Raw genomic sequence first — 72089 nt, 5'->3', positions numbered from 1 at the left:
CAGGGTCTCATGTTCGTTTGCTGTTGTTTGTTTGCTGTTTGATAACACTGGCTTGTGGTTTGGGTGAGACTATTGGGAAGGAAGAGGCCTCATTGGGGGCCCACTACAGTGTGGGGACCCCAGCGCCAGTGTGGGTGCAGCATTCAGGGCACACAGGCCCCGGTGCCAGAGAGGGCGCAGTGGTCAGGGGTGAACAGACCCCGGTGCCAGAGGGCCACAGAGAGCCCAGTGCCAGTGTAGGTGCTGAGTGAGACAGGGCTGCAGAGAGCCCATGGGCGCCGAGTGAGACAGGGCCACAGAGAGCCCAGCGCCAGTGTGGGCACAGAGACTGAGACAGGGCCGTGGAGAGCCCAGTCCCAGTGTGGGTACAGAGACCAAGGCAGGGCTGTGAGAGCCCTGTGATGACCCGAGGGCCGAGTGAAACCAAGGCCTTGGAGGGACACTGTGTCAATACCATCTGCAAGGCTTGGGGCATGGCAAAGGGGTGGTTTGGAGCCATGCATATAGCCCAGAAGGCTGAGAGTGTCTCAGGAGACATCCACCATGAAGTGGGATGCCAAGGGGTCTACAAACCTCAGGGTTCAGTAGGATCCAGCAAGACCATGTCCAAACATAAAAGATCAAGGGCAGCCTCCCTATATTAATAGTACCAGCAAGACGTGGCGGGCGAGATAGAGGGTGCCTATTGGGCAAGATTGGCATGGTTAAGGAGCCCTAGGGGTAACCCAGCCATCCCTAGGGACCCCACCCTGTTACATTCAGCATCATAAGAGATCTCTGTAAGCTCCTGCGAATCAGACACTTGAAAACCACAGTGTACCACCTGCAGCAGTTCAATTGAACATTGAAGGGGATGCTCTGGGCTGCTATCCAGGGAATCCTAAAGAGAAGGATCAGCTCTTACCACCCTTGTTGTTTGCAGTACAAGGAGCACCCCAAGCCTGAATAGGTCTATCACCTTTTGGGCTGGTATACAAGTTCCAAACCTGAGGGCTTTTGGACATAGTTTGTGAGAGATGGGAAAAACAACAGGGCACAGGAGAGACTGTTCCAAGTTACTTTTTGAAATTGTGAGACCAATTGACTTCTGCCCATGAGATTGAACAGGAAAACCTATGGACAACTCAAAAACGTCAAAAGAAAGTCTACAACCAGTGGGCCAAGAAAAGTGAATTCCAACCGAGCAACAAGGTAATGCTCTTACTACCTAGCAGCAGCAGTCAGTTGCTGGCACAATGGCAGGGGCCATATGATGTGTCAAGACAAGTGGGATCTGTGGACTTCAAAATTATATGACGAGGACAGAGATGAACATGACAGATATACAACATCAATCTCCTTAAGGAGTGGCAGGAGCAGGAAGGCTGGTTTTTAAACCCAGACCCTGACTTGTGTGAATTGGGTCCTACTGTAAAGGAGATAGTGACAGATCAGAAACCTCCAAACCCGGGAATGGGCACTCAATAGACAGAGGAGCAACACCAACAGCTGATTGCACTGGTGAGAGAATTTGGGGATGTCTTCCAGGAAGAACCAGGATTAGCTAAAGGGGTGGTGCATCACATCCATACACCTATGGGAATGGTAGTCTGGGAACACTGGGGCCTCAGGGGCTACAAGCCCAGGTGTGGGAAGAGATCCAGCACATGCTGGTGAAGGGAATTGTGTGGGAATCTAGGAGCCAATGGAAAAATCCTCTAGTAATAGTGCATAAACCAGATGGCTCCCTGAGACTGTCAACTTTTGGAAGGTAAACACCATAGTTAAATTTGATGGATTTCCTATGCCACAAGTGAAGGAAATGGTGGAACACATTGATCAGGCTTGTTTTAGCTGAACTTTAGACATGACTTAGAGCTACTGACAATTCCAGTAGCCCCAGAAGATAGAAAGAACACGGCCTTCAGTACACTCTGTGAACTCTTCAAGTTTTGTAGGATGCCGTTCAGATTGCACTGAACAGTGGCTACATTTCAACGCCTGGTGGACAAAGTTCTGAACCCACATCAGAGGTACTCCACAGCGTACATCAATGATAATCATCTTCTCTCCCAGCTGGTAGTAGCATATAAAAGATACACAGGCCATGCTCCAATATCTCTGACAATCAGGTATGACAGCTAACTCAAAAACGTGTCAACTAGGGCGGGAAGAAACCAGGTACCTGGCCTTTGTGGTATGACAAGGTTGAATTTGACCAGTCCTAGACAAGGTGGAGGCCCTGCAAAGATATAACAGACCTAAGACCAAGAAGCAGGTCAGGTCTTTCTTCAGTTTGGCCAGTTATTACCCAAGTTTCATCCCCCAATTCTTGGAAATGGTAGTCCCACTTAACGATCTTCTTAGGGGTAGCCAAGGGACCGAGGTGAGATGGACAGAACCCAATGAGAAGGTGTTACAGAACATCAAGAAAGCTTTATGTGGGAACTCAGTGTTATCTACACCCGACATTAACCAGCCTTTCTTGTTGGAGACTGACACTTCAGCAACAGCCTTAGGAGTGGTACTGGCTCAAGAAGTGGATGGAAGATCTAGGCCCGTAGCCTATGCTATTCACCTACTAGTGTGCCATGAAACACGATATACTACTGTGCAACGGAAGTGTCTGGCGATTAAGTGGGCCATAGAGCTGTTCCGCTATTACTTACTGGGCCGAGAATTTACACTCATCACAGACCATAACTCCCTACGGTGGATGCAATTGAACAAGACAGATAATGCCCACATTACACGTTGGGCTCTGTAGCAAAGTGGGCTTCCTCAGGCCAGCCATTGCCGGCCTCACATGTGCCTCTGGGCACGCCTCTCACCTGTCTTGCCCGCCATGACTTGTTGGAAAATTAGTAAGTTGGTAAATAAGGCAGGAGGCTGCCCATTTTCCTTCGCACCGCAATATTAGGGGGGTGCCCATGGCTCCAAACCACCCCTACACCACAGCCCAAGCCTTGCAGATGGCTTCCAGATGTTAACAAGCACCCCAGCCCCACACTGGGATCCAGAATCTTCCTGGCAGGACCCTCCTTTGAAGCCCCCCTTTAGGCTGTCTACACCGCCTTCATCCAGGCTGCCGAGCTCCTCATAGCTGGCTCCCTCTTGGGTGTGGTCTCCCACTCAGGACCTTCAGCCATACACAGGCCCTGGCCTCACCTCCAAGGCCAGGCAGGGCCCTGGGCCCATGACCTGGGGTGCCCCTTGCAGTGGGCCCCTGGCCCTTTTGACCATCTCAGCTCTGGCACCAGCTTGGACCAGTCAAGGGGCACTACTGCCGGCCTCACTAGCCCCTCAGTCTCTCCCTGGGTCCCCCTTCCTGGATGTGGGGAGCTGGGGTACCTCACACCATGACTGGTGCCCCAAGGTCTCACAGGGGACTCTCACTCCCCACCTGGGGAAGCAGGTCATGGTGCTACTACCAATGTTATTTCTACCCACCCGAAGGTGAGGGCTGGGGTTAAGGTGCCCCTACTTGCCTTTCACTGGGGTAGTAACTGGCCTGGCATTTCCTGGGGGCTCCCGTGCCACTGAGAGCCCCACCAGGGCACCCACTTCTGGCAGGGTGCAATTTTAGGTCATGCCCAGGACCAGGAGCCTCCAAAACCATCCCCTACAGCTCCTCCCTTACCTCCAGATGATACTAGCAGCCCTGCTGCCAGGTGATGTTGCTGCCTGGCCTCCAGCAGCAAAACTGCCCTGTTTATATGGGTAGCCCAGGGTTCAAAATGGCTGTCTTCATCAGGCACCTGGCAGCTACCAGCCCCAGGCCCTTAAAGTGGCAGGCACCTACAGTGCCCTGCCACAGCCTCTAACCTTACTGTTTCAAAATCAGGTACCAACCAGGGAAGAGGAACGTTGTTGCAGATTTCTTCTCCTGATCCCACAAAACAGACACCTCTAAGGAAGAGGCCATGAATGAATACAATGATAAATCCAACCACCTAAAGGACTTATGAATAAATCAAAGAGAAAGAGGAGCTCCCATCTTAAAGGGGAGGATATGCAGAAGAGCAGAGGGAGTAGGAGGAAGAAAATCCACACTCGCTACCTTCCCTTCAGTATCTGTAAGGCAAACTGCCTCACCAGGGAGGGAGCAAGTCACAGGAGCAGCTGAAGCAGGGCAGCTGGAGAGCCTGTCCTGAGGCAGCAAACCCAGGAAGCCCCAGGACAGGTCTAGGAGTCCGAGGGGAACAAGACCCTTATCTTCAGATCTCTACCATGCTGAGGTGTGAACTTTCACAGCAGGAAAAGCATGGGCTCCAGGGAGCATGACTGCAGTCTGGTCCCTTTGAAGTTCCCCCTGGGAAACAGAATCCCTGGGAGGGGAAAGCCGTATTTGGGAACACTAAGTCTGGACTAGATCAGCCTGGGCAGTTTATACCCTCAGGGGAGGAATCACCTGATTTCAGCTCATCTCAGGTGCTTCACATTAATACAGGCCAGGCAAGCTGCAGCTGGAGACCAGAAGCCTGTGCTGATAGGCTAGGAGTACATGGCGGAGTGCCCAAGAAGATCCAGGAAGTGGTGAGAGGGGGAACCCTACACTAGAGAGCAATGGAGGCAAGGGGTGAGGGAAATTCGGCTGTGATGCCTTAACAGCAGGAGCCTTTGTTTACACTGGAGGACTGTGGTACGGGTACTGGGGCTGGAGAAGTCCCCTGTTAGGCCTGTGAGGCTCTACTACAGGCCATAACTAATTATTTTGGACTATTAGAGACAGCCCTGATAGCCAAGCTGTTTTTTTCCTTCTCTGGGAGAGAATTCTTCAGTTTATACCAGCAAGTCGTGGCAGGCGAGTATCCCAAGAAGGTAGCATACCCTTTAACAGGTTGCACGGCACTGGTCGAGCCATAGACAAAAGGGCACTCTGGTGAACAGATGTTCCCCCAGATCCTGATGCACACCCCCATACTTATAGGCTGTCACCAGGTCACCCCTGAGCCTGTGCTTTTCCAGGCTGACCTGCGCTTTTCCTGGCTGACCTGCGCTTTTCCATTTACAATCACCCTTCTCGTATATCAACCCAAACTGTAGGGCTGTGCGAAGCTTCAGTCCCTGATTTGTTTCAGCAGAGATTTGTCCCAATTCGGTGGTTGAATCTCTAAATCGAAATTGAATCAGGAGACCCTTTAATGTCTCTGAATAGAATCAGAACCTTCCAAATCGATTCAGAAAGATTCAACAATTTGGATATAGAGACAGCTTTAAATGTTTTTTCTACATACCTCAAGGTACCAGACAACTCATGAATGCTGTAATGCTGGGGTGGATGAAACATCCCACAGGAGCGTGGGGCGCTCCCCAGTGCGCTCGGCAGCAGACCCGGAAGTGGACCGGAAGCACTTCCGGTCCACTTCTGGTTCTGCTGGGGAGCATGTGGGGGGACCTCCCCATGCCCCCCCAGGTCAGTGACTGGTGCCTTCTGGGTCGGGGGGGCACCCAGGGTCCCCCTGCAGCCAATTGCTGAGCTGGTTGGCGGGGGGGGGAGGGGAGCATGCTCCCCAGCAGACCTGAAAGTGGACTAGAAGTACTTCTGGTCCACTTCTGGGTCTGCTGCTGAGCGCGCTGGGGAGCCTCCTGCACTCCTGTGGGATGCTGCGTTCGCCCCAGCATTGCAGCATTCACGTGCCGTCTGGTACCTTGAGGTATGTAGAAAAGACATTTAAAGCTATGTCTATATCCGAATCATCGAATCTCTCTGAATCGATTCAGAAGGTTCCAATTTGATTTGGAGAGATTAAAGGGTCTCCTTAATCGATCTGGATTCAGAGATTTCTGGTACCTGGTACCTTAAGGCATGTAGAAAAAACATTTCAAGCCGAGTCTATTGCTGAATTGATGATTCTTTGAATCAGCATTGAATCTTCAGAGTCAGATTCGACAGCGATCTAAATCAATGAATTGAATCACCATCCCCGATTCAGGCCAAACACCCCTACCAAACTGATTTCATTCCTTTGTGAGTTCTTTCTTTAACTTTGCCTTAGGAACTGGTCACCCACTTGCTCCATTTATTTCTGTTGGACAGCAGCCACGAGGAGCAGCAGCAATTAGCTTGGCTTGGCTACATCTATCTATTCACCTACCCTTGTCCCTAACTTTGCCTTACTCATTCCTTTTTGCTCTTTAGCCAACTGTCGGTTCACACATTTGACAAAGGGAATCCATCCTAAATAGCTCAGTTGAAGAATTAACTATGTTATTGAGCCGTTAGATTCCAACAGGAATTTGGATAACTCAAATGTTCTCAGAAGCAAATCTTTAAGTCTCCTGTGCAAAAAACTGTAAATATCTATTTTATATTTTGCACCAGGATATTTATTTTCACATGGGTGGGCTTCTTTATGTATGGGACCAGAAATAATAATGTGTGATTTAAGTGACCAGTTACAACTAAGAAATGCAACTCAAATTGTGCATGTTCATGATCAATCCATAGGAAAAAAAATTGTCACTTACTGTATTTAGTAAGCCAACTCCTCTACATACACCTCTGTATTAGACATATACCTTATGTAAGTGATGAAGAAATATATATGATTTAAGTTTGGGATTGTAACTACATACATTTCAAAGGCTTTCTAATTTTTCAATGTAGAATAACAAAATCGTATGTGTAGCTGATAAATTATATTGCTGTGTTGGATGCATCTTGGAAAAACTTTATTTACAGTACCTGTCATAAAAGCCTATGGGGACTGCCAATATAATGAACCCAAATTCCAGTTTATTGGAAGTACTTTAAAGTGTTTGACAGTTGTAGGACAGGATGTAATATGAATTGCTATAAATGAAGAAGGCTATAGAAACCTTCAGGGCTTTTTAATGTAGAATATTAGTAAAGTATAACGAGAGTATAATTTTATATTTTGCCCCGTTTTACAACGTTATATTTTGCCCCATGTTATGTACTACATAATACAGTCATTCTTCTAGATCCTAAAGTTGTTGTTACACAGTGCAGTTCAGGACTGTGGTGGTAACATATTTTCCAAAGGTCAGTTTTCCAATTATAATCCAAAATTTGAAGTTAATATTTTTTCTAATGGCCATGTTGTAACCACATTCTGTTAATTTCATAAAGATACCATTTAGCTGAGGTAGGTGGTATTCTGGGCATATGAACAGTCACCTAATGTCAACAGTAAGCAGTAACTGTAACTACTGACTTCCCATCATTTGCAAAAAAATATTTTTCCAAAAAATTATAGCATGTAGGAACCAGACAGCATCCAAGTTTCTCACTGGGAAATTACAGTGATTTTCTTATGTACTTTATGTACTCCAAGTTTATTTTAAATCTCATTAGCTTTTACAGGACACCTCTTGCTCTTCACTTAAGATTTGAGATGAACTCATTTGCAAAATTCTATGCACTGCAGCTAATAGACAGTATTTCTTTAAAAAATAGTCAAGTCCTTTATATTTTCATCAAATAAACATCACTTTGGCAACTTTGAGACAGATTTACAATAAAAAATGACATTGATAAAATTATAATAAAACTTAGTATTTCACATATTTATTGCCTTTTAGTCATGTTCCTGTATCTTTTTTTGCACTGGACACAGTGAGTTCATTACTAAATTAAACAATTAAACATATCCCAGCCAGACTCTGTATTCATTGTTTAAATGCATTAAAAGACCTGGTCTTGACTCCTCTTAAAAAATTCCACTACTGTCTTTTGCTTCAGAAATGTAACAATTTCATATTCATCATTCTTTATATTTGGTTGTCCAGTCTGAGCAAAGTGCCCTCACCCTACAAGGAGTTGCATGTATGCTTACCTTTACATATGAGAGGAGTTCTGTGTGAGAGACCAATGAGACTACTCGTGTATGAAGTTAAGCATGAGTAGTAAATGTTTTGCAGGATTGGAGCTGATTCATTAAAGATTTCCTTGTACATATACATGTAGGTAATTGAGCATTTTACAGTCAGCATTTTGATATTATTATGTGCTAGTGTTATTGTCAAGTTTGTTGTGTTCTAAAATGTTAATATTATAAAAGCCTTAGTCTATCTGTCTGTAACACTTTATTTGCACTCTGATTGGTTGTCTTGGCAGCCAGTCAGAGTGCTCTGTTCTCTGCATAGACAGAGACACATGGCAGAGCGCCACCATGGCAGTGGGGACTGAGGGGCCAGAGCGGTGGTGGGGGCCAGCAGTGCTGACCTCATCCCTGACCCTGCTCCTTGGAGGTGGCAGTGGTGCGGGGTGCTGGCAGCGCAGTGCTGGCCTTGCCCCCCACATGGCAGAGCATCACTATGACAGCAGGGACTGAGGGGCTGGAGTGAGGGGTCACCCCCCCTCCCAGCCATGCTCCGTGGAGCCAAGGGCCAGAGTGAGGTGCCCCCAACAACAGCTAGTGGGGGGGGGCATCAGCAGCAGTGTGGGGTTAAATGGGGGGGGGGGGCACACGGGCCTGCACCCAAAGCAGTAGGGGCGAACTGGACCCAAAATGATGGGGGAAGGGGGAATGAGCCCAGGCCTAAAGCAGCAGACAGGGAAGGGAGGGAGCAGATCCGGACCAGATGCAGTGCAGGGAAGCCAGACCCTGACCTGAGATGGCAGGGTAGGGGGCAGGCATCGCAGGCTTCTGTCTCTACCTGCCCCCCACATCTTGTTTGATGGGCAATTTGCTAGTAAACCAATAAATGATATGCATGTGCACATTCTCAGAGTGAAACCAGATCATTTTAAATTGCATCAGCTCAAGACTGAACCCAGCAATCAAGTTATCAGAACTCAGATACTCAAGGGAGCAGGAGGTTGAAACTCTGGAACATGCTCACACGGAAAATTAGTTCTACCCTTCCTATCTGCAGGCTGCACATACCATACTTTCTTAAATCATCTTTCCTTAAAATGAGACCAGAAGGGAACTGAACATCATGATAGTCTCTAAATTGAAAGCTATAATCCTGTGCTTCCATTAAAGCACTGTATGTCTCAGTCGCTATAAAAGGACCATTCTGAGGCAAAGCCTGGTATGTGCCAACTGAAATATTCATTTTGCTGCAAGAGTTTGTGGCAGTCAAATACAGTTGCCCAAACATTCACAGGAAGCAAATGCCAAAGGGACGCAAGCACAGCCAAAACAAGCTAATTTTGAAATTCAAGTATATTAGCATAGAAAACAGCTTAAAATATTTACTCATCTTTAGAGTGCAGAGATTGATGGTTACTCACATGGCATATAGGCCACATGGCTAAAGCAAAGATGCAACAGATACAGAGCATACATGATGGAGGTGCCTCTGTTTGCTTTTATTTATTTTATTTATTGCTTTTTATTATTTATGCTAATATTTGAAGTTGCTTTAATAATATTTTAGAGAAAGAATAGATAATCGAGAGTGGGGCACCTCAACATATTTCTCTTTTTGGCTACTCATTTATGTTCCACATTTACATTATACTCTCTTAGTGACTGAAGGAAAATTTTATTTGAATTGGTTCTAAGACCAGACAAATTCCTCATCTCATACCATAATTGTCCAGCAGTTTCATTTTCTGAAGTGAAATAAATGAGAAGTATTCAATATTGCTCTTCATTTACTGTACATATTTACCTGAATCCACGATGACTTCAAATTTAAGATGATCCCCCCCCCATAATTAGATTCTATACATGGAAAAATATACATTTGCTATAATTTTCCATGTATAGACTCTAAATAGTGAAAGGTCATCTTAAATTCATCTCCCCCACTGCTGTGGCAGGGAAAGCATTGGCGGGGGGTGAGGGGCCAGGCTCCCACACCTTGCTCCCCTGCCGCTTGTACCTGATTGCTATGCCTGTCCCTCCTATGCCTGTCCCTCTGATGCCTTCTCCCCACCTTGTTCCCCTCTGCCACGTGCCCCTGCTGCCTGCCCCAGTGTGCCTATGCTCCCACTCCCTGTGCCTGACCTCCCTCTCCCTGCCTCCCCTTTCCCTGTACCCCAACCCTTTGCCCAGCATGCCTCTGCCTGTCCCTTCTGATTCCTCTGCACCTGTGCTTGACCCCTGCTGCCTGTCCTCCACTCTTCCATGCCTGTCCCCCCCCCCCACATTCCCTGCCCATCCTGCCCCCTTATCTTCTGCTGCAGCTCTGTTTCTCAGAGCGCTCAGCAGCAGTGGTGGCCCCAGGTCAGCCCCAGACCAACCTGGCCATGGAGAAGCAGCAGCAGCTGCCAGCTGAGCTAGGTCAAAGCTGGAGGGACTGGAACTACAGCGGAGGGTAAGGAAGGGAGGGGACAGCTGTAGGGAGGGCAGCAGGGCCCTGAGGGGCAGGCTGCAGGTTCCCCACCACCCTCCTGCATTCCCTGCAGCTGCATGCCCCCTCCCCCACAAAACAAGCTGTTTCAGTCCAAGGCAGGCAGCAGCTCAGCTCCAGCTTCAGCCCCAAGCCCCGGGCCAGGGCAGTTCCCAGGACCAGTACTCGAATCCAAGGCCAGGCTCTTTTTTGCCCCACACTGATTAGGGAAGAAACATTGTCTTGGATTCAACTAACTACAGTATATCTTTTTTTTAACTGACCTTTCTGAGCATTTCTCTTCTTATTCTCAATGAAGTATTGAATGTGAATGTGTTTCTGTTAACATTTCTAGTTTAAATATTAAAATGACAAACAAAATTCTTTAATTATGTGCAAGTGACTACTGCTTTAAATATTCAGCTACTGTACTGTATTTCTTAATACGTTTGCTCTGTTTTCGATCTCTTTCTCCTAAGCGCTTTTTAGACTAAAAGTTTTGTTTATAATACAGAACCTGCAGGTGAAATGTGTCACACTGAAACAGCCAGGGTAAAATCTTGGTTTCATTGAAGTAACTGGCAAAACACCCCTTAACTCAAATTGCGACTCATCTGCTAATTCTGACAGGTAATTTTAATTCCTTTTTTTTCAAAAAGAATTATTAAATAATTGCAGATTAATTTGAAGGAAATCAGGTTAACAGGGACATAAAAAGGAACCAGAGAAGTATTTACCAATAACAGGAGAATCTGCTTGCTTGTTTATTCACTATTCAGAGATTTGTGATTTGTGATGAATAGTGTATGAGGCTGCTGCTGCTGCAACATCCGTTAATAGCAAAAACAGGCAGTGACATTTCCCCATGTGCTCCTATCAATGCACCACAAAACTAACCTGTAACATTCCAGCTATTTTGGTTCTGGCCTTCTGAGCAAAAATGTTCAATCAAGCACATGTGTGCCAAGTTATGTAGTGGTTTTGTACCACACAGACAAATGTGTTTTGCTTTTGAGATCACCACACACATTTTCACTTGTGACTTGAACTAAATTTGAACCCATGCCTCCAAATGAAGGGCTAGTATGTTAACCCTCCCAGGCCCGATTACAGTACATTTAATGTCAAAGGTTCTACCTAAATCAGTCAGAAAGTATAAATCAGTCAGGTATATTTTATACCCATGCCACTGGCAATAATGAATTCCAAACATGTCAAAATAATATTATATAGACATTTGCACCAGTGTAATAGTTCTTAAACTAATAGCATTTTAATTTCATATTAATTTTTACTACAAAACTGCTTCCTTTCATTTTGAAGCTTTAAACATACTTTGTCTTGTTTTTGGAAGTTTACAGGCAAACAATTAGCAATTGAAATTCAAAGCTTTGGATTTGGATTTGGATTTGGATTTGTATATATTGAAGCCATTTTGCTTATGCAATATATTTTTTCTACATTGCATTTATGAAATAAAAAAATAATATATATTCTATGTAGATGTGATAGACCAGATTCCACATGACAATGCATCTTGAATTGTCATCCATACTACTGCAAAATCAGTGTGGAAGACAACTGAATAAAAATGGCAATCATTTGTACAGATTTTACACTGGGCTACAGGAAGTTTTTACAGTGTAATGCATTAATTTCCAAAAATATAAACTCTTTTGTTCTGCAATTTTGAAGGGTCTTTTTTAATAGTAATAAATTCTTGCTATTAAAGTTTGTAGAAATTTTCAGAGTATGGAAAATTATGTTTAAATTGATTAATTTTATTATTTTGGAACCCTTTTATAGGTTGTTATCCTTTTCTTCCTATACTACTTCTTACCAAACTTGTACCACATCTTATAAAAAATCCAACTTTAATTTAATTTCTGATAGATATCTAACTCTAGCTTTTAAACACAAACTGTGTGAAGATTTTCACATGCTAAATTAACAAGTGCTTTCTGCATCATTGGCATTCAGTCTTCCATGACCATTAAATACAATCCCTTGTAAGCAAGGTCTAAGTAAAGGAAGCTTGCTTAGAGACATAGTCCTATACATTTGTTTCCATGATCCCAGAAGTCTGGCTGGAAGTCAGTGTTAAGAAACCTGTGTTTGTATTTTAGTGTGTTAAATGTGGTTGGTCACATGGCTGCTTGTAAGTGGCTCTCATCTGTGTATGGCTGGAGGAGACCAGAGTGTGAATCTAGATTTATAGTTTCAAACATCCTATGGTATTTTTGGAAGAAAATTATGTAATAATTCTTGTTCATCTGGAGTGTGTTTCCATATTCAGTTGCTATGTTGACAAAATTATCTTTTCATCTACTAGGACCTGTCAGTTTTCTGAGTTTTTCTGTAACACACACAAAAGATTTTTTTCTTTTATTTATGTAGCAAGTTTAATTATTTAAATCTGAATTGAGATTTACATCTTTACAAGGAACACCTCTGTCAGGAGTGCCTGGATGGAGCTTCTGTTTAATAACCTAGCAAATCCAAGGTACCATTTTATTCTACAGGTCACATTATGACAGCTATGTATGGCTAGCATGTAAGTACAGGAATGTCCCTGAAAAAAAGACATATCAAAAAGGAAGAGTGAAAAAGGTGGCTTGTTTCCTCCTTGCCTCATCCTATTGTGTTGGAATACTGTAGGAAGATGCTGACAGATTCCAGCTGAGGTTGCTAACTTTACCTGATTTTAAGAGATACAGAAGTGACCCACTGAGCACAGGGACCTAGCAAAAGCTTACAAACATTTGTTTATAAAGAAATGTGGCCTGAGGTGTTCTTTGAGTTACCAATAAAGTTAAACCACAGAAAGAGGTCAGTTTTGGACTATAAATGCAATGGATATCATTATGCTTTATTATACTATGGCCTTTTATATCCCTTTAGCAGTCCATGAGACTGTGCACCAAACATGGGGCATATCTAGATGGCAGAGAACCTGCCAAAAGTTCTCTTCAGCCACCCTGCCTAACAGTTAATAGGGGAGGCACGCAGGGTTCATTTAGAGCAGGTGTGAAAACAGTTATGAAACTGCTTTAGTGTAAATTAAAGACCTAGTTGTCTTCCATCTTCTCAAGATATGGGAAGTGACTTTTTTTCCATTTTCCACTCTTCCTCACATGCCTTTTTACCAAGCTATCCTACCCCTCAGTGGGCACATCTATGCATGATAACACAAGCGCAGTTCACATCAGAGCTTATTGCTTCTGGGTGCAGCATTTACATATGCTCCCAAGACAGCAGCACATTGAGCTGGGGCCGTGCAACCCTGGCTGGCAGGGAATGTGGGAGGGTCAGCCTGCCAGCCCAGATCTCTTTAGAGGGGTTGACTGGGGCATAAGGTGCTACACTGCAGGGCTAGTCAGCAGGCAGCCCCCTGCACTGTAGCACCCTTGTGCCCCAGCCAGCTCCAGTCACCATCTACATGTGCATTGCAGCACAGTAAATAACTGCCATAGGATAGTACTTGTGTCAGGCAGTACTGTCCTATGGTAGAGTTAATTAGTTTACTCCAACTTAATAGGTGCACACATGTAGACAGTGACACTTTACTGTGGAGCTAATTAGTCAACTTGCAGTAAAGCATCTCATGTAGATGCACCCTGTGTTAACATCAGTGGATGCTGTTAACTACTTGATTGTCTAAGAGGGTATCTTAAAAAAAGGTAACATGCAGAAGGCTATTATTCCTTTAAAAGCAGAGCTAAGGTTGTGTGCATGTTCTGTTCTGGACCACAGGCATGATGACAGTTTGTGTGTTTGTGAATGGAGAAGGTATTATAGAGTATTTTCTGGCTTAGTTGTCATTGCCCTGCTTTTCTGGCTTTGTGCTAAGCATGTTGTGTGTGTAGCAGCCCTAAATGCTTCAAACTAAAGTTGTTTGTGTTGTTTTCCTAAGACCTCATTAAAGCTTAACTGGGGGTGGCACTGGAAATGAAGACAGCAGATATGTAAGGCAGAAGAATATAACATCTGTAAGCAAGCTGCACATGTGCCCTTTTTGGTTCTCAGACTAAATATAACAGAAAATAACAGCTCCTGACAGAAAAGTTTTTCCTTTACCTGAGCTCTATCACCTTTTTTCATCCCATGCACTTTTTCCTATCCCTCATGTTTTTATGAACACTCTGCCCTCTCCATCTATAGTTCAGCCTTGTATATCAATCAGGCTTGCATATCCTGAGTTGCTCTATTCCCACTCTGTCAATCAGGTTTCTTTTTGTCTATGCATTCACCCTTGTATATGCCCTGGCCCTCCAGCTATGATGCTTGTATGGTTGTAGCCTTCATCAGAAAATCAGCTTTGTTCCTATCCTGCAGGTTTGCAGGCAGTGAGTGTGCCTACACGTGCAATTAGTCATGACTAGATCTACTGCTCATTAAGGTAATGTGCAGTAGGCCTGTGTGAAGCGACTAGTATTCGTTTTGGATTCAAATTTGGCCAATTCAGGGGACAGTGATTCAATGCTGATTCAGTGCTGATTCAAATCACTGACATGAATCACTTCAGCTGAATCTGATTTGGAGATTTGGCTTCTGCCAAATCCCTGAAAGTCCAAATCACACAGGCCCATCCCCTGCCCGCTCTCCCAGCCCAGTGATGGCTGCCCTGCCCGCCCCAGCTCCCGGCACTTTGGAAAAAAAAAGCCCCGGATCAGCAGGGCGGGGGGAGGGGGGCAATCCCCGCTGCCTCGCACTGCCCCATGCTGCGTGGGGGACTCTGCACAAGGCCCCTGACCACGCCCCCGCTGTCCCAGCCCCTCCCACCCCAGCTCTGGCCCTTTAAGGAAAAAAAACAAGAAAAACCCCAGGACTCACCACTCCTGCACCCCAGCCTTGGGGCTTCAGGGGGTTTGTGCAGAGCCCCCCATGTGGTATGGGGCAGTGGGGGGGCAGTGGGGATCACCCCCCCCACCAGCAGGAACAGAGAGTCCAAGGGGTCCAAAGATTCCCAAAGATTCGGAGAGCTTCAAATTGATTTGAACCTTTTAATTGGTCCCCTGATTCAATTTGGATTCGGAGGTTTGGCCACCAAATCAGGCCGAATCTGTTCTGAATCGTATCATCACCCAAAACTTTGCACAGCCCTAATGTGCAGTAAGTGAATTTGGGTAGGTATCTACACGTGCAGGGACCTGGCCCTAAATTTAGTTCCAGGGCCTTCAAGTCCTATCATGTACTCCTGTGTCCCCTGGGGGAGCTCCAGCCTCCAGCCCCAGCTGCCAACACCTGGCAGCCATCTTTAAAACACAGCCCCGCACTGTGGGCAGCCAGTTCCAATGCTCAGCCAAGCAACATAGCATGCACAGATCCTGCTGGCCACCTCAGTCACCCTGCTGGCCCACCCCAGGCACTGTCACTTGACCCATGGCCATCTCACTCTGCCCAGCTCTCCCACACATAACACAGCTCCTCCCAGGGCTCCCACTGCTGTGCAGCTGCTACCACCAGCCAAACTGACAAGTGGCTCCAGGAGGCCACCACCAGGGCCACTATTGGCCTCCTGGCCCTCCAGTCCTGCTGCTGCTGGGCCAAACCACACCAGTCAGGGATGGTGGCAGAGCCTGCTGCAACATGAGTGGGACAATGAGCAGTGGGTCAGTGCCTTTAGGATGACCCGAGCCACCTTTGCTCACTTGCTCTGCCAGCTTTGGCCCCACCTGGAGCACCGGGACACTGGCATGCACCCAGCCCTCCCCATCAACACCCATCTGCTCTGGTGCTGCTCAAGTTGGTCACTCCTGCCAGCCTGCAGTATGTGGAGCACTTGTTCAGAGTGGACAAGTCCACCGCTGGGGAGGCTGTCCTGGAGGTCTGTGGTTCCCTCCAGGACATACTGGTGGACACTGTCCTCCATGTCTGTGACCCTCCCCCCCCCCCCCGCCCCCACAGGTGCTAGTCCCGGGCTTCCAGTGTGTCAGGTCCTTGGATGGGATACACATCACTGTGACCTGACCAGCCCTACTATAGCTGCAGGGGGTTTCACTCAGTGGTCCTGCAGGCAGTCATTCATCACCAAGGGACCTTCACCTATGTCAGCGCCGGCTGGGTGGGCAGCACACACAACACACACATAGTCAGGAACGCTGGACTGGGTGCACTGGTGGTGAGCAAGCACATTGTGCCAGGAGTGGAGGACCTGAAGCTGGGTGCTGTTGTCATCCCATCCCTGCTCATTGGGGAGCCAATGTACCTGCTCCTTCCATGGCAGATCAGGCCCTACACTGGGCACCTGGACCCCCACCAGGCCCATTTTAACTAGTGGCTCAGCTGGACCTGCGCCCTCATCAAATTCAACTTCGTGCGGCCACCTTTGTGTGGCCACACATTATAATCTGCCTAACATTTGACTCCCCAGGTACCTCTCCACTATTTAACTGCTACAGTCATCCCCCTTTTCTCTCCCCCCGCAAACCTGTCTCTCATCCACTGACTCTTACATCTTCACTGACTGCCTATCCTGCATGCATACCAGCCCAGTCTCTGGCTTCTTTACTATTCATTCCATCCAGAAAGAGCACATACCAACTGCAGAGACTTCCTCTGCCTGATGAAGGGTTTTTAAACCTGAAAACTTGCTAAAAAATGTTTTCCAGCTATTTAAGTTGGTCTAAGAAAAGATATAGGATTCACCCTTGGGTACCAGACACTTCTATTATTTCCATGTGTGTGTGTATACATGGAGCTATGTGTGATGGTCCTTATTAAAGTAGTCCCTCAATTTAGGATGCAAATTGAACTCTAGTATCTCTCTTGAAATGAACAAAATCAAAATTCTGGAGCCAAATGCTCTATATGTTTCTTCATTTGAAATAAAAATATCTATGACTTTTCCATAATTAAATATAAATAGTCACCGTAGTTTAAAGATTAGGGCTAAAAGAGTCAACTTCCCTATCTGAAGGTATTGATAATCTGAAAGACAATATTTCTAACTTAAATCAGATGTTGTGCATGGGTAAATTAACTATTGGTTTAGCAACTAACTAAACTAAAGAAATTGCAGAAATTAGACCTTTTACAAATTTGGCCCCAGTTATCTTAAAATGAGTATTTCATTGAACAGTATATTGTAGATCTGCTTCCTACTAGCCTGTAAAGCTAATGTCAAAAAGCACGCAAGCAAATTACTGCAAAGGTAGAAATGACAATGCAGTGTTGAAAGATGGCCAGAATGTTAATGTCTTCTCAGTAAGGTGAACTCTAGCATAACCAAAGGACAGTGCCCCAAGAGCAGATGTGAATGCTGCTTTGTGAACAAACAGGCTTTGTGAACAAGGTCATTTTGAGGCTTAACTTTATTTTGTAGGTTTGACAGATTTTATGTTAACTGCTTTTGCACAGTTACTAACAGCTATGGAAAGATGAATAACATTTTGACATGGCTCTATCAACAAATACAGTCATGAACAAACACAGGTGTAAACTCCTAAATATTTTTTTTTAGCCATGTAATTATCTAAACACTGTAATGATCCTTATGAATGCCAAAGTATTTACATTGCTTTCTGCCTGGCCTTTTGAAATGAATCCTCTGAAAAATTAGGTGCTTATTAAGTAACATCTGATCTTCTCTGCAATTATTCAGAATAAAGTACCTGTGCTCATTTTATTCAGTCCATCTAGAAGCTTTGATACCATTTACCCCAGGGATTTACTGTTGCATTTTCAGTCCTGAGTGACCTTTCCAAGATGCTTTTATGTAAGTAAAGGAAGCAAGGATGATCTTTTGATATGCTCTCCATCTCTGTTTATTTCTATAACTTTAAATATTTCTGTAATTTTTCTTGCATTAGAGAAGGTGCTCAACCCACAGCCCACTGGCCAGATCTAGCCTGATTGCCTTCTCATAGGGCTCACAGGACTCCCCATGGTCCATGGGGATCCCCATGGGTCATAGCCCTGCAATCTAAATCTGATGCATAGGGTGACATGGGGTGGGGTGGGGTGGGGCGGGGCGGGGTGGGGCCAGGCAGAGGTGGCGTGTCCTGTATCGAAGTGTGAGAGCCCAAACCTGAGGCACAAAGTTCAATCTAGTTTGTGGATAAGTCCCATACTTCTCACTTGATCTGAGGGGCCAAAAAGGCTGAGCACCTTTGCATTAGAGTCATAGAGCAACTCATTGTGAATGACATATGCATTTAGGGTTATAAGATAGCAAAGTATAAATGTATCCAACTTTGCTTACAGCTCAATAGACCATCAGTTTACATTGACAACTTCACTTTTTTAAATCTGAAATGTTTAAAACTGGAAAACACAGAAAAAGCTGAAGCCCCCAAATGCATGCAAATAATCTATTTTCCATGTTGGTGAGCTTGATTTGTTCCACTTAATGCATTTAGAAGATGTGCTAGTGCAGACTCACAAAATGACCAAATGTTGAAATAGTTTCTGAGCAATTTAAATTCCCAAGAATTGGTAGCCAATGATTTTCCAGTCATATCTTCCCAGTGAACAATTGTTGAACTCTTCTGAGTAATCTTTATGCTGCTCACATAATTACAGAACCTTATCTGAGTAAAAAAAGGATGTCTTTGAAATCATAGTTAACTAGAATAAAATGTGTGCCTTTCTTTCAACAAATGTATCATAATTCAGTCATGATAATTAAATAACAGTGTCATATTTTACTGGGCCAGAAATGTGTACATACATTTGGCAATAATATCATAGATCCAAACATACATCATAGATCCAACCACAATCTAGAGGCTTTTGCTGATAATTTGGCACATCGTGCTTAGCAATGTACCATCATACTTTTTCTACTGAGGGCCAGATTCTACTTTCTGCCAGTATCTAAATGTTTATTTCCATTCATAGGGAAAAGACCATCTGCATGATGCCTTTAACTCAAAATGACATCTTGTAGCCTTAAAAAAAAAGCTAGACATCAAATTAATCAGTGGAGGCCTGTTGGCAGTCAAAAGAAGAGGTTGTATGTTTCAGGCATCGGTGTGTTTGTACCTGGCACTGGCAAAGAGTTCATTATCCTCCTCAATAAACGCTATTTTATCTTTTGTGAAAATTTTAATCAAGTTTTATTTCAAGTATTTATTAATTTCCTTCTTTTTGTTTTACAAAAATAGGGTCCAGTAAAAATTAAAATATACCCCAAAGAGATTATTTATTTATCAAATGCAAATCTGTGAAGCCAAGCAATAGCTTCCTCATTAACTGAGTTCATTGTTATTAATAAACCTCTTAATTTGCAGAGGGGACACTTAGTTTGTAGAGGGGCACCCCAAGGAGATAAAGAAAGAAGCAGCAGAGGTTTCTTTTAGGGGTGTACAAAGTAGGCAGTATTCAATTTGGATTCGAATTCAGCCCAATTCAGGGGACAGTGATTTGATTAGGTGATTCAGATCACTGTAACAATTTGATTCGGCCAAAACTGAATCTGAAGATTCAATACTGATTCAGAGAATCAGCAATTTGGCCATAGACACAGCTTTATATGTTTTTTTCTATGTACCTTGATGTCACAGGAAAGAGCAAGAAGGGGGCACAACAAACCAAAGAAATGAAATAAGAAAAAAACACTTACCGGCAGTGGGAGCGGTAGCGAGGTGGGAGCAAGAAGAGGAACCCACGTGGCTCGTCAGCCACGTCTTTATTCAGTTGAGACTGGCTGGTGACGTCATCAATAATCACCGGCCAGAGAAGATAAAGATGTCAACCGGCAGCGAGGAGGGAGGAGGAGAGAGCTGGAGAAGTGTGCGGGTGGAAAACGCTTGCCCAGAGATAAGTAGGAGGCACGAAGCCTTGGATAAGGAGCCAGAGGAGGCTCCTGAGGAGGAGTGTGCCAGCGGTGGTGGGGAGCACGCCAGCAGCTACACAAACAAATTAAAGACAGTGTCTTCAGGCTGTGGGGACAGCCATCATGAAGAAGGGGGGAACGAGCCCACGACGATCTACAATATATCAGGTGGAAGCCAGGGGAACAAAGGGGAGGAAGAAGAGGCAACCCCGTGGGGAAAGCTTTGAGAGGAGCAATGGGGAGGACCACGGAAGAACAGGGCATTTGCCCTGAATTCAGAAGGCAAACAGCCATGTGTGGGGAGGCCCCGAGACACCCAGCTTAAGCCGGTCCGGAGAGAGGAGACTACGGGTGTACAGCACACAGGGGTCATACCTGGGGTGGACCCCAAGGGAGCGAGGACCCCAGATCTGTAGACAGGGGACTGCCTAGAGCCCTGGCTTGACACCAAGCAAGGCACTTTAGAATTTTGTTACTGGTTTTGATTTTGTTTCCCTGCATGAAGGGGTTGAGAGTGAGAGAGGATGGGATTAGCCAAACCAAGTACACAAAGGGAAAGAGCTTGGGGCCCCAGGGCTTAACAGTGTGATTTTGTTTTTCTTTTATTTTTCCCCGAGCTAAGGGGTTGAGAAGGAAAGGGAAAGGGCCCAGGTAATCGTGTGCTTTGGGGCAGGAACCTTAGGGATCCACATTGTGATATAATCCATGAGGCCAGGACAGGTATTGACCAAGTGCAGGTTCTTTGGTGGGTATAAAAGAAGGAATCTAGGACCCGGGATTAGCCTGGTATCCTTGACAGCACCATAGAGGAGGGACTTGGCCCATCCAACCAGCAAGGCGGAGTGAGGACAGGGTGTAGGGGTAGCGGAGCCCCGTAAGTGACCGTCGGACAGACTACACCCGACCGAGAGACCCCGAGGAGGCAGCCCCCACTGGGAACATTCAAAGTTGTGGCAGGCAAGGTACGGGCAAACCACCTTCGGAGTGAACAACTACTCAGTCAGCAATGAGAGTGCGTGAGACGAACATGGCCCACCATACAAAGTAAAGCCACACGTGACTGGGTGTTCGAGGCCCGACGGCCACACTTGAGGTACCAGGCACTGCTCATGAACACTGAAATGGTGGGGCAGAGGGAGCATCCCACAGGAACACAGGGTGGGGGGGTGGTCCCCCATGCACTTGGCAGAAGACCCGAAAGTGGACCAGAAGTACTTCACTGGGCATGCAGGGACCCTCCCCCTGTGCTCCTCCAGCTTGGCGATCAACTGCGGGGGGACCCTGGGTGCTCCCCCACCCAGAAGGCACCAGTTGCCGAATTGGGAGGCAGGGAGGTTCCCCGCGCACTACGCGGCAGACCCAGAAGTGGACCAGAAGTACTTCGGGTTCTGTTCCGGGTCTACTGCCGAGCGTACAGGGGACCCCCAACTCTTCCGTGTGATGCTCCATCCACCCCACCATCTCAGCGTTCATGAGCCACGCCTGGTACCTTGAGGTACGTAGTAAAAACATATAAAGCTCTGTCTATGCCAAGTCATCAAATCTTTCCGAATCAAATTGGAGGCTTCCGATTCAATTCAGAGAGATTAATGGGTCTCCTGATTTAATTTTAATTCAGAGGTTTGGCCGCTGAATTGGGCCAAATGGCCTCCAAATTGAATAAGTGACCAAAGCTTTGCACAGCCATAGTTTCTTTCTACTGTCTCCACAGAAGAAGATAGGTATTAGCAACAATGTTTTAACATCCAGAAACATTTTTTCAAGCCTCTTATCATTTTTCTAACAGTTGCCCCTATGCAGCAGATGCTCAAGAAGACATACATTAAAAGCAGACAGGCTGACAACTTCAGTTTCAAGAGACCCAGATTCTGATTTAACAATGTTTCCTTAATTTTCTATTAAGAGTTTTCTCAAAGTATGTCCTATCTTCTAAGAACATAACAGCATAAGAATGGCCAGATGATGGGTCAGATGATGGGTCAGGTGATGGGTCAGGTGATGATTGGGTCAGATGATGAGTCCATCTAGTACAGTATCCTGTCTCATACTGGTAGAGTGTTGATGCTGAGGGGGGAAGGTGAACAGTGCATGTCCAGAATCTTCCACCCCCTCCTCTCCTATCACAGGCCCCTACAATCAGAGGTTTAGGAAAATCAGATTTCAAGGCTGCACCCCTCTACCATGGTTGGTACCTATTGATGGCCCTTTCCTCCAAGAATCTGTCCTATCCCCTTTTAACGTGGGTTAAGCAATCAGTGTACGCAGCATCTTGTGGCAAAGAGTTCCACAAGTTAAGTACACTCTGTGTGAAAAAGAACTTCCTCTTGTTAGTTTTAAACTTACGACCAGTAGTTTCATTGTTATTAGGCCTGTGCAAATAGGGAAGTGTTCGATTTGGATTTGGCTGATTCGGAGGACAGTGATTCAATTCAGAGATTTGGATCACTGTCCTGAATCGATTTGGCTGAATCAGCTTCGGAAGATTCAGTGCTGATTCAGAGAGATTCGGTGATTGGGATTGGCTGGGGAGAGGCAGGCACATCCAGGAGGCTCCTCCGGCTTTGCCTGCCTCTCCCCAGGTGGGGAGAGCCATGGGAGAAACCCCCATGTCTGCCTTGCGCACCTCCATCCCCCGCCCGGCCCCAGCCTAGTCTTGGCAATTAAAAAAAAAAAACCCAACACCCCACCCCCCCGCACTCACCAGCTGCAGGAGCAGCAATTGGGGGCTGTGGGAGCTCATGGCAGAGCTCCCCCAGGCAGCATGGGGCAGTGGCAGGCAGTGGGGATCGCCCCCCCTGCTTGGCACCGATGTGGCAGCTGCCCCATGGCATGGGTGGAGTGCGGCTCAGCAGGGCGCTGCACACTGCCTGGGAGCTGGGGCTGCTGGGGCTGAGTGCTGCCAGGCTCCAGCTGACTGCTGGAGCCTCCCCAGCTCCCAGACAGTGCATGGTGCCCTGCTGAGCTGTGCTGCACCCACACAATGTGACAGCTGCTGTGCGGGTGCTAGGCGGAGGGGATGATCCCCATTGCCCCACGCTGCATGTGGGTGTGGAAGCACTGAGAGTGGGGGCTATGCCCTGCTGCCACTTGCCTCCTTCCACCTGGAGTGAGCCATGCCCACATCCCACCCCCACTGCCCTGGATGGGCAAGTGGCAGCAGGGCAGAGCCCCCATTCCCAGCGCTGCCATGCCTGCATCCCACACCCCCCTCTTCTCTGAGTAACATGTCCCCTACCCTGGCTGGGCAGCTTGTCCCAGCCCCAATCCCTCCCTTCCCCACGCCTCTTCCCTCCCCTCTCCCCCAACCCTAACAGACTTATCAGCTGGAGACAGCTGTCAGCTGCCTGTTTAGTCTATGGCTGAATCTCCAAATCAGCCAAATCTTTTCCAAATGTTTTTCTGAATTGATTCGGGTGCTTCAAATCAATTTGGAGCTTTTAATTGGTCTCCCAATTCAGTTCAGATTCGGAGATTCAGTCCCCAAATTGGGCCGAATCTCCTCTGAATCAAATCAGCTACTGAAACTTTGGCTAATTGTTTTGTCCCCTAGTTTCTAGTATTTTGAGCGACTGTAAATAATAAATCTCTATTTACTTTCTCTATATCATTTAATATTTTGTACAGCTCTGTCATGTTCCCTGCACCCCAAGCATCTCTTTTCTTAGCTGAAATGTCCTAGCCTTGTAGTCTCCTCTCATATTGAAGCCCTTCGTAATACGTGATCATTCTTATTGCCCTTCTTTGTACTTTTCCTAGTTCTTCTGTATGCTTTTGGAGATGGGGGGACCATAACATGCAGTATTCAAGCTGTTGGATGTACCATACTTACAAAAGAGCATAATGTTACTTTTTGTTGTAACTTTTTGTTGATGTTTTTAGAAAACTGTCCACAATGAAAACAGTTTTTAGAAAACTGTTCAAGATCTCTTTCCTGTGTGGTAACAGTTAATGTAGAACCCATCATGGTATATGTATATTTTGGGTTAGCTTTTACCATGTGTGTCAATTTAAATTTAGCAGCATTAAATTTCATCTGCCATTCTGATTCCATTCACTCAGTTTGCAAAATATTTCTGTAGTTCCTCACGGTCTACCTTAGTTTTCAGTATTCTGAATAATTTTGTGTCACTGGCAACCTTGGCCACCTCATCATTCATGCTCCTCCTTTCCAGGTCATGTATGAATAGGCAGCACTGGTCCCAACACAGATTTCTGGGGGACCCCACTGTTTAATTCTTTCCATTCTGAAAAGTGATCATTTATACCTACTTTCTGTTTTGTATCCTTAAAACAATTTCTAATCCACAGTCCTTCTAATCCCATGGCAACCTAATTTCATTAGATGCCTTGGTAGAGAATTTTGCTGAAGGCTTTGGGAAATCCAGATATACTGTGGGCATGTCTACACATGTATTAATGCACTATAGTTACTGCACATTTAGTTTAGTACTTCCATAATGAAGTACTAACTGTATGTGCAGTAACTATGTTTACTGCACAGTATCTCCAGGGCATGCTTTTTCGTGACAGTTTCTGTGCAGTAGCCTAATACTGCGCAGTAGTTTATTAGCATGGTTTCTGACAAACACACTACAGTGTTATTAGGCTACCATGCAGTAAGTATCTTGTGTAAATGTGCCCTGTATCAACTGGATTCCACCAATACACAGTCTTGTTGACACCCTTGAAGAAGTCTAAACAGGTGGGTGAGGCAGGATCTCCCTTTAGGAAAACCATGCTGATATCTTCCTAGCAAGTCCTGTTGATCTGTGTGCTTGAACAATCCTTTATTTTAATTATTGTTCCTACCAGTTTGCCAGGAACAGAAGTTAGACTCTGACCTGTACCTCCCTGGGTCCCTTCTGGAGCTTTTTTTTCTTCTTTAAGTTTGAAGGTATGTTGGCAACCTTCCAGGCCTCCAGTACCAAAGGTGCTTTTACTGATAGGCTATGTACTACAGTAAGTTCTGCAACTGAAGATTTCAGGATTCTAGGGTGCATGGCAAGAGGTCCTGGTGATCTGTTACTGTTTAGTTAATCAATCTCCTTTAAAACCTCATTTTCTGATACCTGTTTGGGTCAGTGCTACTGACTTGTCCCCTGGAAGGAATGGCTCTGGTGAGGGACTCTCTCTAACATCTTTCAGAGTAAAGACTGATACAAAGAACTCATTTAAGCCATGTACATTTCTATCAATAAAAATTTATCTGAAATTCCTAGGCCACTTCTCCCAGGAGAAACGTAACACTTGTACATGGTCTTAGTTTTTTGGCAATCGTTTTATCCTCTTTTAGTGCTCCTTTTACACCCTGATCATCCAAGTGACTCTTTGGCAGGCTTTCTGCTTCTAATGTACTCAGAGAATTTACATTGGTGATGCGTAGGGGGTGCATGTGCACCCCCGAGATGGGCTGTGCTTCCTGAGAGAAGCACCAGTGGCACTTCTGCTGGCAGAGGGGATTGGCTGCTGGGGGTGGCGGAAGTGGGGGCTTAATGGGGCTCAGCCCCCCCAAACACCAGGGCAACCCGGCCACAGGCTGTTGCAGCAGGGGAAGGGGTCACCAGGTTCACAGCTGACTCAGCACAGTAGGCAGGTAGGTAAGGATTCTTCTTCCTTTAGTTTCTGGGCTAGAGGGGGGCAGGAGATCAAGACCCCCACATGCAGGAGAGAGCAGGGTAGGGGCAGGGCTGAATCATTCACTCCTGCTGCACCGTGGGGATTGTCCCATGACCTGGCCCAGCTGAGGCCCCATTCATGGAGAATTAGAGGCAATTCGAGCCGGGCAGCTCTCACCACTGTGTGCATTGCTGGGGAGTCAGGGGAGGGGTGGCACACTCCCCCAACCCCTTGGCTCCAATGCACTGGGGCCCTAGACAAGCTACTGGGCTCTGATTTGCCTCACAACCCAGCCTGGTCAGTGCCCCATTCATGGTGAATGGAGCCCCAGCCAGGCCGGGTCATGGGGCAATCAGAGCCTGATGGTTCCTGCAGAGTCGCAGCACCGGGGAGCCAAGAGGGGCACATGCAGGGTTGGGGCTGGATTAGGGCCAGTGCAGGGAGGCAGCCAGCACCAATGCAGTGCTGGGGGGTGGTGGACACCAGCGCCCGGCAATGACCCCTGGTGTGGGGGAAGGGGCAGCTAGATGGGTGCAGCGGACCCTGAGCCCAATCTCTGCCCAGTGCCAGCCCCAGCCTCACTCACTCTCCCCCCACCCCCATGGCTCTTTCCCCTCCCCCTGCCCCTTCCCCTGCAGACTTTGCTCCCCCACCAATTTTTCTCTCTCTGCCTGTGGTCAGTGATTGGCTGCTGGTGCCCTCCCAGTATTAGGAGGCACCAGTTTCCCATGCAAATAGATTTGCATTGTTAAGTTTTATGTCTCTAGCAAATTGTTTCCTCAAATTCTTTTTTAGCTTTGTCTTATTACAGTTTTACATTTGACTTGCCAGAGTTTGTGTTCTTTTTATTGTCCCCATTTAGATTTGACTTTCACCTTTTAAATTAAGCTTTTTTTCTTTTCACAACCTCCTTTTCTCAGCCATTTAATCATGCTGCCGTCTTTTGAATTGATCTACTGTCTAGAACCCTGCAGAAATCAGACTAGCAGTTTGGTAAGAAGCAGCTATCTAATCTGAAGGATATATTGCAGTTTGTCAAATAATTTATGATATACACTGTGATAAGAATAATGCAACAGCAGCAAAATAGAAAGCATGGAGCAACAAGAGAAACAGGAAACAGAATGAAAGGCAATTCTATATTTTCTCAATAACTTATGTTTAATGCCATAGTACAATACTATAACATGATGATAGTATCCCAAACTTTTAAAAATGATTTGACTTCAAACAGGAATTTTGATGTACATTGAAGTAGTTTGTAACTGCATACCTCAACTCAGGGATTATTAAAAAAATGGAAATCATCCCTCTCCACAGAATGGGTTTGACTGTTTTCATAGATGTATGTGGTAGCTGTGTTGGTCTGGGACAAAAAGAAATGCAGAAATCTAGAACTCTTGGCTCCAAAATGATGTCTTTTATTAGACCAACCGAGAAATTGCAAAAAAAATATCTCTTTCTGCAAGCTTTCAGGCTCATGCACCCTTCATCAGGCTCATGGAAAGTTCAAGATGGTAAAAAGTCCCTGTATGTAGGAAATAAATTTAATTTTTGCACAGAGGAAGCAAAATCTGGAAAACTGTCCCTCTGGGTCCACAAAAGTCTCTTTGTGACCTTGCTCTTTGTTGTGTAGAACGAGCAGGATTTCATACTGTTTTCATACAAACTTGTATTGCTAGTATACAAACTTGCTTTTTAATGGTAACACTCCATAGCACGGGCAAAATTAAAGTAATGCAGAAGAACAGAAAAAGAGGCATAGCATTTTGGTCTTATATGTATAAGACAGATAGATGCCATTATCGAGTCCAGTTAAGGTATCATGAACCTTCTCTCTGAATGAACAGGGAAACACAATTCCATATTTTATCCAAGAACTTATGTGAAGGAGAGTCCTTTCTCTTTCACAAAATATAGTAGATGAATAGAGGGGTTTTAAAAGTAGAATCAGGTTTCCAAAAACAAAACAATATAAACAAAAAGGAATGCTTCATTTTATATACACCACATCTGCATATAATTTACTTCTCTTGCTTTTGTCAAAAAGATCTTGGGCTGAATTTTATTGTACTTGTCTATCAGACTTTAGCAATTTTAACTTAGTGTAGTCTTTTCATGCAGGAGTTGTGGAGGAAATGTCTAAGTTGTTACATGTTGATTTAGTAATTTTATAAGAAACAGAAGTGCAAATTACTGTCACGTCTTTAATTCTGCAACAGTTCTTTAAGCATTTTGTAAGGAGCCTCTCAAAGCCTCTTTAAAACATTCTTTTTCTACCTTGGCTTGGCAGTAATTGATAGAAGTATTTATAACTAATATTTGGAAAATTGTCAGTTTTCCTGGATGCACATTTATGTCTGTTGTCAAAGACTAGTTCATTTGGATTTCCTTCATGGCTGAAAATAAAGGCTTGATTACTGTTCTGTATGTAAGCCGGGAGATAAAGACTGTTCTAACCATTTATTGAAGTAATCAGTTGCAGTAATAATGTAATAGCAGCCTGCTGGTCATGTTCCAGAAGGGTGCCCCACAGTTATATCCACCTCAATCTTTGTTTCCTGCCATTTGAATTCTACCAGATATCACTGAGTTCCTACATACATTTTTTAATTAATCATTGCAGTGAACATGAACAGTGCACTGATTTCAGAAAAGACCACTGCACGAGCATCCCATGAAAGTGGTTTCTGACAATAGCCAGCTGCTCGTACATTTGATCCTACAATTTAGGGCTGAAAAGCTCCATATTTTATCACGATTGCCTGAGCCATTCAGTCCCTACATATTGTGAACTATTAAGTGAAAAAAGGTTGATAGCATGTTGTGAAGAAATAAGAACAAATATTAAATCACAAATATTTGATTTAATCGGTCTGTTCTTATGCCATGAGCGTAAACCTCAGGGCTATTAATGGAAGTACTGCACAAAACATGAGGACTGTGTATAGACCACAGTGTTGAATAAACCTATTCCTAATGTACTTCCAATAAAAATATTTTCAGTTTATAAATGTGAAAGGACTGTTTTGACTTGTAGACTTTAAATGGAATAATAATTGCATGATCGAAGAACATCCTGGATTTAAAAAAAACCTTCAGCAATCTGCTAGAAAGAGCTAATTTCTGTTGGACTGTGTCCCATAAAAATATAAACAATATCTGGTGTACTAATAAAAATGAAAGAAGTTAGAGTGAGGAGGGAAGGGAAGACACCCAGCTGACTCTTTGTTCTCCTTGATTAAATATAGAAAGAACAATCTGATGCAGCCAAGTTCTGCAGAGAAGGCCAGATTCTGAAGTGGCCCCAGAAAACTTAATTGAAACACTGGAAGAGCTCAGATCATTCTGTACAATAATACTCTGTGAGCTAGTGCCAAATCTGGAATAATGAAACATCATTTCCACACTCAAAGAGGAAATGACAGATATGAATGTGGAGTTCTTTCTGGGGAAAAATGGGGGGGGGGGGATAAAGCAGTCCCTCTGTGTGCATGTCTCTCTCTCTTTTCTCTGTATAGAACTCCATGATGGCATAGCACTTCAAAGGTTTTTATAGGATGATTTTTGGGGTAGATGCAGTTCTTCCAGAGGCTGGACCTTCAGCTGGTGTAGATCACTGAAATCTGTTAAAGCTAATGTTACACTAGTTTGTACTACCTGAAGATTTGGTTGGTCCATAAGATTAAGCCAGGAGTGAGTTTTGCAACGCATGCTGATAAAACCTTTTTGCCTCTTTATAATTTCTATGTACATACACAGATCATTTTATTGTAGGGGAGGAGTCTTAGGCCCCTGCTACGTTACATATATTATACAATTAACTGGTTAATCACACAAGAAATTTAAACTGGCCACAAGTGTAAAGTAATTATCACAATTAATTGGTTAATTACACAATGAATTTAGATCAAACACACATGCAAAGTAATTATCACATGAAAAAATGACTACCCAGCTATAAAAAGACCCAACCAGGTATAAAGTTATTGCTTGGAAATATGTGACAACTCTATAACTTCTTTTTATCCAGCTTTCATTTGAACGTGTAGCAGGGCCCTTAATAATTTACCAGGAACTTGCTATGCTAGGCACTTTCCAAAACAGAACAAAATGATAGATCCTGGCCCCACAGCAGGAGATATATTGACTATTACAGTATAGTATAAAATGTTTTAAAAGACTACAATATTATACTCTGCAAATTACTGTTGATTTATATAGCTCCAACTATAAAGCCTGTTCCATACAGGTAGCTTAGCTGAACAGAAAGAAAAGAACAAAAAAGGAAAGAAAAATCTTAGATAACAGAAACCTTTTTAGAAAGGTTTTAGAAACATTTGAATTTTTTTTCAGGGTTGCAATGGCCTAGTAAATCCATTACTTTTAGAGGGGAAAGGGGACACAGCTCTGAAAGATACATGACAGGGAAATTAAAAAAGGGGATATCTTCATCCCTAACATAATTTCCTCATCCCTTTCTATGTGAATGCCTCATTACAACTTCTCCTTTGGGTTGGGAAGGAGATGAATTGGGGAACAAGGAAGCAGTAGGGAACTAGTATTAAAAGATTCCATATAGATGATTTTAGGGAGGATCCCCTGGTCTAGTGACAGAAATTACACATAAACTAGTATAAATTATCAAAAACCGGTTCAACTCTGTAACACAGCATAAGTTCAGTGCACATAAACCCCTTTCAAAATGGGCAAAACTGGTTTGAATATAAATCTGGATGGATATAGTATCAGACTTAACTGATTTAGGTTAAATCGGTATATTGAACTTCCATTCCAGATCCCCTCCAGATTCAAGTTAACTCACAGTTCCCCAGCATCCTAGGATGCTTTGCACCTCCCTCAAAAACCCCACCTCGCAGGGTGGGCGAGCTAGGTTTGGCCCAAGCTGTCTGCTCCAGCAGAACAGGAAGACATGCTCTAGCACCTTCCCCCCCCCCCTTGCTTCTGGCCTGAGCCACTGCTGGCATGTGGCTGCATTTCTGGAATGAAAAGTGAATGTCTGTTCTCTTGCTTATCTGTTCAATCTATTAAGCTTAGACTAACTTGCAAATATTGATTGATTCAGCCTCAGGCTTTTTTGACTGTCTGTACTTAGCCCTAAAGACCAGCAAGTTCCTTTTTCCAGACACCACTCATTTCAACAGATATGGCTTAGGAGCAATCCCTGAAAAAGGGGTTAAATGAAACCCTGTTAAATGGATAACATTCCCTGCTCTTGTTATGTAAACAACAGGACAAATTGTACAGAATACAATGTGCCTGCTTTCACACCTACAGTGCCTGCTTCCACATATACACTATAGGGATTAGTAGCTCAGCTGTAAGCTGATACTTTGTAACTTGTCCACTAACTTGAACCGGAGAGGACTTTACCAAATATCTCAAGTCAATTTGTTTGGTGCATTTATTTTGATTAAAATTGTTTTGTTAAGTTATTTATTTTGCATTATAACCCTGAAGCTACTGACATGTCAGAGTTAATGTTATATACATGCATGCTAGCACCATATATTTCAGTAAAGCAACTTTAAGTGTTTACTTTTAGTAAGTATTTAAGTGTTTACTCTTAGATTTACTTTTACTTTTAGTACTTCTAGTCAGTGCTATAAGTAAAATCCAATTCTTCCATAGTCTGATGACTTTGTAAAGGTCTGGCATTACTTGATTGGCTTTTAGTCACCACCATATGCTGTTTCCTTAACAAAAGGCAGTAGGAAATTATTGCATTACACAAGTGGAATTTAAAATGTTGCTCATGTACTTAAGGATGCTCTTTCCTGAGAAGAATCATTAAGTATGACCATGCTCTTTAAAAATGTGATTACAGCAGTTCAGCAGATGGTAGACACTTAGGGTCAGTTCTTAAGGAGATCTGTATTTACAGTGTATTAATAATGGTTTAAACTTTCTCATAAATAAATGTTGATTAATTTAAAATCCATTTGTAGAAACCTAGCATTGCCAGAATACATCCTGAAACCACAATACGAAGTATGATAAACACTAACCGTTAATCCAGCCTAATGTACTCCACACATTCAAAAAATTCACTAAAAGGATTAATGTAATTTTTCAAACATGAAAAAAAACAGATTGGCTATTTCATGTGTACTTTGTGCGTTGAATGTCTAACAGGCACCACTTTTTGTTGATGGAATTATGTCCTTTGCAGTAACATAGTTTCAAATAATTTATATTTAATTTTCTTTTCTGTTTGGGATTTCTTTTTCACTTGGGTCCCGAAGCTATTTCTTACCCCTGAGTGGAGACCATATTAATCCAATCAGGTGAAATGCCAGAAGGGAAACCTGTAGGAAAAAACTAGCAGCTCTTTCAGCAAGCAAGTCTGAAATTCTCTGCTGGTAAAGAAATAGGTTTGAGCAGTGGTTCTCAGCCTTTGCCAGTTGTGACTCCCTTTTCTTTGCTGGAGCTATTTAACAGTATGAGAAAGGCAGAGTGGTTGAATGCCTGGCACCTGTTTGCACCCCTCCTTTTAAAAAACCTGTGGCCTGCAATCCTTGGTCCACTGACGTCAATGGGAGTGCTGCCATGACTTCAGTGAAGCCATGATTTCACCTTGGTATACAGTGTCTACAGCTATATAAATATACATATTTATTTACTTTATAAAGAAAGCATATCTCTTTGGCTTTGGGCATCAAAATTAAAGAAAATGCAATCAAAAGTATAAGAAGCAACTGCTTCACATCTATACTTACAATAAAGCAGAAAAACGAACGCAGCAATACTTTTCTCTCTATGAAAACATCTGGTGTACATGTTCCTCTCTAAAAACCTGGGTAAAGGCAGCTTCTGATGTAGGCCAGTCCCTCTGAATTGGTTATCAAGTTACTCTACATTATATTTATACTGTAATGGTATGAAGTGAAGCTGTGCATTTCCAGGCTTAGGAGCATTTAATTTTTTTTTCTAAACACACCAGTGCAGACACTGCAGACAATTCTGATACACTAGGGTTTCTGTAAAGAATTTATTTCATTTATTGTTTGTTAAAAAAAGAAAAAGTCTATGCTATCAGTATCACTTATCTACCATACCATGTTATCAGTATAATTTATCTACCATACAATGAGAAATTCCTACTGCTACCTGCTCTTAGAAAGACTACTAAATTCACCTGCCTATGTATGGGGCATCATAGTAGGCAGGAAAATATTTCTTTTAATCTTCTTGCTTATTAATGACTGGAATGTATTGCCCCTTTCTCCAATTCAGGGTGCCTTACACCATAGCTGTTTCCACTTAAGTCAATGAGACTGCTCTCAAGTAAAGTACAGCTCAGAAAGAGTATGGATATCATAACATAGCCCTAAAAGAGTTTTGAAAGAGACCAGCAAAACTGAGAAATTTGAGAGATGTGGAAAGGGAAAGGAGTCTAAAGGATTAAAAGTATTGTCTGAAAAATGACTAAGGTCTAAATACAGCAAAGTATTTATGTATTTACTTGTCTCATTTAGATTAAACACATTCTTATATTCTTTATTAGAATTGAAATGGACTTGCTTATGTGCACTGCGAACTAGGGCCTAGCACTGGTACATATAACGCTCATGTTAAGTAGCTTTATGTAATATCCACTGTCAGTCCTTATTTCTATCCAAGGGGCAATAATTTCCCATGTATTACCAACATGCTGTTACCTTGAAGGTACTGACTATATTTATGAGTCTCTGAACTTGTTTATGGCTCCCTCAGTCTCATTTCCATCATCCTGAGAGCAGGATTACAGTTTTTATTTTCTCTTCCCCCTCTTCTTTAAAAATATTTTTCCCAAATTGGAGAATAGAGCTGTAGGTTTATATTCCACAGGTGATCAGACCAGGGTGGTATAGAATGGCTCAATTACCCTCCCTAATTCTAGTTGATATTATATATATATATATATATATATATATATATATATATATAAAATCTGAGGTCTGAGCAGCACCCAACAACTACATTGACTTTATTTCCCAGTGATGCTGAGTGCAAATAACTAAAACCCTGATCTTGCCATCTGTTAAAACTTCTAGGTTTGCTTCTTTCAGATTTGTTGCTTTCCAGATAGCATCCTGTGTCTATGTTTAATTTTTCTCTGCTCACATACATGATTTTTTATTTATTCATACTAGGTGCATCTAAGTGTGTGCTTTAATATTCAGTAGACTATTTTACTGTGCATTAAAGCATCACATAAAAAAGTGTGACATTACGCTAACGTGCAGTAAAGTAGTTTACTGCTCATTAAGCATCAGTAAAAGGTGCAAATGCACCACTGTGCATTAGTGTAGCCTAATGAACATTAATTAAGTAGAACTTAGCATGGGAGGGTATTTTTATACAAGTGCCGCAATGCTGGGCGCTTTGAAAAGCTCTCGGCGCTGTGTTGATTGCAGTTGTATAAGCAGCAAAAAGCATGTCAGCATGCAGAAAATGGCAATGGTCTGCTTTTGAATTAAAACACATAGAACTATTAAGACAAAAATAAGTTGATAACATGTTTTGAAGAAATAAGAACAAATATTAAATCCATATGAAAATATATATGTATAAATGGCCAGAGGTACTAAATTTAATGCCCATTAGAAAAAGCGTGTTAATGCACATGTAGATGTGCCCACTAATTCTCACAGTACATAAAACCCACTGGTTCATGACTTTCAGATCAACTTCTGGCAGAAATGTTAGCTGCTAGGTGTGATGTCCTTGGAAAAATTGAATGAGCTTATACTTTATTCCATCTTATTATATTAAATATTTGTCAGACTGCTTATGCTCGTGGTCCTTGTCCTAACTGATAAATCTCCCTAACTGAGGCCTTTCCATAGTTACTACTCTGTTTTTTATGCTCTTTAACCAACTACTAATCATAATTGTGGTATTTTTGTCCAGTTCATTTATCAGTTCATGTGACACAATATCAAATCCACTACCCTAATTACCAGGGTAGGTTGTTTGGATGTTCTCCATACCATCTTCGAACCACTTGATATTTGTATGTCCCATGTTTCTGGGCACTATTCAATGAGATGGCTGTGATGAAGTAGTATGGTTTTATTTTTAGAACTGAAATAAAATAACATTAAGTATGGCAGGAAAAATATTTCCTAGGAGATTTGAATAGTGAACCCTATTAAAATTCTTTTAGATCCATTAAAATTATTCGTGCATGCAAGTGCCATTAACATGAAATGATAGGCTGCTTATGGTAGTTCAGAATGTGCTTAGTGTTAAGGAAGCACATTTGCAGGAGGTATAATTGCACTTCAACGGTTTATTGCTAGTGGTGCTAAATATTTCTTGACTGAAGTACCCATTTGTGCCTTTTTGTCTAAAATATATTGTGGTGAGGCTTGGGAGTATTTATTGCTTGTTCCCTTCATGTAAGACAGTAGCAGGAGCGTGAGAAGTTTCAGCAGTTTGCATCTCCTGTGGTAAAAAAGAAAATGTTTGACTTTCTGCCCAGTATCGTTAAGTACAGAAACTTGGTAGAGAGGAAAAAATGCTCTCCCTGGAAAAAAATGGTCTGTGAGGATATTTCTCAGGATATGTATTTTTTAAGTAACATGGAGAAGGGATTCTTTAAAACCACATGAATCCAGTATTTTAAAGAAGGTCATATATGTGCTAAATCCATGTGCTAAATTGTAGGCAGTGGAGTTTACCATTTATTTCAGTCAGATGCAAATCATCACTAGAAAATACAAAGAGTTGGTTAACATTCAGGAAATCTAGCAGTTAAAGAGAGCCTGTATTTTGACATAATGTTACTTTGCTCTAAGCATGTGTTCCTTACCTTCCTACCTCACAAGAATGCGATGAAGAATAATTGTCTTTATAGCACTTTTAAAAATGCTGCGCACTATATAAGTGCCATGTATATTATCTTATGCAGTATACACTATACGGTCCAATGGCTAACTAATGAGCCCTTTCTAAGGGATATTCATTAATGCCTCACTTTAGCCCAGGATTTAGGCTTTCAACCCCATTTACATAGTTGTGAACAGTGATGGTGGGACTTGCATGTTCAATAGATTGCATAGTTAGTTGGATGGCTGCCTTTTGCTTATTTTTAAATACAATAAAAAGTTATCATGAGAACTTAGCTAACTAAAAAGAGAGACACTGTACACACAAGTTAAATTTCTGGATCTGACCAGTAGTCTGTTTATTTTCATGATATGGCTGTGGCCAGGACATGTAGTGTTCATCAGATGAAGGTGCTATGATAGGTGAAAACAACAAATACAGGAACGGGGAATAACCTTCCTGTAACTTAATAGCTACGTTAGGGTGCATTCACACATGCAAGCACATGTGCTTGCAGCAGCTCAAATAAAAGCAGTGCAACTTTGAGCCGGGGCTTTTTGCCTCAGCACACGTGCTCGGATACGCACTTTGTTGTGGAGCAAATTGTGCCACTTGGGGCAAAATAACCCTGCCTGGCTCCTCCTGGATCTGCAGCCAGGGGGAGCTAGAGCCCAGGGCCAGCACCTGTGCTGTCCCCAGCAGTATAAAAAGCTGCCCCATCCTGGTCCCATCCATACAAAACCTGCCTTGGCAAGCAACTCAGGGCCACTCCCTCTCAGGAGCTTCTGGGGCCCTGCCAATTGATACCTGTGGACACTACCCCTTGTGCCAACTGGACTGCTGCAGCAGCATCCCAAATCCATTTTTAAAAATACCCCAAAATCCATAGATTCATAGATTCATAGATGTTAGGGTCGGAAGGGACCTCAATAGATCATCGAGTCCGACCCCCTGCATAAGCAGGAAAGAGTGCTGGGTCTAGATGACCCCAGCCAGATACTCATCTAACCTCCTCTTGAAGACCCCCAGGGTAGGGGAGAGCACCACCTCCCTTGGGAGCCCGTTCCAGACCTTGGCCACTCGAACTGTGAAGAAGTTCTTCCTAATGTCCAATCTAAATCTGCTCTCTGCTAGCTTGTGGCCATTATTTCTTGTAACCCCTGGGGGTGCCTTGGTGAATAAATACTCACCAATTCCCTTCTGTGCCCCCGTGATGAACTTATAGGCAGCCACAAGGTCGCCTCTCAACCTTCTCTTGCGGAGGCTGAAAAGGTCCAGTTTCTCTAGTCTCTCCTCGTAGGGCTTGGTCTGCAGGCCCTTGACCATACGAGTGGCCCTTCTCTGGACCCTCTCCAGGTTATCCGCATCCTTCTTGAAGTGTGGCGCCCAGAATTGCACGCAGTACTCCAACTGTGGTCTGACCAGCGCCCGATAGAGGGGAAGTATCACCTCCTTGGACCTATTCGTCATGCATCTGCTGATGCACGATAAAGTGCCATTGGCTTTTCTGATGGCTTCGTCACACTGCCGGCTCATGTTCTTCCACAGTTAAAACAAAAAAGCACTCCACACACACACACACACACACACCCCTATAGAGAGAGAGAGCCAGAGAGAGAGACAGTGATAAGTTGGGTAATGCTTTATTGGTATATTTACAATGTTAAAGCAATCTAGAAGCCTACCAGTGTCTTTATCATCATGGTATAATAAATTCTAAACACCTATACATGTTGTGTGCTTTTGGTTTTCTTCATACATGATGGGTGTGTGATGAGGGGATGTGGTGTTTGCAGAAAGGGGGTGAGAAAGGGTGTGGGGGAAGGTGGGTGGGTGGGTGGGTGTGTGTGTGGAGGGATGTGGGTTGGTGTGTGGGTAGGAGTGGGGCAATTGCTGGGAGGGCTGTGGGTGTGGGGGGCATTGTGAAGGGACTGCTCAGGAGGGGTGGGTCCCCTGGCCCCCAAAGGGTGCAGCCCCCCTGCACATGGAATGCCCCCCCGCCCAGGGTCCCAGCTCCCCCCTGGAGGGCCACAGCCCCTATCCCCCACAGGGTCCCAGCCCTCCTGCCCAGGGTCCCAGGCACCCTGGAGGGCACCCCACCAGGGTCCCAGCTCCACCCTGAAGGGCCCCAGCCCAGGGTCTGTAACTAACCTTTAACAGCAGCAGTGGGGGGACCATGCGCTGAGCCCAGGCAGGTCCTGCTGGCTCTGGGGCTGTTCCTGCCACCCAGTCAGGCTGGTCTCATGGCAGCAGGACCTGGTGTGGCATGCGGGGACCATGTGCCAGGCCCAGCCAGGTCCTGGGGCCCCTCTGCAGCCCAGCTGGGCTGTGCCCATTGTGACAGGACCCAGTGCAGCACACGGGCACTGTAGCAGGGCACTAAGGTGCCTGCTACTTGTAGAGCCAGAGTAACTACACAGGTGCTGGTTGCTAGGGTAACCGGAGGCAGCTAGTGACTCACACCTGCCTGGTCAGCTGACCGGAAGGGCAGGGCCTGGCTCCTATATAAACCACAGGCCGGAGGCCAGGAGGCAGTTCCCTGCTGGCAGCCAAGGGAGAAGGAGTCCTACTGGAATGAGCAAAAGAGAAGGGGCCAGACTGCAGGTATGGCCTGAGATTTGGGGACAGCTGAAGCAACTCTGGTGTGGCGAGATGAGGTTGGAGCCAGATGGCTTAGATGTTATGTTATAACCCAGGAGCTTGTGTTTTGTTTTGCTGTTTGTAACCGGTGGCTTGGGAGAGGCTGTATGGGGATGGAGGAGGCCTCAGAAGGAGACTAACGGTAGTGTGGGACCCCAGCACCAGCGAGGGTGCAGCATTCAGGGTGCACTGACCCCAGCCCCAGAGAGAGGGGGCAGCATTGGAGGAACCCAGAGAGAGGGGGCAACGTTGAGAAGCCCCAGGGAGGGTGCAGTGCCAGACAGGGCTGCAGAAAGCCCGAGCGCCAGTGAAGGTGCAGAGTGAGGCAGGGCCGTGGAGGGCCCAGTGAAGATGAGGGGGCCAGATTTACAACAAGGCCTGGACAACAACAGCGGTACCATCAGCGAGGCATGGGCTGCGATGTAGGGAAGGAAACGGAGCTGAAGATAGTTCCCCCTTGCATGGGGGCAGTAAAAGGGCAGCCTCCCACTAATTAACAGCAATTAACAATAAGGCATGGCAGATGAGAAGGCGGATGGTTGGCCCAGAAACAGGTGTGCGGGCCATGTTGAGATCGGCCTAGAGCAGGCGCCTGTTAAAGGCACCATGTGCCAGGCCCAGCCAGGACTTGGGGGCCCTCTGCAGCCTGGCCAGGCTGGGCCCATGGTGACAGGACCTGGTGCAGCACACGGGCACCATGTGCCAGCTGCAGCTGGCTCCTGGGGCCCCTCTGCAGCCCAGCTGGGCTGGGCCCATGGTGACAGGACCTGGCAAGGTGCGTGGTCCCCACGTGAGGGACCCAGCTGGGTCCTGCTGTCCTTGGGGCTGCTCTGCTGGGCAGCAGAGGGGATGCCCCTGGGACTGTGTGGGGTGAAGACCTGGCCCAGATCCCTGCAGCTTGCTAATCTGGGTTTGCACCAGAGCAGGTCGCATGGCTCCAGAAGATGTGCACAGGAGCCGCACCTTCTGGAGCCCTGTGACCCGCCCCGATGCAAAGCCGGACTAGCAAGCAACATGGGGCTGGGCCAGGTCCTCACCCCCCCCCCCCCCCCGCAGGCACATGGGGCAGAGGTGGGAGCCGGTCCTGGGCCCTGGCCCACAGTGACAAGACCCGGCGTGCCGCACCAGGTCTTGTCACCATGGGCTGGGTCCCAGGACCGGCTCCCACCTCTGCCCCCTGTGCCTGTTGGGGCTGGGCCAGGTCTTCACCCCCCCCCCCCCCACCATGTGGCTCGCTAGTCTGGCTTTGCACCGGAGTGGGTCACAGCACTCTGGGAGGCGCGGCTCCTGTACGCACCTCCTGGAGATGTGCGACCCCGCTCTGGTGCAAAGCCGGACTAATGAGCCGCAGGGATCTGGGCCAGGTCTTCACCCCCCTGCAGCCCCAGGGACACCCCCCCACCACTCCCCAACCCCCCCCCCATGTCCCCCTGCCACCCCTTACCCCCCCCCCCCAACTTACCTTGGACAGCACCAGAAGCAGGAAAAACACCAGAGACGCTCTGGCCAAAACCAGAGCATCTCGTCTGGAGGACTGGCTTGCAAAGCACGGTCTTGAACCATGCCTTGCTCTGCTCTATTGCAGAGCAGTATTTTTAGACCCCTGGATATCCTGGGGTCTAATTTTCTCCCCACACTGCAAACTTGCAGCGCAGGGAACTATTTTTCATTCCTGCACTTGCCCCACCTCAAAGGGATTTGAGGTGGGGCAAGAGGCACATGCACGCTCATCTGGACACGGCCTTAGTGAGTACTTGACTTATGTCAGAGCTTGAGGTGGTATACCCATTCTGTTTCTGTGTTATCTAATATAACACTGATTTTTCTCATAATCCATACAAGTAATTCAGTCCTCTTTAAAACCTTGCTAAACTACTCAGTCTAGTCATAAGATTTTACTGCAAAGTCTCCCTAATATATTTTCTTTCTAGAAAGGAAATATTGGCTACTTGCTCCCATTGCATTTACTGCTTTTTTCACAATAACCTACAAAGCTTCAGTTAGTGGTACTTTTGGTTTTGGTTACATGTTAATGAACCTTTCATTGATGTGCATCTTTCAAAGACTGCATTTGGAGTCATGGAACTTAGTGGGTTTAGATACATAACTGTCACCTCTGGAGACTAGGCTCAAATCTAATGTAGATGGATTTGGTTTCAACCTCATCCCTTGCTTAGATCACAAACTGCTGAACCATTTTGGCTTGATGACTAGTATTTTCTTGAGGGAGACCAAAGACTAGAATAACTAATGTTGCAAGATTCGACAGTGTGCACAGCATGGCAGCCCCTTAACATGATGCCTGGCTGTAATTGGTGCAGGCTGGATTTTCTCATAGCAAATAGTCTCTAGCACAGTAAAAGTTGGTGGCTGCATAGCTATGTGTGCATACCATGTTTACCACACCTTTAACTTACTCATTACTAACTTCATTTAGGATGAATAGAGCATTGAAAATAAGCTATAAGAACATAAATCTATAACACTTCTGTCATTTGATAATGCAAGTAGCAGTTGAAATTGTTATTTAAACTCTATGGAGATCTGTCTTTTGGAATGACTTTGTGAGGACCAGGTTGCTACTAAATATATATTAGCTATATACTGAATATAGCAAATAAGAGTGGTTTGACTGCTGGTCCAGATTACATGACTTAATTAAATAGAATCTCTGTGCTGCTTGTGTTTTGCTGGTGTATACTAACCTTGTACCAGATTTGAAAATAACTGTGGTATACAATGTGGCTTTAAACAAAATCTCTGTTTGGTTTTCATGAACTGTGGGTGCATCTACACGAGACGCTACATCGCCAGAATAACGTGCGGACACAAACCACGATGCCACAGCTATGTCACCGTAGCAATGCAGTCTCTCACTATAGTGCATTGCTATGGCAACATAGAGGCTAAAAATAACCACGTGCCACCAGCAGGGTGCAGTATGGGCTGTTACTGTGCCATCATTCTAAAAAGAAGTACTAAATGATGGTGCAGCAATAATGGAGCCATAGGGAGACCTGTAGACATGTCCTGTGTGTAGTAAAATGTCCTGAGACTATAGCATAGGTCAGATTCTGAGAAATTAATGCAGACTGGGGCTTGGAAAGAAAACTAGTGAGCATTAGAAGACAGTGGGTGTCTCTCTGCAAGACACTTTATTTGAGGTTAATGCAAATTACTGCACATTAAGCATCACCATCCACAGGTGCAGATGTTTACTGCACTGCAGAGTAATTACTGTGCCGTGCAGCATGTGCAGATGGCCAACTGGGAGCAATTTGCTCCTAGTCAGCTGGGCATTAGAGATCAGGGGATTGCTCTCTGCCCCTGGGATCTGCCAGCTACTGGGGCAGGTTCTGCCACCGGAGCCCAGATGGGAATAATGTCCCTTGGTCCTGGCAGCAGGGAGCTCCCAGCCCCCACTCTGAGGCTGCGATCATGATCATGGAGTGGGGGCTGATAGGTGACTATTCCCAGCCCCACGATCACATTCCCATCCCCTGCTGGGTACAGCCTGGTCCCAGCCCCTACTCCATGATTGTGGAGCTGGGGCTGGGAACAATCCTTTCCCAGCCCCTGCTCCACAATCACAGAGCTGAGAGCTCCATGCTGCGGGGCAGGGGGACACTGTCTCTGCTTGGGCTCTGGTGCTGGAGTCCACCCCAGAAGCAGGCAGCTCCGGAGGCAGGGAGCAATATCCCAACCCTCACTGTTGTCTCCTGGCCCTGTGCTCCCTGCCAGCCCCTGGGCTAGCACCTAGGGGGAGCCTAGAGCTCCCCCTGGCTGCTGCAGGGGCCAGTGCAGGGCCAGCAGGGTGAGAGCAGACCTCTACCATGAGCTGCAAATCTGTCCCTGCTTCCCTGCACGTGTAGACACCTGCCCAGGGTGTGTTTACTCTAAAGTAAAACCACCTCACATGATTTGCACATGTAGAGGCGCCCAGTATGTATTTACCACTAAGCCTGAGAAATCTGTTTGGGGAATGAATCAAGAAATGTTTGTTGTAACTTTAATTTTGTTGTAGTGTTCCAGTCTTCTGCCACCAGCCCCAACAAGCTTTGTTACAACCCTAGCAGAGTCAACATACTGGAAAACAGAGAAGCAGGGACCCCAATGTGTTTTTTCTTCTCTTCATAAACTGGTAAATATCTAGGTTCTGCATTCAGCTATGTCAAGCGGCACAATTATTCTGAAAATACAGAATAAAGCAGCCAGTGTAGTCACGTCTAGACAGAAGCACACTTGAGTTTTCCGGTTTTGTAACAGGATCCAATGTGACGCATAGGAAGATTAACCAAAAGTTATTTGTATCCCCAGCAACTGATTCAGGATGTATAGGATTTAGCTAGAAGGAAAAATAAATGAAGGGGATAAGTTGAAGAATGGTTAAAGTGATGTGAATTTCCATAGATAAAAAACAGTATCAGGATTCATCCCAGATGGGCATTTGCTATGGAACCATTATTATTGAAACCTTGCTTAGACAAGATTTTTTTGGATCATATATTTATGGTTATAACTGTGCTAATTAAGGCCTCCAACTAGTCTTTGGTACAAAATACAGTATCTTTAACATAATAAGAAATGCTCTGTCATACTACCGATAAATATCTAGACAAGTATTCTACTGTTTCAAAAAATTTGACCAAAATAAAATGTAGATGAAAAACATGAATTCCCATGATTTGTTTTCCTTTGTTTCTTGAACAGCTTTGAATACACCAAAGGAATCTTGCACCAGGAACAAATGTATGCAATTAAAAATTTAAAAACAAGCCCTTTGTGTTAGGGCTTGTCCTCATTGGTTTCCCTGATTCCATGCCCAAAATCTAGGTCTCGGGCAGGGCCATTGAAAATCATGTAGTCTTCTGCTTTTAAAACAGAATCTTAGACCATGAGTCCTTGTTCATCCACCTTACATACTGAACTACAAAAACAATTGAGACTCAAAATAGATATTGCCAAACTGACACAACTACCCCCAACTACTCCCAGTTAGACAGTGTTCCATGCACAATGCCTTCTGACTGACTTTAGCCTAACTCAACTAACTACCTCTCTGTTTTATATGAAACATTCATCATGAAATATTGCTGTAAGGCTGAGGGTCTTGTGAAATTTTGGAGTTGAGATGTTCTCCAGTAGAAATTATTTGCGACTTTTCAATATGACATAGCAAGATATTGTGTAGAAAAGGGATTTCATCTGTCATTCTCACAACATTTCATATTACAGCCCTTGAACACCTGTTTATAAAATCCATGCACTTCTCTTCCTGAAATATATCTCACTTTTAGATCCAGTTTTTAACTAGGTTCATTCTGCTCAGCCAGGTATACCTGCTTCTGCTCACACTTGATATCAGGGGTAAAGGCATGTTTTCATTCAGAAATAATAAAAGAAAAAAAAAAAGGATTTCTGCAGAAGTTTCTATGCATGCTTTAGGCTGACTCCCAGCCTCCAGTGTTACCATCAGCCTGATGGGTTCCTGTAATTGTCAGTTGTGAACATACTGGAAGATGGAGGAAATGGAAAAGAGAAATCCAGTGACAAATACTGAGCCTTGCCATCCCTTGTCTTCAGGAGCTATTTCTATAGAAGTCAGAAGCTTTCTCATGCAGAAGGAATGTGAAGAGATAAGGGATTTTGGGAGGTCCTTCTCTTTCTTCACCCTTTCATTTATCTGCACCCTCAAAGCCATCACATTTGCATTGACCATGCACCCAGCCAGGGTCCTTGCACTTATCTACAGAACAGATACTACATGAACCTTCCAGAACAACCTCCCAACTCCACTCTTTGTGTGCCAGTATCTCCTCCCAGTGCAACCATCTCTGTGGTTCCATAATAAATGCTTTTGTCCACTTGGTTCTTAGCGGTTTTTTTGCTGAGGGTGTCAACAGGGGACCCAATCAGTATCAAATGTTGAGGTTGATATCATGATATGAGCTTAGATTCAGTAAAGCAGTTAAACATATATTTAACTTTTTGAGCACTTGCTTAGGTCTCAGGCCCCTGACACATTAGATTTAAGATGTGATTAACAAATTAATCTTGCCTTCAATAGTAATCGGTCACACATGCAACTCAATTTAAGGAGTGATAATGCAATAAACAAGCTACAAAGTTTTTCCATATATAATGTGAAATAACTTTGTGGTTCATTTGTATCATGCCTTAAGTTGAACATGTGAACAGAACTTCAGTGGAACTTAAGTACGTTCTTAACTTTAAACATATACTTAAGTGCTTTGCTGAATATGGGATTAGGAACTAGACATGGCACCAGCCCAGTTCATTTTCAGTAGGTAAAGATACTTCCTTTAGCATACTTTTTTTCTAAACACATTTCTAACCTTAGATAGAATCAACGCCAGAGGAAGTGTGCTATGGTTCAGTGCTTCAGATATGTGCATTAAAAATGAAAATATGTCATAAAAGAAGGTGCATAAGTTAAGGCTACCCCCAGGCAGCCTTCAGTTCAGTGCTGACATGTAATGCATACTTTCCTGCTTACTAATTTGCTTTTTTCAATAAAAGATGTATATAACATGGCAAGTCCTCCATCATGCTGTGCACATGGGTAATCCTGAGCATTAAAAAAGATTCAGATGCTCTGCCCTCGTGAACTTTTTCTTAATTCTTCTTCACCCTTTTCAGAAAGGCATTGGAATAAATTACTACTAATTTTTTCAACATTAGTTCCTGGGTGCATCTACATGAGACACTTTACTGCATAGTAGTATAGTTTACTGTGCAGTAAGTGCACACATCTACATGTGTGCATGCTTACTGTGCAGTAAATGATGCTACTCATGAGTAAATTTGCTACCTGCAAATGTAAGTAGTAAATTTACTCATGAGTACTTGCTGCACAGTAATTCACATGTAAATGCCAACCAGGAACTAATCTGCTCCCAGTCAGCCCAGCCACTACAGGGCCAGCCTGAGGCTAATCCCAGGGCTTCGGGGCTGGGCTGCTCTCCTGCCCCAGGGCCGGGCTGGTTCTATGGCAGCCCCAACCTCAGACTCTTAAAAGCCTGTGGGCATTTTGAGCTTTGGGTCACAAGGAGGCAGCCTGGAGCCACTCCAGGCCCCTGTGACCCCATGGGCAGGCCGCAGGCTAGCTGTACCAGCCTGCTTGCACCCCAGTGTTGCTGTCTGGAACTGTGCTGTCCAGGCTTGCAGGCTGCTCCAGGCCTGCCAGCACCCATACCCAGCTGCAGGCAGCTCCTGGACACTGGAGCCTGCTCTGCATGCCTGCAGCCTGCCCAGAGCTTGCTGGTTCTCTGGGGCATTGCCTCACCATGCTGCTGCCAGTCCTGCACTGTGCCCCTTTGCTGGCATCTGTGGTGATGCATCACCAAGGGAGGGCTCCTCAGGGTGACAGCAGCCTGTCCTGGTGAATTCCCCCCTGCAGCCTCCACCAGCAGCACATGCCCCGAGAGCTCCACAGCCTCATCCCCAGCCATGAGGCTCAGCCAGCCATGTCACTGCTAGCTGCCAGCAGTGCCAACTTCTCCCTGGGGGGGCTCCTGCTTGGCTCCACCATCTGAAGAGTCTGCCAGGATCCACATGCTGTGACCACCAGCTGGGACCAAACAGAGCCCGCACCAGCCCCAGCCCCCCACACTGGGAGGAGGGCCATCCCCACCCCAGCTCCTGCCCCTGTCCCTTCCCTGCCTTGCCCAGTCCAGCCACACTCCCTTGACCCCCAGGTTCCATCCCCACAGAATGCAGGGGGGTGGGAGACAGTGCAAAATTTATTGAGCAGCCCATGCCCCGACAACTAGGCAGATATAGGCCCCTCACATGCCAAGGAATGCATTAATACTGGAAGCAATGTCCTCCTCAGCTGCAGGGGGCAGGGACATGTGGTGCAGGCACAGGTAGCCTACCAGGCAGTGGTGGAGGTTGTGGGGCAACCCAGGCTTGCTTCCTGAGCCATCAAAGCTCAGGATCCCATGCCAGTTGTGCAGATGCACCCAGGGCACCATGGCAATCAGCAGCAGCAGGGCATAGTGGGTCAGACACATCTCAGTCTGCACAAACAGCTCCTCACACAGTGCCTGGGACATATGCAGCAGGGGCATGCTCAAGGTGCAGCACAAGTGCAGGTGATGGCTGGCCTCAGGGTGCCTCCCCAGAGAAGCCTTCTGAAGGGAGGTGGGGGTGTGGGCAGCTCCTTGTCTCAGTCATCTGGAAGCGCCATGCCCCCCCAAGCCCAGGTACAATGGGCTTGGTGGCAGCACAGGAGAGCAGCTGGCCTGCAGGAGATAGGTGGTGGCAGTGGGGTCTGGAGCAAGAGCAACAGGTGCTGCCAGGAGTCTGGCCTGTCCCACCCTGGGAATGGGGCAGGGGAGGTAGGCTGCCTGCTGCCAGCACCCAGCGGCCCACCTGCCCCTGCAGAGCAAGTAGGGATGGGGGCTTTGCTGGTGACTCCCTGGGCCTGGGCTTGCCCAGCTGACTTACCATGGTCCATGGGCACCCATGCATACCTGATCCTGGATCTGAGGCCAGACAGTGCCCAGCCCCTGGTATAGAGCATCTTATCTTAGAACTGTTGCAAACTCTCACAAACAGCTCCATGGCTCTACAGGCCCTGCAGCAGCATGTGGGGGAGAGGTTTCAGTTGGCAGCTGGGATGCAGGCTCAGGGTTGCCACTGCCTACAGCTGGGGCCCTGCAGATGTGCCAGCTCTGCAGGAGGAGGACCCAGGACCACACTCTCCTCCTGGATCAGCTGATGATGGTGTTGAAGGACCATCTTGCAGACACATGGGCCTGGTGGGCAGAGGATGTGGCCTGCCAGGACATGTGACAGGCAGAGGACACGGCCCACCAGAATGCATGGGACCAGTGTGAGAAGGCTTGGAACTGGGCAGACAAGAAGTTCCAGGCATAGCTCCTGGCCTTGAAGTGCAAGCAGGTGGAGGCCCTGTGGGAGCAGACCACAGTCCTGGGCACAGCAGCGTAGGCCATGGATGATGACCACTGAGTGCTAGAATTAATAGCACTGTCACACTCACATACATTGAGTTACCTACCAATCAAACATGGGCATTCATTTCAGTTTTTCAGCTCATGAAAATGGCTGTAGTCTGTCTGTCCAGCCTAACTACCAGCTTTTGCCCCTTGAAAGTTCTGGGTTTTCAGTTTCTGTTTCTCAGCAGACTAAAGTCAAATGTGCAAAGTCCCAGGCTGGATAGGATTGTTGTTGTTCTGTGTATGTGGTAGTAGCGCTGAGTCAAGCAAGACAGAGGAGTTAGTTAAGACATTGTCTTAAGGACAGAGAGACAATATAAGAAAGGACAGAGGCAGAGTAGAAAGGAATAGTGGAATGGACTGGAAAGAAAAAGGGAAGACATTATTCAGTAGTATTCACACAGCTTCCTATATTCCCCCACACGTTTGCCACAGAAAAACTGTCATGGCTTCTGGGCACCTGGTAGAGCAGACATTGGTGGAAGGTTGCTAGATACAACGCATGAGAAGGAACTTGAACTGCGTGCAAGAAATACTGAGGGGAAATTTGCCAGTTTAAGCCTTGATGGGTGGAGCAATGTACACAATGATCCAGTAATATGTGCCTGTGTGACAACAGAAGATGGGGTTGAATATCTTTCAGAAACAATCAATACATTGGGAAATGCCCACACAGCAGAATATTTAGAAGTGGCAGTGAAACTGTAATAAACTGTGAACAAAAATTCAACTGTCATGTGTGCAGTTTTGTCACAGACAATGCTGCAAACGTGGCAAAGATGAGAAGATGCTTAGAAGAAGAAACAGAAGGATGCTACTTAATAACATATGGCTGCAGTGCCCATTCAATGCATCTTTTAGCCAAAGATGTAAGTACTTCTCCAGGAATAAAATAAAATGTTGTTGAAGTTGCAAAGTACTTCCGTAACAAACATTTTGCTTCAGCTTCACTGAAGAGAGGAGGAGGATCCAAACTAATTCTCTCTCAAGATGTTCGATGGAGTTCTGTGGTTGATTATTTTGGACAATTTATTAAGAACTGGACTATTCTCATAAAAATTTGTGAAGAAAACCATGATGAAATAAATGGAAATATCTCATCCAAAATGTCTCACATTAGATTAAAGAGGAATGTAGAGGATATGCTCAGTAGGGCTGTGTGAAACATCACCATTCCCCGGGAGGGCTGCGGGAGCTGTGCCAGAGTCTTCCCAGGGGTGCAGGCTCCCAATCTGCCTGCCAGATGAGAGACTGGCACTGAGTACAGCCTGCACCCAAAGCCAGGAAGATTGATGCTGCCTCTGGCCCCAGGTAGCAGCACCCAGCTCCTGTCACCCAGCAGGCAGATCAGGGGCACACACTCCCAGGAGGCCTTTCCCAAGGGTACCGGCAAGCCCCAATCTGCCTGCCAAGTGACAGGAGCTGGGTGCTGCCACCTGGGGCCAGCAGGGCCAGGGCAGATCAGCTCATGCGGGGACCCTCCCCTGGCCCAGGATCAGGGTGGTGGGTCCTCACCCGAGGTGAGCTGATCTGCTCCAGCCCCATACCAGAGCTGGCTCATGAAGGATGCAGGGCCCGGGGCAGATCAGCTCATGGAGGGACCCTCCCCCGCTCTGGGATCAGAGCAGCAGGTCCCCGCACAGGCTGATCTGCCCCAGCCCCATACTGGAGCCAGCTCGATCATCTGGCAGGCAGATCGGAGGCCCGCATCCCCGGGAGGTCTCCAGCACAGCCCCTGCAGCCCTCCTGGGGGTGCGGGTGAGTCTCCGATCTGCCTGCCAGAGGACCGGAGGCAGGTGCTGCCGGATGGGACTGGCATTGAAACAAGTAAGCCTGGCTTTGAAACATTTCAAAACATTTTGTGTTCCCTGTTTTTCACTTTGAAGCAGTTTCAAAGTCTTTTGTTTCATTTTGATTTTGCTGTTTCAGGCTCAAAACAGCTTTGAAACGAAACACTGGGCAAAATTTTACACAGCCCTAATGCTCAGTATACTGAAGCTTATATCCACAGCCTTAAACAATCTTCAGAGAGATTGTTTCTGCATTGCTGATGCTGTTGAAATTTGGAAGGCATTTCAAGAGACGTTGAAGAAAGAAATACCTAACCAGAAAGTTAAACTGCAGGCAATAAAGAAACAAATGGATCAAGCACTAACTCCACCTCATTTTCTTGTGCACATTCTTAACTCCAGATATAAAAGTAGATGCCTAACTTCTGAAAAAGATGATCCTGCCATGGCATGGGCATCTCAAAGTCACTCCTCAGTTATGCCAGTCATAATAAATTTCAGGGCTGGAGGTGAACCATTACACACTACATGTTTACTGATGATGTTTTGAACAAAGTCACTCCCCCGAATTGGTGGAAATCATTAGCCAGGCACCTTGAAACAGATTTCCTTCAGTTGCTAAGCCAACTTTTCACAGCAGTAGCTTCCTCTGCAGGCACAGAGAGAATATTTTCATTGTTTGGTATTATTCACTCAAAGCTAAGAAATCAACTGGGTGTTGAAAAAGCAGGAAAACTCATATTTCTGTTTCAGTCTATGAATAAAAATGACAGTGGGAGTGGGGAAGATAAAATCTAGTTGTAGAAGTTTTAAGGACAGTGTACATTTAGTGTTGTGATGACTTGTCTGTTAGAGTTAGTAAAATTTGAAAATAAAAAAAGTTTAAGGACAGATGCTGTAAAATGCTGTATTAAGTTGTAAATTAACATGTTTTAGTGATCAGAATTGCACCATTGTTTAAGACAATAGACTGAAAGCCACTCCAGCTTTAGGACCATGGAACAGGAGGGTGACAGGGATGTGGGCCCCATCCAGGGCCCCAATACACTGGGGTAATCCCAGGGCATGGAACAGCACCACCACCACCACCACCAGGGGCTCATGCACCCAGAGTACCATGTGCCCCAGCATGTCCTAGAGGGTGCCGTACACCTCTAGGACAGCATCCCCAGCAGTGGCCTTGCCCACCCCAAATACATGGCCCACATAGTGGAGGCTGGTAGGCATGGCCATCTTAAGCAAGGCAAGGGCCAGCTGAGTGTCTGTGGCAAGGGGTGGCCACATGGCAGTGTTCTGCCACTCCAGATGTGGGGGGACCTGCTCCAGGAGGTCCTGGAAGGTGGCCTAGGTCATCTGAAATGCTGCCAGCCACTGCTCGTTATCCCAGGTCTGCTGGGATGACATGCAGTCCTGTCTGGCCTGGCAGGCCCAGAGGTGACAGAGATGAAAGCCCAGGAGAGCAAGGGTGGCCCCAGTGATGGCATCCAGCAGCCCATTGACAGCATCCCTGTTAGGGTCTGGCCAGCTGGACAAGATCCAGGTGGCCATTGTGCAGCCACAGCAGCCCTGGGACAGTGTGCTGTGACCAAGCAGGCAGTTGCTGCATGTGGGGGAGCCAGGAAGGCCCAGATGGCTGTGGACCAGCCAGTGGTCAGTGCAGCGGGCCAGCAGCGCCAGTGTGGTGGCCAGAATGATCCCTAGGTGCTGGTCACTGCCAGGGGCAGGGGCTGAAGCAGCCATGGCACAGGGAGGCAGAGGCAGTGAGGAGACAGCTGCTGCCCTGTGCTGTGCGTGTTTCTCCTGGTCAGGAAAGTAGCTGGCCAAGGAGCAGAGTGGGGGTGGCTTTTCAAGATGGCTGCTGGTAGCTGCAGCCAGAGCCTTGAGCTCCCCCCCCCCGTGGTGTCAGGGGCTGACTGCAGGGCCACAGGAAGTGGCAGCAGTTTGCGGCTAAGAGGAGCAAATCTGTTGCCGTGTCCCTGCATGTGTACACACCTGCCCAGAAGTGTTTACTTGCAAGTAACTGATCTTCAACCAAATGCACATGTAGACATGACCCCCTGAGTGTCAAAACAAAAATGTATAAATAATGCAAAATATGTGCAATATTGCTCTAGTGGTGCACTTTAAATAAGAACTAAAAATAGAACAAACTATGTTCTAATGTGCCAATTGTTGTCTCCACAGGTAATTATTTTGCCAGCCTGAACAAGACTTACTCAGTTGCTTAACAGTGGCATTTAAGGGCTGGAGAAAAAAAAGTGAATAATGCTGGGAATTTACACAAAACTAGAGCTTCTTATTTTTAAAGAAGATCACAGAAATAGCATGTATAATTTTGGAGGAAAAGATAAAATAGTGACCAAGAGGATAATACAGGTAAAATATTGCTGAGCAAAAACGAACTACACTTGATATCATGGGTTAAAAGACAGGCTTTGTTTAACATATACCATAATAAAACATTATTGCATTACATTGAGAATAAATACTATTCTATTTTTTCTAAATGTCTCTGGATGTCCGGTATTCTTCATAATCTCCATTTATAACTTGGATGACAGAATTCAGCATGTATGTTGTAAATTTGTGGGTGCCCCAAGCTAGATGGGGCAGCAGATACTTTAGAACAGTGATTTTCAACCTTTTTTTTCATTATTATACTGAATACCAAAATATTTCAAATGGAGGTGTGGACCCCTTTGGAAATGTTGAATGGAGGTGCAGATGTGTTTGAACTGTATGTGTGGGTATTCGCATACTTTTGACTGATCATAGTCATCTTTCACAGGCCCCTTAGACAGTCTGCAGACCCCAGGGGTCCACGGACCACAGGTTGATAACCACTGCTTTCAAGGACTGGATTAGGATTCAAAATGACCTTGATACTTTGGAAATACATTGTTAAATGAAAAGGATCAAATTCAACAAGGACAGGCACAAAGCACTGCACTTGGAAAGAACAATCCAATGAACAAATACAAACTAGGGGACAACTAGCTAGATGCAGTGCTCAGAAAAAAGATCTTGGGGCTTATAAAAGATCACAAAATGAATAGGAAGTAACAATGTCATATCATAACAAAAATGCTAAAATCATACTGGGATGTACTCTGACTGAGTCACAGGGATGTAGAAACAGATCTCTTACTCCTGGTCCTGCACTGGCCCCTGCAGCAGCCAGGGGGAGCTCTAGGCTCCCTCTGGGTGCTAGCCCAGGGGCTGGCAGGGAGCACAGGGCCAGGAGACAGTGGGACATTGCTTCCTCCACCACCAGAGCCCAGGCAGGGACAATGTCCCCCTGCCCCAGCAGTAGGGAACTCCTGGCTCTGGCTCCCTGATCCGGGTCCGGGGACATGGAAAGAGCTTCAGGGGAGGGGCAGGTCCCAGCCCCCTGCCCCAAACTGCTGGTGGGGCAGCTAATAGCGAGCCCCTGTCTGGGTGGGGATTTCCCATCAGATCAGGGCAAGGGCCTGGGACCTGCCCCTACCCTGCAGCTCTTTCCAAGCCCTGTGCCTCCCATCACCCAATCAGGGCACAGGGCTGGGATCTGTCCCTGACCAGGACAGTTCCCAGCCCCCACTCCACAGTCACTGGGAGCCTGTTCCCTATCCAGCTCCATGATCATGGAGCTGGGCAGAGAACAGGCTCTCCAGTATTGGACTTCCAATTCCTCTTGCTTGTTTCCCAGACTCCATGCATTTGTGTACAGACACCTGAGGTAACTAGCAACTTGCCTACTGTCTCAGAAAGAATGAGAAAGCCTCCCGTTTCCCCTTCCTGCTTTGGAATAACAAAGAATTGGTGGGATAGCTCGCATGACTGGAATACTGTCATGGAAGGGTATAAACTGTTCAGAAAAGCCAGGCAGAGAAGAGGAGGAGGAATTTTTCTTTATTTAAAATAGCTGTATGGTGGCTCAGAGCTCCAGTATGAAGCTAGAGATAGGCCTGTTGAAAGTCTCTGAGTTAGTGCCAAAGTGGAGAGCAACAAGGGTGATGCTGTGGTGGGGGGCTGTTATAGACCACCAGACCAGGAGGATGAGATGAATGAGGCTTTCTTCAAACAGCTAGCAGGAGTTTCTCAATCACAGGCTCTGGTTTTCATGGGGGACTTCAATCATCCTGACATCTGCTGGAAGAGCAATACAGCAGTGCGCAGGCAATCCAGGAAGTTTTTCGAGAGTGTTGGGGACAACTTCCTGCTGCAAGTGCTGAAGCGGCCAACTAGGGGTCATGCTCTTTTTGACATGATGCTCACAAACAGGGAAGAATTGGTGGGGAATGTAGTAGTGGATGGCAGCTTGGGCAGCAGGGACCACAAGATGATTGAGTTCAGGATCCTGAGGAAAGGAAGGAGAACAGCAGATTAAGGACCCTGGACTTCAGAAAAGCAGACTTTGACTCATTCAGAGACCTGATGGAAAGACTCCTTTGGGAGGCCAGCCTGAGGGTGAAAGAAGTCAAGGAAAGCTGACTGTATTTTGATGAAACCTTACTGAGGGGGCAGGAATGAACTACCCCGATGCACAGGAAGGCTAGCTAGTAAGTAAGGCAGGAGCAGCCAACAGTGGTGAAAGAACAGATTAGGGACTATTTATAAAAGTTAGACATGTACAAATCCATGGGATCAAACACAATGCACCCAGGGGTACTGAAGTAATTGGCTGCTGGCCATTATCTTTGAAAACTCATGGCAATTGGGAGAGGTCCCAGAAAAGGGCAAAAATAGTGCCCATCTTTAAGAAGGGAAGAAGGGGGATCCAGGGAACTACAGACCAGTCAGCCTCACCTCTGTCCCTGGAAAAATCATGGAGCAGATCCTCAAGGAATCCATTTCTAAACACTTGAGAAGGTGATTACGAACAATCAGCATGGATTCACTAAGGGCAAGCCCTAGTGGACTCCAAGATGAACATGAGCCGGCAGTGTGACGAAGTCATCAGAAAAGCCAATGGCACTTTATCGTGCATCAGCAGATGCATGACGAATAGGTCCAAGGAGGTGATACTTCCCCTCTATAGGGAGCTGGTCAGACCGCAGTTGGAGTACTGCGTGCAATTCTGGGCGCCACACTTCAAGAAGGATGCGGATAACCTGGAGAGGGTCCAGAGAAGGGCCACTCGTATGGTCAAGGGCCTGCAGACCAAGCCCTATGAGGAGAGACTAGAGAAACTGGACCTTTTCAGCCTCCGCAAGAGAAGGTTGAGAGGCGACCTTGTGGCTGCCTATAAGTTCATCACGGGGGCACAGAAGGGAATTGGTGAGTATTTATTCACCAAGGCGCCCCCAGGGGTCACAAGAAACAATGGCCACAAGCTAGCAGAGAGCAGATTTAGACTGGACATTAGGAAGAACTTCTTCACAGTTCGAGTGGCCAAGGTCTGGAATGGGCTCCCAAGGGAGGTGGTGCTCTCCCCTACCCTGGGGGTCTTCAAGAGGAGGTTAGACGAGTATCTAGCTGGGGATCATCTAGACCCAGCACTCTTTCCTGCTTATGCAGGGGGTCGGACTCGATGATCTATTGAGGTCCCTTCCGACCCTAACATCTATGAATCTATGCCTGACCAACCCGATTGCCTCCTGTGATGAGAAGACTGATTCTGCAGATGCAGGGAAAACAGTAGAAGTGATATACCTTGACTTTAGCAAGTCTTTTGATACGGTCTCCCACAACATTCTTGCAAGCAAGCTAAGTAAGTACAGGTTAAATGAATGGACTGTAAAGTGGATAGGAAACTGGCTAGATCATTAGGCTCTAAGTGTAGTTATCAGTGGCTCTATATCTGGTTGGCAGCACTCACGTGAAGTGCCCCAGGGGTGGGTCCTGGGGCCAGTTTTGTTCAATATCTTAATCAATAACCGGGAAGATGAGATGGAGCGCACCTTCGGTAAATTTGCGGATGACACCAAGCTGAGAGGAGCAGTAGATACACTGGAGGGTAGGGCTAGGGTTCAGAGGAACCAAGAGAAATTGGAGGATTGGACCAAAAGAAATCTAAGGAGATTCAATAAGAAGTGTAAAGTCCTGCATTTAGGATGGACTAATCCCATACACTGGAACAGACTAGGGACCACCTGACTAAGAAGCAGCTCTTGAAAAAATTGCCTGGGGATTACAATGGACAATAAGCTGAATATGAGCCAACAGTGTGCCCTTGTTGCAAAGAAGGCTAACTGCATACTGGGCTGCATTACTAGCAGCATTGCCAGCAGATTGGGGGAAGTGATTATTGCCCCCTGTTCAGCACTTGTGAGGCCACATCTGGAGTACTGTGTCCAGTTTTGAGCCACCCACTACAGAAAATATGTGGACAAATTGGAGAGAGTCCAGCAGAGAGGAATGAAAATGGGTAGGGAAGTGGGGCACATGACTTGACGAGGAGAGGCTGAGGGAACTGGGCTTATTTAGTTTGGAAAAGAGAAGACGGAGAGGATTTAGTAGCAGCTTTCAAGTATTTGAAGGGTGGTTCCAAAGAGGATGGAGCTAGACTGTTCTCAGGGGTGGACATGACAGAACAAGGAGCAATGGTCTCAAGTTGCAGCAACAGAAGTTTAGGTTAGATATCAGGGAAAACTTTATCATGAGTAAGGTAATAAAGTACGGGAACAAGTTACCCAGAGAAGTTGTGGTATTTCCATATTTGGAGGTTTTTAAGACTGGCTAAACAAAGCCTTGGCTGAGATGATCTAGTCAGGGCCAGTTCTGCTTTAAGCAAGGGGTTGGACTTGAATGAATGCTTCTGTAATCAACATCACGGTGTAGAGATATTCAAAGATTGAGTGAATGAGGGGATGGCTGTATTGTGCGTAACTAATCACAAGCTAGCTCTATCAGTTGATACTATTTTTTTAAATACAAGTGTTGCTGGTGCAACACAAGAACTTCAGAGGGACTATTCATAGTACAATACTTTTCAAAGTGAGCAAGGGTATTACAATCTGTCCTGGAATAGCAGACCCTATTAAAACATTTCTGAAATGTCTCATTAGGTGTGGTGGCTCTTCTCTTTTTTTTTTAACCTGCTTGCTTAACTTTGACAATGGCATTTTTATGATATAAACTAACTGTCATAACCACCTTGATTAGCCAGGCCAACAGACTAAAACTCTGGGCATTATATTCGTTGCTCTCTACAATAAAACATTTGTACTCAAGCTGTCAGTAAATGTTTTTATTTAACTAGTGATTTAGTGTTCTGGATTATGCTGAAAATGCTTTGGACTGATGGTTTTCTTTAAAGGCCAAACCACTTCTTATACTGCATCCAGTATTACTCTGAATATACTGGAAAAATTTCCTAGTACTAAATATTCTGAGGATCTCTTGGTGCTACATAAGTAATGAACAAAAATAATGAATAGGGGGCAAAATACTTCAAAGGTTCTTAAAGTTCTTACCTTTGATGGAAAACTGAGTAAGTTTTTTAAAATCCTTTTCATATGTGGACCTGTCATTAATATCAGTGGAGTTCCATTTGTGGAAAAAGGGTGAGACTATCCTTCAACAGGTTTGTTTATTAGACACAGAATTCCATTTTCAAAGTGGTATGTGGAGATTTCACAATGTGGTTCCCATTACTATTAATAAGAGTTACATCAAATCCTCATAGAGTGCTTCAGAAATATACCTTCCATCCTGTATAGAACAGAATTCTCAGGGTGCGTCCAGACTTGTGTGGATGTTTGGTTCCCTGGGGACAAGTACAGCAGTGTACCTTACATTGCAGCTACTTGTCCCCAGGGAACACCTGTGCCATGTGTGCTTTGGTACATGGCAAGTTACCCCGGGAATGGTAGGGGAGGCTGGGACCAGCACTGTGTTGGCCCCAGCAGTCTTACCTGGGGTCCTGAGGGCCTCCAGGGGCTGTATCTGTGGCAATCCTGCCAGGCAGACCCTGGCCAGCAGCCACAGTGCAGCTCTGGGTGGCCGGTCTGCTTTTCAGCAGCACGCACTCAGGCAGCGTGCCCTTGCAGCGCGGATGTAGCAAGCTCACCTTTCAGAGCTTGGGTTGAGTCCCAGGCTTGCTGTTTCGATTGGTGGAGCCCATCTACCAGTCAGGAGGCAGCAGGAGAAATAAAGTCATGCCTCTTTCCTGAGGGGAGGGGGAGAAGAGCTCTCCCCAACCTGATTGAAGACTGTGAACTGTCAGGTCTGGAAGACTTCAGGGGTGGAGCCCGGCATGCCCAACAGAGGGGCAGATGCAGCAAGGGACTCAAGAAGAGTGGAGCGAAGAAAAGCTGGGGAGCTCTCCCTCAGCAGGCAATAGGCCCAAGGCTCCTGAAGCTGCCCCTGGAGGAGCAGCCTTGGGAGCGGTGTGAGACCACTTGGGCTGTTGACAGCACACAAGGATGGTGCACGGAAACAGTCCTGAGAGCAGTATGAGACTGCTCGGGCCCATCACGGTGCATAGTTTGGTGTACAAAGCCCAGGCTTTGGGAGCCGCTAGTGGCATCTTGAGCCTGCAATCCCGGCAGGGCCTTGGGGCCCACAGTGAGGCGGCTCAGGCCTCATCTCCCAGCAAGCAGCCAGATCCCACAGTGCGCAGGACAGTGCATGGACCCGAGCCTTAGGAGCCAGGGAGCAGCGGAGGCTGCTTAGGTTAGCCACCTGGTGTGAGGACGCCTGGCTGGAGCCTGAAGCGCTTGGCCTGTGCTAAGAGACCCTCAGTGCCAAGCCGGGGCACGGGGAAATGGTAGTGCTGCAGCGTGAGGCCCAGCACCCAGGAGCCAGCAGCGGTAGTGCAGCAGCTGAGAGGAGCTGAGCCCTAGGTGCCTAGAGTGGGGCACAAGGTGGAGAGGAGCCCAGTGGCACAGGAGAGGCCTGGAGAGGTGCTCCAGCAAAGGAGACCCCATTGAGCTGTGCCATGACCACTGCCACCTGAGGAAGCGTGTCATTGGGCCCTTGGGTCCCACAGGGGAAAGACATTTGGGGAGGGCAAACCCAGAGAGGGGGCTGGGTGAGCAACCCTCCCCCCCCCACCTGGCCTACTCCAGGCCCTAAGGGGAGGGGCCTCTGGTGCTTCCTGGACACCCCCCAAGGGACCGCATTGGAAGGAGGACTATCTCTTGCCATGGGTCAGGGACTATATTAAGGAAATAGATGTTATTAAGATTGTTTATGTTTGTGCCTTATATTTTGTGATTGAAATGTTGTATTGTGATATTGTAAATAGTGTTATTTAGGGTTTGACCTCAGTTATTGGTTAATGTTCACTGTAAATATATGCATATGATATTTAGTTTGATGTTTATGTGTATTATAACTCAATAAATTGTATATAGTTAAGAACTTTGGGCTTGGGCTAACTCTATAGAGGAAAGAGGGATCTGCTCGAAATTCTGGCATCCTTCTCACAGCACCCCCTCCTGCCTACCCCATCCTGTTGAGAAAAGGGCACACCCTTGGGTGTACCCAGGTTACACAGAGAACACCAGACTGTGAGGTATGTGGCACTGCAAATGTGGTTGCAGCACCCCATACCGCACAACCACACTCATCTGGACACAACCTCAGAAATGATATATACAAACCCCACTACACAATCCTTTATTAAGTGTTAGCTGTTGTGTACATATAAGTTCATTAGCAGTTAATTACTGGAAACCAGATTCCAAAATACATATGTATTTACAATGATATTTTTATATACTGTTCCCAGTTAGTGTATTTGAGATAGTGTTTTAAAAGTGTATGCCCATTAAATTTTTATATCTAGGTCACTTTTTCTTATTATCCCTGAAATTGCAAACAATGATTATTTCCTTTATCCTGTAATTAAAAAAATAGCTTTAGGCAATAAAAAAAACAAACACATGTTTTTGTACATTGCTAAATATTTGGGGATCAAATATTGCTCTTGGTATACTGTATTTACTTGTATATCACACGCCTTCCGATAAGAGAGAGACCCTATTCTCAGAAGACAAGGGTAAAGGGAAGAAAACATTTTTCTTGTCAGCAGCATAAATACAGGCAGCTGCAGTAGCAGGGAGCAATGACCTCTGGTTGCTCTGTTAACCCCCTAGCAGCTGGCTGGCTGAGGAAAATGTATTAGAAAATACAGTACTAATTACAGGAGCCAATGATTCTAATAGAGGATATGTTATATTAACAGAGGATATTGTAATGCTTTAAGGTGCATGAAAGTTCAGGTTTTAGATGCCTTATGTGAGACAGCTTGAAAATGGAACAAACTGAGTTGTGAGTCTTTATAAATGGTATCTCATTGAAGTCCATCCAGCATATTCTTTCCATCAATGTTGACTCACTTCCATTATGTTTAGGCTTAACACAGCCCTCATTACTATGATAGCTGAGTGCCTTCCAGAAGTGTACTAAATGATGTAACTAATATTTGTCATGTCAGATGCATTCTTTCTTTCTTTCTCCCACCCCTCCATCCAGGGAAATTATGTGGACTTATTCTCTTTTTAAATTGTTTTTATACTTAATTAATCAAATGTACATCATTCTATGTGTATATATTGGCAAAAGTAATACTCAAGAAGTACATGTATCACTTGAAGAGGAAGGTTCTGATCTTTGTGGTAGTCCTTTGTTCTTTTGGGGTTTGTTCTATAGACCATCCCTAAGAATGGTCCATCTGCTGCATAGGTGAGTTTACACCTTGCTCTAGAACAGTGTTTCTCAACCAGGGCTCAGCAGCACCCTGGGGTATCTTGAAAACCTTTCAAGCATGACACAGGATGCCACACAATATTAGCACTGTTAGGTATGCAGACATGATTGATGAGATAAACCCAGAGACTGCAAATAGGAATCCACAGTCTAGAGCCAGCAAGGCCAGCCGTACCTTATCATGCATCCAAAGATGCATCTCAAGCCGGTCCACAGAGGTGATGCTCCCCCTCTATGCGACATTGGTCAGGCTGCAGTTGGAGTACTGCGTCCAGTACTGGGCACTGCACTTTAAAAGGGATGTGGCCAGCCTGGAGAGAGTTCAGAGGAGGGCCACCCATTTGGTGAGAGAGCAGCAAGACAGGCCCTATGAGGAGAGACTGAGGGACCTGAACCTGTTCAGCATCAGCAAGAGGAGGCTGAGGGGGGGACCTGGTGGTTGCCTACAAACTCATCAGGGGAGATCATCAGCAAATAGGAAGAGCCCTATTCTCCCTAGCACCACCTGGGGTGATAAGGAACAATAGTAATAAACTGATGAAGATTAGGTTTAGGTTAGAGATCAGAAGGCAATATTTTACAGTTAGGGTGGCCAAAATCTGGAACCGACTTCCCAGGGAAGTGGTCCTCACCCCTACCTTGGGTAAATTCAAAAAGAGGTTAGATGATCACCTGTTTGGGGTCTTGTGAACCCTGCATTCATTCCTGCCTGTGGCAGGGGGTCAGGCTAGATGTCTGTTCAGGTCCCTCCTGACCCTAGCTACTATGAAACTATGAAGTAGTCAATAATGAGTGAAAACTAAGACCTGGCAGTTCCTTGAGTCTAAGGAAGGGTGCCTTGAATCTTAAAAGGTTGAGAACGACTGGTGTAGATAGTTCTCCTATGCTAGAGGGGTGTGGCTTTGAACTGTAGTCCTCCTCCTAGCACTTTAGCAGCCTGTTAGGTATCCTGGCTAAGTACAGACAATCAAAAAGCCCAAGGCTGAATTGATTCAGTCTTTGCAGGTTAGTCTAAATTGCACAGATTAAATTGAAACAGAAGTGAACAGACACTTACCTTTGATGCAGGGCTCAGGCCAAAAGTGAGGGAGCACTCGAGCACAGCTCTCTGCTTGTGTGTTCACTTCCTCTTTTTGCTGCTCCCAGATCTCTGGGATTTGCAGTTCAGAATTACAGCAGCAGGACTCTGCGGGTTTGCTCGTTACTTCCTCTTCCCGCTTCCAGGTGCCTGTGGGATTTGTAGTCCACAGTTGCAGACAGTAGTAAGTTTGAGCAGGCAAAGGGGTGTTTAACCCTCCTCTCTGGCCCCAGACCCAGCTGGGGTTTGCCTGGTGGGGGGAGGGGCAGTACCTTTCCTGTAGACTGACAGGTTTGCCCCCTCCCCCCACCCTTTGTCAGCCAGTCCTCACTGCTCCAGCTAGGGAGCAGAGGAGTGGGGCCAGCCCTGCTGTCTGGAGCAGACAGCCCAGGGCTGAAAAGCATGCTGAGGGACTGTGATTTAACTTGAACCAGGAAGGGGTCTGGGACAGAAGTTTCATAAACTGGTTTGAACCAAATCAGTTAAACCTGATACTACATTAAACCAGGTTTATCTTAAACCAGTTTCAGTCATTTTGAAACTGGCTTATGTGCACTGAGCTTCTGTTCTGTTACAGGTTTAAACCAGTTTCTGATCACTTAAACTGGTTTATGTGTAACTTCTGTCCCTAGCCCCTATGCACAAACCATTGACTGCTTTGAGGGTAAGGACCAAGAGCCAGAGTTTCAAACCAGGCAAGAATTTTGAAGGTTGCCTAAGCAGGGTAGGCACTTCCCTTGAAGTCAATTATCCTGGTGATTAACCTGCTACTAAAAATCCCATCAGGCAACTATTTGCATATTTAGGTTTCTGAATGCCTTTGAAAATCTAGTCTTGAGACTGTGAATTTGAAAGGTTATTCCATGGAAAACCAGACTAGAGAGTGGAGGACAAGTTTGATGTCCACATGATGCATGGGAGCAAAAGTAGTTCAACTATGGCTCCCTCTACACAGTACAAGTATTATGCAATTAACTGGTTAATTAGGCAGTTACCTAGAGATCAGCTACTACATATGCAAAGTAGCTAACACATAATAAAAGCTCCAAACAGCTATGAAGTTAGACCTTGAAACTGTGTACTAACTTTATAATTGGTTATCAAGCTTTAATTTGCATGTGTAGCAGGCGCTCCCAGCCACAGGTGTGCACTATGCCCAATGAAAAACTCCTGAGCCCTAGGGATCACAGCAGTGATCATGAGGGGTGCATGCTTCAGACCCTGGCAACTGCAGCTGCCATGATGCCTAGGACTCTGGGGTTCAGGAAACCCCTGGGGACAGAGGATCACCACAGGGGTGATCCCCCTGCCCCAGGGGTACAGGGAAATTCCCAAGGTTATGGGGCTGACAGGTTCACTGCAGGGGCAAACCCCCCACCCCAGTAGTTTCCCTAAACCCCTATGGCAGGAGAATTGCATCTGTGGTGATCTTCTGGCCCCAAGGGTTTCCTTTCACTGGCAATCCTCCGGCCCTGGGCTTTCTTGCATCCCTGGGTTGGGGCAATCACCCATGGCTGGGAGCCTGTCAGCTGGGGTACGTGGGGCTCTCAGCTGCTGGAGCCTGCTTCTTGCTGATGCTGGGGGAGCCTGGGATTGGGCTACCCCTACACTGGCAGTAAGGCACAATGGGATGTAATACAAAATCCTACCATCACGCCTCCTACCATGCATGGGAGGTGCAGTGCGATTGTGTTGATCATGCCTTAGACCTCACCGTGCTATTATCTGCATGTGTAGACAGGTCCTAACATTAATTCAGCCACATTGCATCTTCTTTTTATTCCTATCTTTCTGGTTACAGGTGTTAATATTACTTAGGGCCTGATCTAAAGTTTGTTGAAATTGATGAGCATTAGAAACTTGAGCACAACTATCATCATTTTGCAAATGGGGAGCATTTCTAATGCTTTGGTGCCCTGGTTGAGAATCACTAGTCTACAGCAAGGGGTGTAGGAAATGGACCTTTCCATTGACTCCTTGAGCTTTGGACCTGTTAATTAGTTGGCTATGAAGTGCATGTTTGAATAAAAAAAACTAATAATATAATCATTTATGGAAGATTTCCAGAGTTGTTTTTACAAAGACACTTAACACTGTTGTTTATATTGTGGCTCAAAGGAGGGTGTCACCATCCTGAATAGAAAGACAGCTTTTAAGGGAAAGTTGCTACATTCCAGGAGAAAAGGTAGTAATATAGATCAAAAGCCATCTCTCTGAAAGAGTGTTTTAACATTATTTCAGAAATTATAGATAGTAAACCAACATTTCCCACCAGGATGATTATAAAAGCACCTCTAGGGAAGAAGTTGTGGTTTCAATGTACTTTATTCATGAATGGCTTTAGAAAAGTTGGCTTGTTAACATCAAAATGTTCTTTTTTGTCATCTTTAGTGAATAAGAGTAATCCCCAGGTAATGTCTGTCAGTAGTAAAAATAATCAAAATTATTAATTCAATCTCTAAAGAAGGAGGAATCTAAATGATCAGGTGCACAGTTGGTAGCAGCCGACATGCTAATTTCTCTTGTACTTGCAAGTTTATATGTACAGCAACTTCTTGGTTTTAGTATGGTGTATGCTTATTGGTATAAGACCAAAGTTTGGAGCCTCAGTACTTCCAGTATCTCTGAAGTTGTCACCTGTCACTTAATGATCTTCCTCATTCTCCTCATTTGCAAAACAATGATTGTTGTACTCATGCATTAGCTAATTACACTGTTGCACAGGAGGGTAAATTAATTGTTCTTAAGTTCTTTGAAGATGAGAAGCACAAATTAACTATGTACTTTTATTGTGGGACTTTACTGTTTCTCCTTTCTGATTACTAAATTAGAAGTACGTTACTGTGTTCCCAAATTACAGGTATGTCCTTGTTCTATTATGAGATGCTTTTTTAAACCCTTCTAAAAAAGTCTACATGATCCAGTAGAAGGAAACATCATTATTTTTAAGCTGTTATAAGGAATGCGTAACAGATTATTGAAGCCAGACAGCATATCATATAAAATCAAATGTCTTTCTCACAATGCAGTGCCATCTAGCGGTGCAGTGTCCTGCTTCTTGCTTCAGCAGGTAGAATTCAGCCATACAATTCAGTAACCTCATGATAGTTACTTGTCCTGTGACCTGATCTTTATTGATTCCTTTCCTTTATTGATTCTTTCTTGACAGAGAATAAAGCCCATGGCAGGGGTCTGATACATTCATTTAATATCTCTCTTGTGTCATAGTAGAATCATAGAAATCATAGAAAATTAGGGTTGGAAGGGACCTCAGGAGGTCATCTAGTCCAACCCCCTGCTCAGCACAGGACCATCCCCAACTAAATTATCCCAGCCATGGCTTTGTCAAGCCAGGCCTTCAAAACCTCCAGGGATGGAGATTCTACCACGTCTCTAGATAACCCATTCCAGTGCTTCACCACCCTCCTAGTGAGAAAGTTTTTTCCTAATATCCAAGCTAAACTTCCCTTGCTACAACTTGAGACCATTGCTCCTTGTTCTGTCATCTATCACCACTGAGAACAGTCTAGCTCCATCCTCTTTGGAACCACCCTTCAGGTAGTTAAAAGTTGCTATCAAATCCCCGCCTTGGTCTTCTCTTCTCTAGACTAAATAAGCCCAGCTCTCTCAGCCTCTGCTCAGAAGTCATGTGCCCCAGCCCCCTAACCATTTGCCTTGCCCTCTGCTGGACTCTCTCCAACTTGTCCAGACTGTTTCTATACTGGGGGGCCCAAAATTGGACAGAGTACTCCAGATGTGGTCTCACCAGTGCAGAATAGAAGGGAATAAGTACTTCCCTTGAGCTGCTGGCAATGCTTCTACTAATGCAGCCGGTATGTTGTTAGCTTTCTTGGCAATAAGGACATACTTGTTGACTCATGGCTTATTGCCCACTGCAACCCCCAGCTCCTTTTCTGAAGACCTGCTGCCCAGCCAGTCAGTCCCCAGGCTATAGTCATGCAAAGTCAAGGTATACCACATCCACTGCTTTTCCCACATCCACAGAGCCAGTCATAGAAGGTAAACTGGTTGGTCAGGCATATGGCTTGCCCTTGATGAATCCATGTTGACTGTTCCTGATCACTTTCTTCTCTTCCAAGTGCTTAGAAATAGGTTCCTTGAATACCTGCTTCCATGATTTTTCTGGGAACTGAAGTGAGGCTGACAAGTCTGTAGTCCCCTGGATCCTCCTTCTTCCCTTTCTTAAAGATGGGCACTATATTTGCCCTTTTCCAATTGTCCAGGACCTGCCCTGATCACCAGGAGTTTTCAAAGATAATGGCCAGTGGCTCTGCAATCACATCAGCCAATTCCCTCAGCACCTTCGGATGCACTGCATCTGGCCCCATGGACTTGTACACATCCAGCTTTTCTAAACAGGCTCTAACCTTTTCTTTCACCACTGAGGGCTGCTCACCTCCTCACTGTGCTGCCCACTGCAGTAGTCTGGAAGCTGACCTTGCCTGTGAAGACAAAGGTAAAAAAGGCATTGAGTTCTTCAACCTTTTCCTCCTTATCTGTCACTAGGTTGCCTCCCCCATTCAGTAAGGGACCCACACTTTCCCTGACCTTCTTCTTGTGGCTAACATACTTGCAGAAACCCTTTTTGTGACCCCTCATGTCTCTTGCTAGATGCATCTCCAATTGCACTTTGGCCTTCGTGATTTCATCCCTGCATACCTGAGCACTATTCTTACACTACTCCCTAGTCATCTCTCCAAGCTTCCACTCCTTGTAAGCCTCTTTTATGTGTTTAAGCCCACTGAAGAGTTCTCTGCTAAGCCAAGCTGGTTGCCTGCCATATTTGCTAGTCTTCCTGGATACTGGGATGGTTTGTTCCTGTACCCTCAGTATGGTTTCTTTAAAATACAGCCAGCTTTCCTGGACTCCTTTCCCCCACAGACTGGCCTTCCAGGGGATCCTGCCCATCAGTTCTCTGAGGTAGTCAAAGTCTGCTTTCTGCTTTTCTGAAATTCAGGGTCCTTACTCTGCTGCTTTCCTTTCTTCCTTTTGTCAGGATCCTGAACTCAATCATCTCATAGTCACTTCTGCCCAAATTGCTGCCCACTTCTCCAATTCTTTCCTGTTTATGAGCAACAGGTCAAGAAGGGCATGGCCCCTGGCTGGTCTCTCCAACATTTGCATCAGGAAGTTGTTCCTAATGCTCTCCAAAGACTTCCTAGATTGCCTATGTGCTACTGCATTGCCCTCCCAGCAGCTGTCAGGGTGACTGAAGTTCCCCATGAGAACCAGGGTCTGTCATCTGGAAACTTCTGCTAGCTATTTGAAGAAAGCCCATCTACCTCATCCTCCTAGTCTGGTGATCTATAGCAGACATCATGACATCACCCTTGTTGCTCTAACCTTAACCCAGAGTCTTTCAACAGGTCTATCCCCAGTTTCATACTGGAGCTCTGAACAATCATACAGCTCTTTTACATATGACTGCAGGTTTAAATCTAAGACAGGCAGGTATGGAGAATCTGTAAGATTCCTAATAAACAGTCATGCTGAGTCCCACAACACAGAGATGTTCAGGGGTAAAAAGCCCACTTTGTTCAAAAGTCAGCAGTACAGCCCTAGATATCATACTAGCAGCTGCTAAATACCGGTGTGATACCTAGACACTGTTCCAAAAGGGAGCAGAAGACTCAGAGATAAAAGAACTGACTATTCTGAGGAAGCTAATCCATTTCCTCTTTGCCTGCACATCTTAACATGGAACCCACACGTCAGAAATAGTGCCGTGTAACTTCTGAAGCATCTTGCCTGGGAATGTCAGTATTAGAACACTGGCATCCTAGAGTTACGGTCAATTTGCAGTTTTCATTGTGAATTTTATTTTTTAGGGCTTACTATTTCAGTCTCTCTTATTCCACCAAGTACACATTTTCCTTTAGCAACTGTTTCCCTAGTAGTTTACATTACTTTGAATGTATTACATGAAGTCTGCTCACTATCATGTAACTACCCAGAAAAATGTTAAAGTACATTTTACTTTCCTTTGATGGTGGAGTAGGGAGTAGGAGGACAGAGATGAGGTGAGGTCTGATCTTGCCCTTCCTCATGTACATAGATTTAATAGATTTCATAGACATTAGGGATGGAAGGGACATCCCAAGATCATTGGGTCCAGCCCCCTGCCCCAGGGGCAGAAAGTCAGCTGAGGTCAAATGATCCCAGTAAGATAGGCATCCAAGTGTTTTTTGAAGTATTCAGAGTAGGTACTTGCACCACCTCGGTGGGGAGTCCATTCCAGGCCGTGGAGACTTGGACAGAAAAGAAGATTTTCCTTATGCCCAGCCTAAAACAGTCTTCCCAGAGTTTGTGACTGTTGGAACTTGTCTTGCCATGGGGTGCCCTAGTGAACAGACGTTCTCCCAGTTCCTGGTGCACACCCCTTATGTACCTATAGGCTTCCACTAAGTCACCCATGAGCCTACACTTTTCCAGGTTGAAGAGTCCTGTGGCTCTCAGCCTTTCCTCATAAGGTCTGCTCTCTTGTCTTCTGATCATGCATGTGGATCTCCTATGGATTCTTTCAAGCTTCTCCACATCCTTTCTGAATTGTGGAGCCCCGAATAAGATACAGTATTCCAGTTGTGGTTTCACCAAAGCCGAGTAAAGTGGAAGGATGACTTCTTGGATCTTGCTTGAGATGCATCGGTAAATGCAAGCCAGAGTTTTGTTTGCTTTGCTGTGTCACATTGGTGGCTCATGTTCATCTTGTGGTCAGTCATGACCCCCCCAGTCTCATTCAGTCGTGGTGCTAGCAAGCGTAGCACTGCCAAGCCTATAAGTGTGGTGTGGGTTTTTTCTCCCGAGGTGGAGTATCTTGTATTTCTCAGTGTTGAACGCTATCAGGTTTTGATCCGCCCACCTTGTGAGCCTGTCCATGTTGGCCTAGATCACCAGCCTATCCTCTAAGGTGACCACACTTCCCCATAGTTTGGTGTCATCAGTGAACTTAGCCTGAGAGAGAGCCAACTTCTGACACCAGATAGTCCACTTCTGACACCAGAGTCCATAGATTCATAGATTCATAGATGTTAGGGTCGGAAGGGACCTCAATAGATCATCGAGTCCGACCCCCTGCATAAGCAGGAAACAGTGCTGGGTCTAGATGACCCCAGCCAGATACTCATCTAACCTCCTCTTGAAGACCCCCAAGGTAGGGGAGAGCACCACCTCCCTTGGGAGCCCATTCCAGACCTTGGCCACTCGAACTGTGAAGAAGTTCTTCCTAATGTCCAATCTAAATCTGCTCTCTGCTAGCTTGTGGCCATTGTTTCTTGTAACCCCCCGGGGGCGCCTTGGTGAATAAATACTCACCAATTCCCTTCTGTGCCCCCGTGATGAACTTATAGGCGGCCACAAGGTCGCCTCTCAACCTTCTCTTGCGGAGGCTGAAAAGGTCCAGTTTCTCTAGTCTCTCCTCGTAGGGCTTGGTCTGCAGGCCCTTGACCATATGAGTGGCCCTTCTCTGGACCCTCTCCAGGTTATCCGCATCCTTCTTGAAGTGTAGCACCCAGAATTGCACGCAGTACTCCAACTGAGGTCTGACCAGCTCCCTATAGAGGGGAAGTATCACCTCCTTGGACCTATTCGTCATGCATCTGCTGATGCACGATAAAGTGCCATTGGCTTTCCTGATGGCTTCGTCACACTGCCGGCTCATGTTCATCTTGGAGTCCACTAGGACTCCAAGATCCCTTTCCACCTCTGTGCCACCCAGCAGGTCATTCCCTAGGCTGTAGGTGTGCTGGACATTTTTCTTCCCTAGGTGCAGCACTTTGCATTTCTCCTTGTTGAGCTGCATCCTGTTGTTTTCTGCCCACTTGTCCAACCTATCCAGGTCTGCCTGCAGCTGTTCCCTGCCCTCCGGTGTGTCCACTTCTCCCCATAGCTTTGTGTCATCTGCAAACTTGGACAGAGTACATTTGACTCCCTCATCCAAGTCACTGATGAAGACGTTAAAGAGTATCGGTCCAGGGACCGAGCCCTGTGGGACCCCACTGCCCACAGCCTTCCAGGTCGAGACTGACCCATCCACCACGACTCTTTGGGTGCAACCCTCTAGCCAATTCGCCACCCACCGGACTGTGTAGTCATCCACATCACAGCCTCTTAACTTGTTCACCAGTATGGGGTGGGATACCGTATCGAAGGCCTTCCTGAAGTCTAAGTATACGACATCCACCCCTCCTCCTGTGTCCAGGCGTTTCGTAACCTGGTCATAGAAAGAGACTAGATTGGTCAGGCACGATCTGCCCGCCACAAACCCGTGCTGGTTTCCACTCAACATAATTTGTCCTGCCGGGCTCTCACAAATGTGAGCCTTGATAATTTTTTCAAAGACTTTACCAAGGATGGAGGTGAGACTGACTGGCCTATAGTTGCCCGGGTCCTCCTTCCTCCCCTTTTTGAAAATGGGGACCACGTTAGCCCTTTTCCAGTCCTCCGGGACTTGGCCCGTGCGCCACGAGCGTTTGAATATTCCCGCCAGTGGCTCTGCAATGATGTCAGCCAGTGCCTTCAGCACCCTCAGATGGAGCTCATCCGGGCCTGCCGACTTAAAGGCATCCAGTTCTTCCAAGTGACTCTGCACCACCTCAGGATCTACGCATGGAAGTCTGGCGCCTTGCTGCTGCCTCTCTACAACCCCAGTGAGAGACTTGTTGTGCCCCTCACTTAGGAACACTGAGGCAAAGAACTCGATGAGGAGTTCAGCCTTGTCCCCCCTGTCTGTCACCAATTGTTTCTGCCCATTTAGCAGGGGTCCTATTCCTCCCTGGGCCTTCCTTTTACTCCCAATATATCTAAAAAACAATTTCTTGTTGTCTTTTACTTGGGTTGCCATCCTCAGCTCCATGGTAGCTTTGGCCCACCTAACTGCCTCCCTACAAGCACGAGCAGAGGAGGTATATTCATCTTTGGTGATCTCACCCTGTTTCCACTTTTTATGTGCTCCCCTTTTGTCCCTTAGGCTGCCCTGGATTTCTCTGGTCAGCCATGGAAGCCTCCTGGCCCCTTTCCCTTTTTTGCCTCGCTCGGGGATCGTCTTGCTTTGTGCCCGAAGGATCATTTCCTTAAGGCACAGCCACCCTTCTTGGGCTCCCATCCCTTCAAAACTCCTACTCTGCAGTGCGTCCTTGACTAATAGCCTGAGTGCATTGAGATCAGCTTTCCTAAAGTCTAGCACTTTCACCCTACTAGTTACCTTACCCACTCAACGTCTTATGTTGAATTCTATTATTAGGTGATCACTGTCTCCCAAATGGCTACTGATCTGGAGGTCCCCTATCATGTCATCCCCTGTTGCCAATACCAGATCCAGTATGGCATTCCCCCTAGTGGGACCGTGTACCTCCTGTGTCAGGTGGAGGTCCTGTACACAGGTTAGAAACCTGCATGAGCGATGGGACCTTGCTGTCTGCGTCTCCCAGCAGATGTCCGGGTAGTTTAGGTCCCCCACGACTACCACCTCTTTAGCTTTTACGGTCTCCGAGAGTTGGCTCAGGAGCCCCGCATCTATTTCTTCCCCTTGGTGTGGGGGTCTATAGCAGACCCCTACCACCAAATCCCTTTCTCCTTGCCCCCCATGTAGCCTAACCCACAATCCTTCTACTTCCTCAACCTCGGATTCTGTCTTGATGAGGGTTGATGTATATTGCTCCCTGACATAAAGTGCAACCCCCCCCCCTTTCTTCCCTGACCTGTCCTTTCTGTACAATCTGTAGCCCTCAATATGTACCGCCCAGTCATGGGATGGGATAGTTTATAAATACATTAAAGAGTACAGGTCCGAGAATGGAGCCCTGGAGGACAACACTGGTCACCATGCCCCATGTTGATTTGTTTCCATCAACTATAACTCTCTGGGTCCGTCCATGGAGCCAGTTCCCAGCCATCGGACTGTGAGATTGTTGAATATGCAGTTCACTAATTTTTCCACAAGGACAGCATGGGACACAAGGTCAAAGACTTTCTTGAAGTCCAGAAATATGATTTCCACCTCTTTTCCTTTGTGTAGGTAATGCATCACCTGGTCATAGAAGGAAATGAGATTGGTCAGGCAAGACCTACCCACAACAAAGCTGTGTTGGCTATTTCCCAGGATGTTGCCTTCTGTTAGCCTGTTGTTAATGATTTCCTTGAAGATTTTTTCCAAGATCTTTCCAGGGACTGAGATCAAAGTGATAGGCATGTAGTTCCCCAATCTTCCTTCCTCCCTTTCTTGAAGATAGGCACCATGTTGACCCTCTTTCAGTCATCAGGCACCTCGCCAGAGCACCACAAGTTCTCAAATATCCTTGCCATTGGGTGCACTAAGATGTCAGCCAGTTCCTTTAGCACTCTTGGGTGCATTCCATCTAGGCCGACTGATTTGTGGATGTCCAGCCTCTCAAGGTGTTCCTTCACAAGATCTACTCCAATGATGGGCATGTGTTCGCCCTTTCCCTGGTGATCCTGCATCCTGTCAGGCGCAATGATCCCTTTGGGCTGGTAGAAGACTGATGCAAAGTAATGGTTAATGAGATTGGCTTTTTCCTAGGTGTCTGTTATCAGCTGGCCCATTTGGTTTAGCAAGGGTCCAATGTTACCCTTGTTTTTTTTCTGACTTCCCACAGGTCTGAAAAAGGACTTTTTATTGTCCTTGATTTGTGTAGCCAGTTTGAGCTCAGTTTCAGCCTTGGCTTTCCTAGTTTGCTCCCTACAGGTGCGGGCCAGTACTGAATAATCCTCCTTGGTGGTGTTTCCCATCTTCCATCCTTTGTAAGCTTCTCTTTCTAGATACAAGAGGTCCATGAGTTCCCTATTGAGCCAAGGGGGGTGCCCAGCCCTTTTGCTAGTTTTTCTACAGGCTGGAATGGACTTCTCTTGTGCTTCAAGAATCACATCCTTGAGAAGCAACCACTTGTCATGGACTCCCCTCCCTGTCAGATTATGGCCTCTCAGAGCCTCAACAAAAACCTCCTGAGCTTGTGAAAGTCAACTTTCCTAAAGTCAAGGACTTTCACATTGCTGACTGACTTAACAGCTTTGTGGTAGATAGAAAAAGTGATCAATTTGTGGTCACTGTCACCCAGCTTCCCTTCAATTCTCAGGTTGCTCACTAGATCGCCTCCTTTGCCAGTACCAGGTGCAGCAGCAGCTTGCCTCTTGCTGGCCCGTAGACTTCTTGAGACAAATAGAGCTCATCAATGCATGTGAGGAAGCATTGTGACTGATTAGATTCGGCTGAGTGCTCTTCCCATGAGATGTCAGGGTAGTTGAAGTCACCCATGACAACCATGCAGCGAGAGTGTGAAGCCTCAGCCAGTTCCCAAGCAAATTTGTAGTCAAAGAGCTGTCAGTTGACATAGGGAGGTCCATGTAGAAGTGGTAATCAGTACCAGATAAAGGTCTGTCATAGCTTGCTTCCAAAAAGAGAGAAAAGAAAGCAGCAACGGGGACTAGAGTAGGTCACAATTGTCCCCCTATCTGCCATTTTC

The sequence above is a fragment of the Alligator mississippiensis genome, chromosome 12 (genome assembly GCF_030867095.1).
Source record: "Alligator mississippiensis isolate rAllMis1 chromosome 12, rAllMis1, whole genome shotgun sequence".
Lineage (NCBI taxonomy): Eukaryota > Metazoa > Chordata > Crocodylia > Alligatoridae > Alligator > Alligator mississippiensis.
Note: the sequence above shows the minus strand (reverse complement) of the source record.